Genomic DNA, 72,089 nt, shown 5'->3' with positions numbered 1-72,089 from the left:
TCCTTTTCTACCATTGACCATAAATCGCTTGAAATCTCCACTTGCAAATTCCACAAAAAGAGGGTTTCAATTCTGCTCTCTCTAAAGGAAGGCTCAACTCTGTCAGTTGAATACACACAGCACAAGGAAGTTACTGAGAATTTTTCTATCTTGCACTATATCAAGAAATCCCGTTTCCAACGAAGGCCTCAGAGAGTTCCAAATATCTACTTGCAGACGTTACAAACAGAGTGCTTCCAAACTGCTGTGTGCGAAGAAAGGTTAAACTCTGTGAGTTAAACGGACACATCACAAAGCAGTCTCTGAAACAGATTCTGTCTAGTTTTTATACGAAGATATTTCCTTTTATACCATTGGTCTCAAAGCACTTGAAATCTCCACTTGCAAATTCCACAATAAGAGTGTTTCAAATCTGCTCTGTCTAAATGAAGGTTCTACTCTGTGAGTTGAGTACACACAACACAAGAAACTTACTGAGAATTCTTCTGTCAAGCATTATATGAAGAATTCCCGTTTCCAAACAAGTCCTCAAGGAGGTACAAATATCCACTTGCAGACTATACAAACAGAGTGTTTCCCAACTGCTCTATGGAAAGAAAGGTTAAACTTTGTGAGTTGGCCGCACACATCACAAAGCAGTTTCTGAGAATGATTCTGTCTAATTTTTATACGAAGGTATTTCCTTTTCTACCATGGGCCTCAAAGCGCTTGAAATCTCCACTTGCAAATTCCACAAAAAGAGTGTTTCAAACCTGCTCTGTCTAAACGAAGTTTCAACTCTGTGAGTTGAATACACACAACACAGGAAACTTACTGAGAATGCTTCTGTCTAGCATTTTATGAAGAAATCCCGATTCCAACGAAGGCCCCAAGGAGGTCCAAATATCCACTTGCAGACTATACAAACAGAGTGTTTACCAACTGCTCTATGAAAAGAAAGTTTGAACTCCGTGAGTTGCACGCACACATCACAAAGCAGTTTCTGAGAATGATGCTGTCTAGTTTTTATAAGAAGATATTTCCCTTTCTACCGTTGACCTTAAATCGCTTGAAATCTCCACTTGCAAATCCCACAAAATGAGGTATTCAAATCTGCTCTCTGTAAAGGAAGGTTCAACTTTGTGAGTAGAATACACACAACACAAAGAAGTTACTGAGAATTCTTCTGTCTAGCACTATATCAAGAAATCCCGTTTCCAACGAAGGCCTCAGAGAGTTCCAAATATCCAGTTGAAGACATTACAATCAGAGTGTTTGCAAACTGTTGCATGCAAAGAATGTTTAAGATCTGTGAGTTGAACGCACACATCACAAAGCAGTTTCTGAAACTGATTCTGTCTAGTTTTCATACGAAGATATTTTCTTTTCTACCGTTGGTCTCAAAGCGCTTGAAATCTCCACTTCCAAATTCCACAAATGAGTGTTTCAAATCTGCTCTGTCTAAATGAAGGTTCTACTCTGTGAGTTGAATACACACAACACAGTAAACTTACTGAGAATTCTTCTGTCTAGCATTATATGAAGAATTCCCGTTTCCAACGAAGGCCTCAAGGAGCTCCAAATATCCACCTGCAGATTATACAAACAGCATGTTTCCCAACTGCTCTATGAAAAGAAAGGTTAAACTCTGTGAGTTGAACGCACACATCACAAAGCAGTTTCTGAGAATGATTCTGTCTAGTTTTTATAAGAAGATATTTCCTTTTCTACCGTTGACCTTAAAGCACTTGAAATCTCCACTTGCAAATTCCACAAAAAGAGGGTTTCAAATGTGCTCTCTCTAAAGGAAGGTTCAACTCTGTGAGTTGAATACACACAGCACAAAGAAGTTACTGAGAATTTTTCTGTCTAGCACTATATCAAGAAATCCCGTTTCCAACGAAGGCCTCAGAGAGGTCCAAATATCCAGTTGCAGACGTTACAAACTGAGTGCTTCCAAACTACTGTATGAAAAGAAAGGGTAAATTCTGTGAGTTAAACACACACATCACAAAGCAGTCTCTGAAACTGATTCTGTCTAGTTTTTATGCGAAGATATTTCCTTTTCCACAATTGACCTCAAAGCGCTTGAAATCTCCACTTTCAAATTCCACAAAAAGAGTGTTTCAAATCTGCTCTGTCGAAATGAAGGTTCAACTCTGTGAATTGAATACACACAACACAAGGAACTTACTGAGAATTCTTCTGTCTAGCATAATATGAAGAAATCCCCTTTCCAACGAAGGCCTCAAGGAGGTCCAAATATCCACTTGCAGACAATACAAACAGAGTGTTTCCCAACTGCTCTATGAAAAGAAAAGTTAAACTCTGTGAGTTGAATGCACACATCACAAAGCAGTTTCTGAGAATGATTCTGTCTAGTTTTTATACGAAGATATTTCCTTTTCTTCCATTGTCCTTAAATCGCTTGAAATCTCCACTTGCAAATTACACAAAAAGAGGGTTTCAAATCTGCTCTCTCTAAAGGAAGGTTCAACTCTGTGAGTATAATACACACACAACAAAGAAGTTACAGAGAATTCTTCTGTCTAGCACTATATCAAGAAATCCCGTTTCCAACGAAGGCCTCAGAGAGGTCCAAATATCCAGTTGCAGACTTTACAATCAGAGTGTTTCCAAACAGCTGTATGCAAAGAAAGATTAAGATCTGTGAGTTGAACTCACACATCACAAAGCAGTTTCTGAAACAGATTCTGTCTAGTTTTTATACGAAGATATTTCCTTTTCTACCGTTGGCCTCAATTCGCTTGAAATCTCCACTTGCAAATTCCACAAAAAGAGTGTTACAAATCTGCTCTGCCTAAATGAAGGTTCTACTCTGTGAGTTGAATACACACAACACAATAAACTTGCTGAGAATTCTTCTGTCTACCATTATATGAAGAATTCCCGTTTCCAACGAAGGCCTCAGAGAGTTCCAAATATCCAGTTGCAGACTTTACAATCAGAGTGTTTCCAAACTGCTGTATTCAAAGAAAGGTTAAGATCTGCGAGTTCAACGCACACATCACAAAGCAGTTTCTGAAACGGATTCTGTCTAGTTTTTATACGAAGATATTTCATTTTCTACCATTGGTCTCAAAGCGCTTGAAACCTCCACATGCAAATTTCACAAAATGAGTGTTTCAAATCTGCTCTGTCTAAATGAAGGTTGAACTCTGTGAGTTGAATACACACAACACAAGGGAGTTTCTGAGATTTCTTCTGTCTTGCATTACATGAAGAAATCCCCTTTCCAACGAAGGCCTCAAGGAGGTCCAAATATCCACTTGCAGACTATACAAACAGAGGGTTTACCAACTGCTCTATGAAAAGAAAGGTTAAACTCTGTGAGTTGAACGCACACATCACAAAGCAGTTTCTGAGAATTATTCTGTCTAGTTTTTATAAGAAGATATTTCCTTTTCTACCATTGACCATAAATCGCTTGAAATCTCCACTTGCAAATTCCACAAAATGAGGGTTTCAAATCTGCTCTCTCTAAAGGAAGGCTCAACTCTGTCAGTTGAATACACACAGCACAAGGAAGTTACTGAGAATTTTTCCATCTTGCACTATATCAAGAAATCCCGTTTCCAACGAAGGCCTCAGAGAGTTCCAAATATCTACTTGCAGACGTTACAAACAGAGTGCTTCCAAACTGCTGTGTGCGAAGAAAGGTTAAACTCTGTGAGTTAAACGGACACATCACAAAGCAGTCTCTGAAACAGATTCTGTCTAGTTTTTATACGAAGATATTTCCTTTTATACCATTGGTCTCAAAGCACTTGAAATCTCCACTTGCAAATTCCACAATAAGAGTGTTTCAAATCTGCTCTGTCTAAATGAAGGTTCTACTCTGTGAGTTGAGTACACACAACACAAGAAACTTACTGAGAATTCTTCTGTCAAGCATTATATGAAGAATTCCCGTTTCCAAACAAGTCCTCAAGGAGGTACAAATATCCACTTGCAGACTATACAAACAGAGTGTTTCCCAACTGCTCTATGGAAAGAAAGGTTAAACTTTGTGAGTTGGCCGCACACATCACAAAGCAGTTTCTGAGAATGATTCTGTCTAATTTTTATACGAAGGTATTTCCTTTTCTACCATGGGCCTCAAAGCGCTTGAAATCTCCACTTGCAAATTCCACAAAAAGAGTGTTTCAAACCTGCTCTGTCTAAACGAAGTTTCAACTCTGTGAGTTGAATACACACAACACAGGAAACTTACTGAGAATGCTTCTGTCTAGCATTTTATGAAGAAATCCCGATTCCAACGAAGGCCCCAAGGAGGTCCAAATATCCACTTGCAGACTATACAAACAGAGTGTTTACCAACTGCTCTATGAAAAGAAAGTTTGAACTCCGTGAGTTGCACGCACACATCACAAAGCAGTTTCTGAGAATGATTCTGTCTAGTTTTTATAAGAAGATATTTCCCTTTCTACCGTTGACCTTAAATCGCTTGAAATCTCCACTTGCAAATCCCACAAAATGAGGTATTCAAATCTGCTCTCTGTAAAGGAAGGTTCAACTTTGTGAGTAGAATACACACAGCACAAAGAAGTTACTGAGAATTCTTCTGTCTAGCACTATATCAAGAAATCCCGTTTCCAACGAAGGCCTCAGAGAGTTCCAAATATCCAGTTGAAAACATTACTATCAGAGTGTTTGCAAACTGTTGCATGCAAAGAATGTTTAAGATCTGTGAGTTGAACGCACACATCACAAAGCAGTTTCTGAAACTGATTCTGTCTAGTTTTCATACGAAGATATTTTCTTTTCTACCGTTGGTCTCAAAGCGCTTGAAATCTCCACTTCCAAATTCCACAAATGAGTGTTTCAAATCTGCTCTGTCTAAATGAAGGTTCTACTCTGTGAGTTGAATACACACAACACAATAAACTTACTGAGAATTCTTCTGTCTAGCATTATATGAAGAATTCCCGTTTCCAACGAAGGCCTCAAGGAGCTCCAAATATCCACCTGCAGATTATACAAACAGCATGTTTCCCAACTGCTCTATGAAAAGAAAGGTTAAACTCTGTGAGTTGAACGCACACATCACAAAGCAGTTTCTGAGAATGATTCTGTCTAGTTTTTATAAGAAGATATTTCCTTTTCTACCGTTGACCTTAAAGCACTTCAAATCTCCACTTGCAAATTCCACAAAAAGAGGGTTTCAAATGTGCTCTCTCTAAAGGAAGGTTCAACTCTGTGAGTTGAATACACACAGCACAAAGAAGTTACTGAGAATTTTTCTGTCTAGCACTATATCAAGAAATCCCGTTTCCAACGAAGGCCTCGGAGAGGTCCAAATATCCAGTTGCAGACGTTACAAACTGAGTGCTTCCAAACTACTGTATGAAAAGAAAGGGTAAACTCTGTGAGTTAAACACACACATCACAAAGCAGTCTCTGAAACTGATTCTGTCTAGTTTTTATGCGAAGATATTTCCTTTTCCACAATTGACCTCAAAGCGCTTGAAATCTCCACTTTCAAATTCCACAAAAAGAGTGTTTCAAATCTGCTCTGTCGAAATGAAGGTTCAACTCTGTGAATTGAATACACACAACACAAGGAACTTACTGAGAATTCTTCTGTCTAGCATTATATGAAGAAATCCCCTTTCCAACGAAGGCCTCAAGGAGGTCCAAATATCCACTTGCAGACAATACAAACAGAGTGTTTCCCAACTGCTCTATGAAAAGAAAAGTTAAACTCTGTGAGTTGAATGCACACATCACAAAGCAGTTTCTGAGAATGATTCTGTCTAGTTTTTATACGAAGATATTTCCTTTTCTTCCATTGTCCTTAAATCGCTTGAAATCTCCACTTGCAAATTGCACAAAAAGAGGGTTTCAAATCTGCTCTCTCTAAAGGAAGGTTCAACTCTGTGAGTATAATACACACACAACAAAGAAGTTACAGAGAATTCTTCTGTCTAGCACTATATCAAGAAATCCCGTTTCCAACGAAGGCCTCAGAGAGGTCCAAATATCCAGTTGCAGACTTTACAATCAGAGTGTTTCCAAACAGCTGTATGCAAAGAAAGATTAAGATCTGTGAGTTGAACTCACACATCACAAAGCAGTTTCTGAAACTGATTCTGTCTAGTTTTTATACGAAGATATTTCCTTTTCTACCGTTGGCCTCAATTCGCTTGAAATCTCCACTTGCAAATTCCACAAAAAGAGTGTTTCAAATCTGCTCTGTCTAAATGAAGGTTCTACTCTGTGAGTTGAATACACACAACACAATAAACTTGCTGAGAATTCTTCTGTCTACCATTATATGAAGAATTCCCGTTTCCAACGAAGGCCTCAGAGAGTTCCAAATATCCAGTTGCAGACTTTACAATCAGAGTGTTTCCAAACTGCTGTATTCAAAGAAAGGTTAAGATCTGCGAGTTCAACGCACACATCACAAAGCAGTTTCTGAAACGGATTCTGTCTAGTTTTTATACGAAGATATTTCATTTTCTACCATTGGTCTCAAAGCGCTTGAAACCTCCACATGCAAATTTCACAAAATGAGTGTTTCAAATCTGCTCTGTCTAAATGAAGGTTCAACTCTGTGAGTTGAATACACACAACACAAGGGAGTTTCTGAGATTTCTTCTGTCTTGCATTACATGAAGAAATCCCGTTTCCAACGAAGGCCTCAAGGAGGACCAAATATCCACTTGCAGACTATACAAACAGAGGGTTTACCAACTGCTCTATGAAAAGAAAGGTTAAACTCTGTGAGTTGAACGCACACATCACAAAGCAGTTTCTGAGAATTATTCTGTCTAGTTTTTATAAGAAGATATTTCCTTTTCTACCATTGACCATAAATCGCTTGAAATCTCCACTTGCAAATTCCACAAAATGAGGGTTTCAAATCTGCTCTCTCTAAAGGAAGGCTCAACTCTGTCAGTTGAATACACACAGCACAAGGAAGTTACTGAGAATTTTTCTATCTTGCACTATATCAAGAAATCCCGTTTCCAACGAAGGCCTCAGAGAGTTCCAAATATCTACTTGCAGACGTTACAAACAGAGTGCTTCCAAACTGCTGTGTGCGAAGAAAGGTTAAACTCTGTGAGTTAAACGGACACATCACAAAGCAGTCTCTGAAACAGATTCTGTCTAGTTTTTATACGAAGATATGTCCTTTTCTACCATTGGTCTCAAAGCACTTGAAATCTCCACTTGCAAATTCCACAATAAGAGTGTTTCAAATCTGCTCTGTCTAAATGAAGGTTCTACTCTGTGAGTTGAGTACACACAACACAAGAAACTTACTGAGAATTCTTCTGTCAAGCATTATATGAAGAATTCCCGTTTCCAAACAAGTCCTCAAGGAGGTACAAATATCCACTTGCAGACTATACAAACAGAGTGTTTACCAACTGCTCTATGAAAAGAAAGTTTGAACTCCGTGAGTTGCACGCACACATCACAAAGCAGTTTCTGAGAATGATGCTGTCTAGTTTTTATAAGAAGATATTTCCCTTTCTACCGTTGACCTTAAATCGCTTGAAATCTCCACTTGCAAATCCCACAAAATGAGGGATTCAAATCTGCTCTCTGTAAAGGAAGGTTCAACTCTGTGAGTAGAATACACACAGCACAAAGAAGTTACTGAGAATTCTTCTGTCTAGCACTATATCAAGAAATCCCGTTTCCAACGAAGGCCTCAGAGAGTTCCAAATATCCAGTTGAAGACATTACAATCAGAGTGTTTGCAAACTGTTGCATGCAAAGAATGTTTAAGATCTGTGAGTTGAACGCACACATCACAAAGCAGTTTCTGAAACTGATTCTGTCTAGTTTTCATACGAAGATATTTCCTTTTCTACCGTTGGTCTCAAAGCGCTTGAAATCTCCACTTCCAAATTCCACAAATGAGTGTTTCAAATCTGCTCTGTCTAAATGAAGGTTCTACTCTGCGAGTTGAATACACACAACACAATAAACTTACTGAGAATTCTTCTGTCTAGCATCATATGAAGAATTCCCGTTTCCAACGAAGGCCTCAAGGAGCTCCAAATATCCACTTGCAGATTATACAAACAGCGTGTTTCCCAACTGCTCTATGAAAAGAAAGGTTAAACTCTGTGAGTTGAACGCACACATCACAAAGCAGCTTCTGAGAATGATTCTGTCTAGTTTTTATAAGAAGATATTTCCTTTTCTACCGTTGACCATAAAGCATTTGAAATCTCCACTTGCAAATTCCACAGAAAGAGGGTTTCAAATGTGCTCTCTCTAAAGGAAGGTTCAACTCTGTGAGTTGAATACACACAGCACAAAGAAGTTACTGAGAATTTTTCTGTCTAGCACTATATCAAGAAATCCCGTTTCCAACGAAGGCCTCGGAGAGGTCCAAATATCCAGTTGCAGACGTTACAAACTGAGTGCTTCCAAACTACTGTATGAAAAGAAAGGGTAAACTCTGTGAGTTAAACACACACATCACAAAGCAGTCTCTGAAACTGATTCTGTCTAGTTTTTATGCGAAGATATTTCCTTTTCCACAATTGACCTCAAAGCGCTTGAAATCTCCACTTTCAAATTCCACAAAAAGAGTGTTTCAAATCTGCTCTGTCGAAATGAAGGTTCAACTCTGTGAATTGAATACACACAACACAAGGAACTTACTGAGAATTCTTCTGTCTAGCATAATATGAAGAAATCCCCTTTCCAACGAAGGCCTCAAGGAGGTCCAAATATCCACTTGCAGACAATACAAACAGAGTGTTTCCCAACTGCTCTATGAAAAGAAAAGTTAAACTCTGTGAGTTGAATGCACACATCACAAAGCAGTTTCTGAGAATGATTCTGTCTAGTTTTTATACGAAGATATTTCCTTTTCTTCCATTGTCCTTAAATCGCTTGAAATCTCCACTTGCAAATTGCACAAAAAGAGGGTTTCAAATCTGCTCTCTCTAAAGGAAGGTTCAACTCTGTGAGTATAATACACACACAACAAAGAAGTTACAGAGAATTCTTCTGTCTAGCACTATATCAAGAAATCCCGTTTCCAACGAAGGCCTCAGAGAGGTCCAAATATCCAGTTGCAGACTTTACAATCAGAGTGTTTCCAAACAGCTGTATGCAAAGAAAGATTAAGATCTGTGAGTTGAACTCACACATCACAAAGCAGTTTCTGAAACAGATTCTGTCTAGTTTTTATACGAAGATATTTCCTTTTCTACCGTTGGCCTCAATTCGCTTGAAATCTCCACTTGCAAATTCCACAAAAAGAGTGTTACAAATCTGCTCTGCCTAAATGAAGGTTCTACTCTGTGAGTTGAATACACACAACACAATAAACTTGCTGAGAATTCTTCTGTCTACCATTATATGAAGAATTCCCGTTTCCAACGAAGGCCTCAGAGAGTTCCAAATATCCAGTTGCAGACTTTACAATCAGAGTGTTTCCAAACTGCTGTATTCAAAGAAAGGTTAAGATCTGCGAGTTCAACGCACACATCACAAAGCAGTTTCTGAAACGGATTCTGTCTAGTTTTTATACGAAGATATTTCATTTTCTACCATTGGTCTCAAAGCGCTTGAAACCTCCACATGCAAATTTCACAAAATGAGTGTTTCAAATCTGCTCTGTCTAAATGAAGGTTGAACTCTGTGAGTTGAATACACACAACACAAGGGAGTTTCTGAGATTTCTTCTGTCTTGCATTACATGAAGAAATCCCCTTTCCAACGAAGGCCTCAAGGAGGTCCAAATATCCACTTGCAGACTATACAAACAGAGGGTTTACCAACTGCTCTATGAAAAGAAAGGTTAAACTCTGTGAGTTGAACGCACACATCACAAAGCAGTTTCTGAGAATTATTCTGTCTAGTTTTTATAAGAAGATATTTCCTTTTCTACCATTGACCATAAATCGCTTGAAATCTCCACTTGCAAATTCCACAAAATGAGGGTTTCAAATCTGCTCTCTCTAAAGGAAGGCTCAACTCTGTCAGTTGAATACACACAGCACAAGGAAGTTACTGAGAATTTTTCCATCTTGCACTATATCAAGAAATCCCGTTTCCAACGAAGGCCTCAGAGAGTTCCAAATATCTACTTGCAGACGTTACAAACAGAGTGCTTCCAAACTGCTGTGTGCGAAGAAAGGTTAAACTCTGTGAGTTAAACGGACACATCACAAAGCAGTCTCTGAAACAGATTCTGTCTAGTTTTTATACGAAGATATTTCCTTTTATACCATTGGTCTCAAAGCACTTGAAATCTCCACTTGCAAATTCCACAATAAGAGTGTTTCAAATCTGCTCTGTCTAAATGAAGGTTCTACTCTGTGAGTTGAGTACACACAACACAAGAAACTTACTGAGAATTCTTCTGTCAAGCATTATATGAAGAATTCCCGTTTCCAAACAAGTCCTCAAGGAGGTACAAATATCCACTTGCAGACTATACAAACAGAGTGTTTCCCAACTGCTCTATGGAAAGAAAGGTTAAACTCTGTGAGTTGACCGCACACATCACAAAGCAGTTTCTGAGAATGATTCTGTCTAATTTTTATACGAAGGTATTTCCTTTTCTACCATGGGCCTCAAAGCGCTTGAAATCTCCACTTGCAAATTCCACAAAAAGAGTGTTTCAAACCTGCTCTGTCTAAACGAAGTTTCAACTCTGTGAGTTGAATACACACAACACAGGAAACTTACTGAGAATGCTTCTGTCTAGCATTTTATGAAGAAATCCCGATTCCAACGAAGGCCCCAAGGAGGTCCAAATATCCACTTGCAGACTATACAAACAGAGTGTTTACCAACTGCTCTATGAAAAGAAAGTTTGAACTCCGTGAGTTGCACGCACACATCACAAAGCAGTTTCTGAGAATGATTCTGTCTAGTTTTTATAAGAAGATATTTCCCTTTCTACCGTTGACCTTAAATCGCTTGAAATCTCCACTTGCAAATCCCACAAAATGAGGTATTCAAATCTGCTCTCTGTAAAGGAAGGTTCAACTTTGTGAGTAGAATACACACAGCACAAAGAAGTTACTGAGAATTCTTCTGTCTAGCACTATATCAAGAAATCCCGTTTCCAACGAAGGCCTCAGAGAGTTCCAAATATCCAGTTGAAAACATTACTATCAGAGTGTTTGCAAACTGTTGCATGCAAAGAATGTTTAAGATCTGTGAGTTGAACGCACACATCACAAAGCAGTTTCTGAAACTGATTCTGTCTAGTTTTCATACGAAGATATTTTCTTTTCTACCGTTGGTCTCAAAGCGCTTGAAATCTCCACTTCCAAATTCCACAAATGAGTGTTTCAAATCTGCTCTGTCTAAATGAAGGTTCTACTCTGTGAGTTGAATACACACAACACAATAAACTTACTGAGAATTCTTCTGTCTAGCATTATATGAAGAATTCCCGTTTCCAACGAAGGCCTCAAGGAGCTCCAAATATCCACCTGCAGATTATACAAACAGCATGTTTCCCAACTGCTCTATGAAAAGAAAGGTTAAACTCTGTGAGTTGAACGCACACATCACAAAGCAGTTTCTGAGAATGATTCTGTCTAGTTTTTATAAGAAGATATTTCCTTTTCTACCGTTGACCTTAAAGCACTTCAAATCTCCACTTGCAAATTCCACAAAAAGAGGGTTTCAAATGTGCTCTCTCTAAAGGAAGGTTCAACTCTGTGAGTTGAATACACACAGCACAAAGAAGTTACTGAGAATTTTTCTGTCTAGCACTATATCAAGAAATCCCGTTTCCAACGAAGGCCTCGGAGAGGTCCAAATATCCAGTTGCAGACGTTACAAACTGAGTGCTTCCAAACTACTGTATGAAAAGAAAGGGTAAACTCTGTGAGTTAAACACACACATCACAAAGCAGTCTCTGAAACTGATTCTGTCTAGTTTTTATGCGAAGATATTTCCTTTTCCACAATTGACCTCAAAGCGCTTGAAATCTCCACTTTCAAATTCCACAAAAAGAGTGTTTCAAATCTGCTCTGTCGAAATGAAGGTTCAACTCTGTGAATTGAATACACACAACACAAGGAACTTACTGAGAATTCTTCTGTCTAGCATTATATGAAGAAATCCCCTTTCCAACGAAGGCCTCAAGGAGGTCCAAATATCCACTTGCAGACAATACAAACAGAGTGTTTCCCAACTGCTCTATGAAAAGAAAAGTTAAACTCTGTGAGTTGAATGCACACATCACAAAGCAGTTTCTGAGAATGATTCTGTCTAGTTTTTATACGAAGATATTTCCTTTTCTTCCATTGTCCTTAAATCGCTTGAAATCTCCACTTGCAAATTGCACAAAAAGAGGGTTTCAAATCTGCTCTCTCTAAAGGAAGGTTCAACTCTGTGAGTATAATACACACACAACAAAGAAGTTACAGAGAATTCTTCTGTCTAGCACTATATCAAGAAATCCCGTTTCCAACGAAGGCCTCAGAGAGGTCCAAATATCCAGTTGCAGACTTTACAATCAGAGTGTTTCCAAACAGCTGTATGCAAAGAAAGATTAAGATCTGTGAGTTGAACTCACACATCACAAAGCAGTTTCTGAAACTGATTCTGTCTAGTTTTTATACGAAGATATTTCCTTTTCTACCGTTGGCCTCAATTCGCTTGAAATCTCCACTTGCAAATTCCACAAAAAGAGTGTTACAAATCTGCTCTGTCTAAATGAAGGTTCTACTCTGTGAGTTGAATACACACAACACAATAAACTTGCTGAGAATTCTTCTGTCTACCATTATATGAAGAATTCCCGTTTCCAACGAAGGCCTCAGAGAGTTCCAAATATCCAGTTGCAGACTTTACAATCAGAGTGTTTCCAAACTGCTGTATTCAAAGAAAGGTTAAGATCTGCGAGTTCAACGCACACATCACAAAGCAGTTTCTGAAACGGATTCTGTCTAGTTTTTATACGAAGATATTTCATTTTCTACCATTGGTCTCAAAGCGCTTGAAACCTCCACATGCAAATTTCACAAAATGAGTGTTTCAAATCTGCTCTGTCTAAATGAAGGTTGAACTCTGTGAGTTGAATACACACAATACAAGGGAGTTTCTGAGATTTCTTCTGTCTTGCATTACATGAAGAAATCCCGTTTCCAACGAAGGCCTCAAGGAGGACCAAATATCCACTTGCAGACTATACAAACAGAGGGTTTACCAACTGCTCTATGAAAAGAAAGGTTAAACTCTGTGAGTTGAACGCACACATCACAAAGCAGTTTCTGAGAATTATTCTGTCTAGTTTTTATAAGAAGATATTTCCTTTTCTACCATTGACCATAAATCGCTTGAAATCTCCACTTGCAAATTCCACAAAATGAGGGTTTCAAATCTGCTCTCTCTAAAGGAAGGCTCAACTCTGTCAGTTGAATACACACAGCACAAGGAAGTTACTGAGAATTTTTCTATCTTGCACTATATCAAGAAATCCCGTTTCCAACGAAGGCCTCAGAGAGTTCCAAATATCTACTTGCAGACGTTACAAACAGAGTGCTTCCAAACTGCTGTGTGCGAAGAAAGGTTAAACTCTGTGAGTTAAACGGACACATCACAAAGCAGTCTCTGAAACAGATTCTGTCTAGTTTTTATACGAAGATATGTCCTTTTCTACCATTGGTCTCAAAGCACTTGAAATCTCCACTTGCAAATTCCACAATAAGAGTGTTTCAAATCTGCTCTGTCTAAATGAAGGTTCTACTCTGTGAGTTGAGTACACACAACACAAGAAACTTACTGAGAATTCTTCTGTCAAGCATTATATGAAGAATTCCCGTTTCCAAACAAGTCCTCAAGGAGGTACAAATATCCACTTGCAGACTATACAAACAGAGTGTTTACCAACTGCTCTATGAAAAGAAAGTTTGAACTCCGTGAGTTGCACGCACACATCACAAAGCAGTTTCTGAGAATGATGCTGTCTAGTTTTTATAAGAAGATATTTCCCTTTCTACCGTTGACCTTAAATCGCTTGAAATCTCCACTTGCAAATCCCACAAAATGAGGGATTCAAATCTGCTCTCTGTAAAGGAAGGTTCAACTCTGTGAGTAGAATACACACAGCACAAAGAAGTTACTGAGAATTCTTCTGTCTAGCACTATATCAAGAAATCCCGTTTCCAACGAAGGCCTCAGAGAGTTCCAAATATCCAGTTGAAGACATTACAATCAGAGTGTTTGCAAACTGTTGCATGCAAAGAATGTTTAAGATCTGTGAGTTGAACGCACACATCACAAAGCAGTTTCTGAAACTGATTCTGTCTAGTTTTCATACGAAGATATTTCCTTTTCTACCGTTGGTCTCAAAGCGCTTGAAATCTCCACTTCCAAATTCCACAAATGAGTGTTTCAAATCTGCTCTGTCTAAATGAAGGTTCTACTCTGCGAGTTGAATACACACAACACAATAAACTTACTGAGAATTCTTCTGTCTAGCATCATATGAAGAATTCCCGTTTCCAACGAAGGCCTCAAGGAGCTCCAAATATCCACTTGCAGATTATACAAACAGCGTGTTTCCCAACTGCTCTATGAAAAGAAAGGTTAAACTCTGTGAGTTGAACGCACACATCACAAAGCAGCTTCTGAGAATGATTCTGTCTAGTTTTTATAAGAAGATATTTCCTTTTCTACCGTTGACCATAAAGCATTTGAAATCTCCACTTGCAAATTCCACAGAAAGAGGGTTTCAAATGTGCTCTCTCTAAAGGAAGGTTCAACTCTGTGAGTTGAATACACACAGCACAAAGAAGTTACTGAGAATTTTTCTGTCTAGCACTATATCAAGAAATCCCGTTTCCAACGAAGGCCTCGGAGAGGTCCAAATATCCAGTTGCAGACGTTACAAACTGAGTGCTTCCAAACTACTGTATGAAAAGAAAGGGTAAACTCTGTGAGTTAAACACACACATCACAAAGCAGTCTCTGAAACTGATTCTGTCTAGTTTTTATGCGAAGATATTTCCTTTTCCACAATTGACCTCAAAGCGCTTGAAATCTCCACTTTCAAATTCCACAAAAAGAGTGTTTCAAATCTGCTCTGTCGAAATGAAGGTTCAACTCTGTGAATTGAATACACACAACACAAGGAACTTACTGAGAATTCTTCTGTCTAGCATAATATGAAGAAATCCCCTTTCCAACGAAGGCCTCAAGGAGGTCCAAATATCCACTTGCAGACAATACAAACAGAGTGTTTCCCAACTGCTCTATGAAAAGAAAAGTTAAACTCTGTGAGTTGAATGCACACATCACAAAGCAGTTTCTGAGAATGATTCTGTCTAGTTTTTATACGAAGATATTTCCTTTTCTTCCATTGTCCTTAAATCGCTTGAAATCTCCACTTGCAAATTGCACAAAAAGAGGGTTTCAAATCTGCTCTCTCTAAAGGAAGGTTCAACTCTGTGAGTATAATACACACACAACAAAGAAGTTACAGAGAATTCTTCTGTCTAGCACTATATCAAGAAATCCCGTTTCCAACGAAGGCCTCAGAGAGGTCCAAATATCCAGTTGCAGACTTTACAATCAGAGTGTTTCCAAACAGCTGTATGCAAAGAAAGATTAAGATCTGTGAGTTGAACTCACACATCACAAAGCAGTTTCTGAAACTGATTCTGTCTAGTTTTTATACGAAGATATTTCCTTTTCTACCGTTGGCCTCAAAGCGCTTGAAACCTCCACATGCAAATTTCACAAAATGAGTGTTTCAAATCTGCTCTGTCTAAATGAAGGTTCAACTCTGTGAGTTGAATACACACAACACAAGGGAGTTTCTCAGATTTCTTCTGTCTTGCATTACATGAAGAAATCCCGTTTCCAACGAAGGCCGCAAGGAGGTCCAGATATCCACTTGCAGACTATACAAACAGAGGGTTTACCAACTGCTCTATGAAAAGAAAGGTTAAACTCTGTGAGTTGAACGCACACACCACAAGGCAGTTTCTGAGAATTATTCTGTCTAGTTTTTATAAGAAGATATTTCCTTTTCTACCATTGACCATAAATCGCTTGAAATCTCCACTTGCAAATTCCACAAAAAGAGGGTTTCAATTCTGCTCTCTCTAAAGGAAGGCTCAACTCTGTCAGTTGAATACACACAGCACAAGGAAGTTACTGAGAATTTTTCTATCTTGCACTATATCAAGAAATCCCGTTTCCAACGAAGGCCTCAGAGAGTTCCAAATATCTACTTGCAGACGTTACAAACAGAGTGCTTCCAAACTGCTGTGTGCGAAGAAAGGTTAAACTCTGTGAGTTAAACGGACACATCACAAAGCAGTCTCTGAAACAGATTCTGTCTAGTTTTTATACGAAGATATTTCCTTTTATACCATTGGTCTCAAAGCACTTGAAATCTCCACTTGCAAATTCCACAATAAGAGTGTTTCAAATCTGCTCTGTCTAAATGAAGGTTCTACTCTGTGAGTTGAGTACACACAACACAAGAAACTTACTGAGAATTCTTCTGTCAAGCATTATATGAAGAATTCCCGTTTCCAAACAAGTCCTCAAGGAGGTACAAATATCCACTTGCAGACTATACAAACAGAGTGTTTCCCAACTGCTCTATGGAAAGAAAGGTTAAACTTTGTGAGTTGGCCGCACACATCACAAAGCAGTTTCTGAGAATGATTCTGTCTAATTTTTATACGAAGGTATTTCCTTTTCTACCATGGGCCTCAAAGCGCTTGAAATCTCCACTTGCAAATTCCACAAAAAGAGTGTTTCAAACCTGCTCTGTCTAAACGAAGTTTCAACTCTGTGAGTTGAATACACACAACACAGGAAACTTACTGAGAATGCTTCTGTCTAGCATTTTATGAAGAAATCCCGTTTCCAACGAAGGCCTCAGAGAGTTCCAAATATTCAGTTGAAAACATTACTATCAGAGTGTTTGCAAACTGTTGCATGCAAAGAATGTTTAAGATCTGTGAGTTGAACGCACACATCACAAAGCAGTTTCTGAAACTTATTCTGTCTAGTTTTCATACGAAGATATTTTCTTTTCTACCGTTGGTCTCAAAGCGCTTGAAATCTCCACTTCCAAATTCCACAAATGAGTGTTTCAAATCTGCTCTGTCTAAATGAAGGTTCTACTCTGTGAGTTGAATACACACAACACAATAAACTTACTGAGAATTCTTCTGTCTAGCATTATATGAAGAATTCCCGTTTCCAACGAAGGCCTCAAGGAGCTCCAAATATCCACCTGCAGATTATACAAACAGCATGTTTCCCAACTGCTCTATGAAAAGAAAGGTTAAACTCTGTGAGTTGAACGCACACATCACAAAGCAGTTTCTGAGAATGATTCTGTCTAGTTTTTATAAGAAGATATTTCCTTTTCTACCGTTGACCTTAAAGCACTTGAAATCTCCACTTGCAAATTCCACAAAAAGAGGGTTTCAAATGTGCTCTCTCTAAAGGAAGGTTCAACTCTGTGAGTTGAATACACACAGCACAAAGAAGTTACTGAGAATTTTTCTGTCTAGCACTATATCAAGAAATCCCGTTTCCAACGAAGGCCTCGGAGAGGTCCAAATATCCAGTTGCAGACGTTACAAACTGAGTGCTTCCAAACTACTGTATGAAAAGAAAGGGTAAACTCTGTGAGTTAAACACACACATCACAAAGCAGTCTCTGAAACTGATTCTGTCTAGTTTTTATGCGAAGATATTTCCTTTTCCACAATTGACCTCAAAGCGCTTGAAATCTCCACTTTCAAATTCCACAAAAAGAGTGTTTCAAATCTGCTCTGTCGAAATGAAGGTTCAACTCTGTGAATTGAATACACACAACACAAGGAACTTACTGAGAATTCTTCTGTCTAGCATTATATGAAGAAATCCCCCTTCCAACGAAGGCCTCAAGGAGGTCCAAATATCCACTTGCAGACAATACAAACAGAGTGTTTCCCAACTGCTCTATGAAAAGAAAAGTTAAACTCTGTGAGTTGAATGCACACATCACAAAGCAGTTTCTGAGAATGATTCTGTCTAGTTTTTATACGAAGATATTTCCTTTTCTTCCATTGTCCTTAAATCGCTTGAAATCTCCACTTGCAAATTGCACAAAAAGAGGGTTTCAAATCTGCTCTCTCTAAAGGAAGGTTCAACTCTGTGAGTATAATACACACACAACAAAGAAGTTACAGAGAATTCTTCTGTCTAGCACTATATCAAGAAATCCCGTTTCCAACGAAGGCCTCAGAGAGGTCCAAATATCCAGTTGCAGACTTTACAATCAGAGTGTTTCCAAACAGCTGTATGCAAAGAAAGATTAAGATCTGTGAGTTGAACTCACACATCACAAAGCAGTTTCTGAAACTGATTCTGTCTAGTTTTTATACGAAGATATTTCCTTTTCTACCGTTGGCCTCAATTCGCTTGAAATCTCCACTTGCAAATTCCACAAAAAGAGTGTTACAAATCTGCTCTGTCTAAATGAAGGTTCTACTCTGTGAGTTGAATACACACAACACAATAAACTTGCTGAGAATTCTTCTGTCTACCATTATATGAAGAATTCCCGTTTCCAACGAAGGCCTCAGAGAGTTCCAAATATCCAGTTGCAGACTTTACAATCAGAGTGTTTCCAAACTGCTGTATTCAAAGAAAGGTTAAGATCTGCGAGTTCAACGCACACATCACAAAGCAGTTTCTGAAACGGATTCTGTCTAGTTTTTATACGAAGATATTTCATTTTCTACCATTGGTCTCAAAGCGCTTGAAACCTCCACATGCAAATTTCACAAAATGAGTGTTTCAAATCTGCTCTGTCTAAATGAAGGTTCAACTCTGTGAGTTGAATACACACAACACAAGGGAGTTTCTGAGATTTCTTCTGTCTTGCATTACATGAAGAAATCCCGTTTCCAACGAAGGCCTCAAGGAGGACCAAATATCCACTTGCAGACTATACAAACAGAGGGTTTACCAACTGCTCTATGAAAAGAAAGGTTAAACTCTGTGAGTTGAACGCACACATCACAAAGCAGTTTCTGAGAATTATTCTGTCTAGTTTTTATAAGAAGATATTTCCTTTTCTACCATTGACCATAAATCGCTTGAAATCTCCACTTGCAAATTCCACAAAATGAGGGTTTCAAATCTGCTCTCTCTAAAGGAAGGCTCAACTCTGTCAGTTGAATACACACAGCACAAGGAAGTTACTGAGAATTTTTCTATCTTGCACTATATCAAGAAATCCCGTTTCCAACGAAGGCCTCAGAGAGTTCCAAATATCTACTTGCAGACGTTACAAACAGAGTGCTTCCAAACTGCTGTGTGCGAAGAAAGGTTAAACTCTGTGAGTTAAACGGACACATCACAAAGCAGTCTCTGAAACAGATTCTGTCTAGTTTTTATACGAAGATATGTCCTTTTCTACCATTGGTCTCAAAGCACTTGAAATCTCCACTTGCAAATTCCACAATAAGAGTGTTTCAAATCTGCTCTGTCTAAATGAAGGTTCTACTCTGTGAGTTGAGTACACACAACACAAGAAACTTACTGAGAATTCTTCTGTCAAGCATTATATGAAGAATTCCCGTTTCCAAACAAGTCCTCAAGGAGGTACAAATATCCACTTGCAGACTATACAAACAGAGTGTTTACCAACTGCTCTATGAAAAGAAAGTTTGAACTCCGTGAGTTGCACGCACACATCACAAAGCAGTTTCTGAGAATGATGCTGTCTAGTTTTTATAAGAAGATATTTCCCTTTCTACCGTTGACCTTAAATCGCTTGAAATCTCCACTTGCAAATCCCACAAAATGAGGGATTCAAATCTGCTCTCTGTAAAGGAAGGTTCAACTCTGTGAGTAGAATACACACAGCACAAAGAAGTTACTGAGAATTCTTCTGTCTAGCACTATATCAAGAAATCCCGTTTCCAACGAAGGCCTCAGAGAGTTCCAAATATCCAGTTGAAGACATTACAATCAGAGTGTTTGCAAACTGTTGCATGCAAAGAATGTTTAAGATCTGTGAGTTGAACGCACACATCACAAAGCAGTTTCTGAAACTGATTCTGTCTAGTTTTCATACGAAGATATTTCCTTTTCTACCGTTGGTCTCAAAGCGCTTGAAATCTCCACTTCCAAATTCCACAAATGAGTGTTTCAAATCTGCTCTGTCTAAATGAAGGTTCTACTCTGCGAGTTGAATACACACAACACAATAAACTTACTGAGAATTCTTCTGTCTAGCATCATATGAAGAATTCCCGTTTCCAACGAAGGCCTCAAGGAGCTCCAAATATCCACTTGCAGATTATACAAACAGCGTGTTTCCCAACTGCTCTATGAAAAGAAAGGTTAAACTCTGTGAGTTGAACGCACACATCACAAAGCAGCTTCTGAGAATGATTCTGTCTAGTTTTTATAAGAAGATATTTCCTTTTCTACCGTTGACCATAAAGCATTTGAAATCTCCACTTGCAAATTCCACAGAAAGAGGGTTTCAAATGTGCTCTCTCTAAAGGAAGGTTCAACTCTGTGAGTTGAATACACACAGCACAAAGAAGTTACTGAGAATTTTTCTGTCTAGCACTATATCAAGAAATCCCGTTTCCAACGAAGGCCTCGGAGAGGTCCAAATATCCAGTTGCAGACGTTACAAACTGAGTGCTTCCAAACTACTGTATGAAAAGAAAGGGTAAACTCTGTGAGTTAAACACACACATCACAAAGCAGTCTCTGAAACTGATTCTGTCTAGTTTTTATGCGAAGATATTTCCTTTTCCACAATTGACCTCAAAGCGCTTGAAATCTCCACTTTCAAATTCCACAAAAAGAGTGTTTCAAATCTGCTCTGTCGAAATGAAGGTTCAACTCTGTGAATTGAATACACACAACACAAGGAACTTACTGAGAATTCTTCTGTCTAGCATAATATGAAGAAATCCCCTTTCCAACGAAGGCCTCAAGGAGGTCCAAATATCCACTTGCAGACAATACAAACAGAGTGTTTCCCAACTGCTCTATGAAAAGAAAAGTTAAACTCTGTGAGTTGAATGCACACATCACAAAGCAGTTTCTGAGAATGATTCTGTCTAGTTTTTATACGAAGATATTTCCTTTTCTTCCATTGTCCTTAAATCGCTTGAAATCTCCACTTGCAAATTGCACAAAAAGAGGGTTTCAAATCTGCTCTCTCTAAAGGAAGGTTCAACTCTGTGAGTATAATACACACACAACAAAGAAGTTACAGAGAATTCTTCTGTCTAGCACTATATCAAGAAATCCCGTTTCCAACGAAGGCCTCAGAGAGGTCCAAATATCCAGTTGCAGACTTTACAATCAGAGTGTTTCCAAACAGCTGTATGCAAAGAAAGATTAAGATCTGTGAGTTGAACTCACACATCACAAAGCAGTTTCTGAAACTGATTCTGTCTAGTTTTTATACGAAGATATTTCCTTTTCTACCGTTGGCCTCAAAGCGCTTGAAACCTCCACATGCAAATTTCACAAAATGAGTGTTTCAAATCTGCTCTGTCTAAATGAAGGTTCAACTCTGTGAGTTGAATACACACAACACAAGGGAGTTTCTCAGATTTCTTCTGTCTTGCATTACATGAAGAAATCCCGTTTCCAACGAAGGCCGCAAGGAGGTCCAGATATCCACTTGCAGACTATACAAACAGAGGGTTTACCAACTGCTCTATGAAAAGAAAGGTTAAACTCTGTGAGTTGAACGCACACACCACAAGGCAGTTTCTGAGAATTATTCTGTCTAGTTTTTATAAGAAGATATTTCCTTTTCTACCATTGACCATAAATCGCTTGAAATCTCCACTTGCAAATTCCACAAAAAGAGGGTTTCAATTCTGCTCTCTCTAAAGGAAGGCTCAACTCTGTCAGTTGAATACACACAGCACAAGGAAGTTACTGAGAATTTTTCTATCTTGCACTATATCAAGAAATCCCGTTTCCAACGAAGGCCTCAGAGAGTTCCAAATATCTACTTGCAGACGTTACAAACAGAGTGCTTCCAAACTGCTGTGTGCGAAGAAAGGTTAAACTCTGTGAGTTAAACGGACACATCACAAAGCAGTCTCTGAAACAGATTCTGTCTAGTTTTTATACGAAGATATTTCCTTTTATACCATTGGTCTCAAAGCACTTGAAATCTCCACTTGCAAATTCCACAATAAGAGTGTTTCAAATCTGCTCTGTCTAAATGAAAGTTCTACTCTGTGAGTTGAGTACACACAACACAAGAAACTTACTGAGAATTCTTCTGTCAAGCATTATATGAAGAATTCCCGTTTCCAAACAAGTCCTCAAGGAGGTACAAATATCCACTTGCAGACTATACAAACAGAGTGTTTCCCAACTGCTCTATGGAAAGAAAGGTTAAACTTTGTGAGTTGGCCGCACACATCACAAAGCAGTTTCTGAGAATGATTCTGTCTAATTTTTATACGAAGGTATTTCCTTTTCTACCATGGGCCTCAAAGCGCTTGAAATCTCCACTTGCAAATTCCACAAAAAGAGTGTTTCAAACCTGCTCTGTCTAAACGAAGTTTCAACTCTGTGAGTTGAATACACACAACACAGGAAACTTACTGAGAATGCTTCTGTCTAGCATTTTATGAAGAAATCCCGATTCCAACGAAGGCCCCAAGGAGGTCCAAATATCCACTTGCAGACTATACAAACAGAGTGTTTACCAACTGCTCTATGAAAAGAAAGTTTGAACTCCGTGAGTTGCACGCACACATCACAAAGCAGTTTCTGAGAATGATTCTGTCTAGTTTTTATAAGAAGATATTTCCCTTTCTACCGTTGACCTTAAATCGCTTGAAATCTCCACTTGCAAATCCCACAAAATGAGGTATTCAAATCTGCTCTCTGTAAAGGAAGGTTCAACTTTGTGAGTAGAATACACACAGCACAAAGAAGTTACTGAGAATTCTTCTGTCTAGCACTATATCAAGAAATCCCGTTTCCAACGAAGGCCTCAGAGAGTTCCAAATATTCAGTTGAAAACATTACTATCAGAGTGTTTGCAAACTGTTGCATGCAAAGAATGTTTAAGATCTGTGAGTTGAACGCACACATCACAAAGCAGTTTCTGAAACTTATTCTGTCTAGTTTTCATACGAAGATATTTTCTTTTCTACCGTTGGTCTCAAAGCGCTTGAAATCTCCACTTCCAAATTCCACAAATGAGTGTTTCAAATCTGCTCTGTCTAAATGAAGGTTCTACTCTGTGAGTTGAATACACACAACACAATAAACTTACTGAGAATTCTTCTGTCTAGCATTATATGAAGAATTCCCGTTTCCAACGAAGGCCTCAAGGAGCTCCAAATATCCACCTGCAGATTATACAAACAGCATGTTTCCCAACTGCTCTATGAAAAGAAAGGTTAAACTCTGTGAGTTGAACGCACACATCACAAAGCAGTTTCTGAGAATGATTCTGTCTAGTTTTTATAAGAAGATATTTCCTTTTCTACCGTTGACCTTAAAGCACTTGAAATCTCCACTTGCAAATTCCACAAAAAGAGGGTTTCAAATGTGCTCTCTCTAAAGGAAGGTTCAACTCTGTGAGTTGAATACACACAGCACAAAGAAGTTACTGAGAATTTTTCTGTCTAGCACTATATCAAGAAATCCCGTTTCCAACGAAGGCCTCGGAGAGGTCCAAATATCCAGTTGCAGACGTTACAAACTGAGTGCTTCCAAACTACTGTATGAAAAGAAAGGGTAAACTCTGTGAGTTAAACACACACATCACAAAGCAGTCTCTGAAACTGATTCTGTCTAGTTTTTATGCGAAGATATTTCCTTTTCCACAATTGACCTCAAAGCGCTTGAAATCTCCACTTTCAAATTCCACAAAAAGAGTGTTTCAAATCTGCTCTGTCGAAATGAAGGTTCAACTCTGTGAATTGAATACACACAACACAAGGAACTTACTGAGAATTCTTCTGTCTAGCATTATATGAAGAAATCCCCCTTCCAACGAAGGCCTCAAGGAGGTCCAAATATCCACTTGCAGACAATACAAACAGAGTGTTTCCCAACTGCTCTATGAAAAGAAAAGTTAAACTCTGTGAGTTGAATGCACACATCACAAAGCAGTTTCTGAGAATGATTCTGTCTAGTTTTTATACGAAGATATTTCCTTTTCTTCCATTGTCCTTAAATCGCTTGAAATCTCCACTTGCAAATTGCACAAAAAGAGGGTTTCAAATCTGCTCTCTCTAAAGGAAGGTTCAACTCTGTGAGTATAATACACACACAACAAAGAAGTTACAGAGAATTCTTCTGTCTAGCACTATATCAAGAAATCCCGTTTCCAACGAAGGCCTCAGAGAGGTCCAAATATCCAGTTGCAGACTTTACAATCAGAGTGTTTCCAAACAGCTGTATGCAAAGAAAGATTAAGATCTGTGAGTTGAACTCACACATCACAAAGCAGTTTCTGAAACTGATTCTGTCTAGTTTTTATACGAAGATATTTCCTTTTCTACCGTTGGCCTCAATTCGCTTGAAATCTCCACTTGCAAATTCCACAAAAAGAGTGTTACAAATCTGCTCTGTCTAAATGAAGGTTCTACTCTGTGAGTTGAATACACACAACACAATAAACTTGCTGAGAATTCTTCTGTCTACCATTATATGAAGAATTCCCGTTTCCAACGAAGGCCTCAGAGAGTTCCAAATATCCAGTTGCAGACTTTACAATCAGAGTGTTTCCAAACTGCTGTATTCAAAGAAAGGTTAAGATCTGCGAGTTCAACGCACACATCACAAAGCAGTTTCTGAAACGGATTCTGTCTAGTTTTTATACGAAGATATTTCATTTTCTACCATTGGTCTCAAAGCGCTTGAAACCTCCACATGCAAATTTCACAAAATGAGTGTTTCAAATCTGCTCTGTCTAAATGAAGGTTCAACTCTGTGAGTTGAATACACACAACACAAGGGAGTTTCTGAGATTTCTTCTGTCTTGCATTACATGAAGAAATCCCGTTTCCAACGAAGGCCTCAAGGAGGACCAAATATCCACTTGCAGACTATACAAACAGAGGGTTTACCAACTGCTCTATGAAAAGAAAGGTTAAACTCTGTGAGTTGAACGCACACATCACAAAGCAGTTTCTGAGAATTATTCTGTCTAGTTTTTATAAGAAGATATTTCCTTTTCTACCATTGACCATAAATCGCTTGAAATCTCCACTTGCAAATTCCACAAAATGAGGGTTTCAAATCTGCTCTCTCTAAAGGAAGGCTCAACTCTGTCAGTTGAATACACACAGCACAAGGAAGTTACTGAGAATTTTTCTATCTTGCACTATATCAAGAAATCCCGTTTCCAACGAAGGCCTCAGAGAGTTCCAAATATCTACTTGCAGACGTTACAAACAGAGTGCTTCCAAACTGCTGTGTGCGAAGAAAGGTTAAACTCTGTGAGTTAAACGGACACATCACAAAGCAGTCTCTGAAACAGATTCTGTCTAGTTTTTATACGAAGATATGTCCTTTTCTACCATTGGTCTCAAAGCACTTGAAATCTCCACTTGCAAATTCCACAATAAGAGTGTTTCAAATCTGCTCTGTCTAAATGAAGGTTCTACTCTGTGAGTTGAGTACACACAACACAAGAAACTTACTGAGAATTCTTCTGTCAAGCATTATATGAAGAATTCCCGTTTCCAAACAAGTCCTCAAGGAGGTCCAAATATCCACTTGCAGACTATACAAACAGAGTGTTTACCAACTGCTCTATGAAAAGAAAGTTTGAACTCCGTGAGTTGCACGCACACATCACAAAGCAGTTTCTGAGAATGATGCTGTCTAGTTTTTATAAGGAGATATTTCCCTTTCTACCGTTGACCTTAAATCGCTTGAAATCTCCACTTGCAAATCCCACAAAATGAGGGATTCAAATCTGCTCTCTGTAAAGGAAGGTTCAACTCTGTGAGTAGAATACACACAGCACAAAGAAGTTACTGAGAATTCTTCTGTCTAGCACTATATCAAGAAATCCCGTTTCCAACGAAGGCCTCAGAGAGTTCCAAATATCCAGTTGAAGACATTACAATCAGAGTGTTTGCAAACTGTTGCATGCAAAGAATGTTTAAGATCTGTGAGTTGAACGCACACATCACAAAGCAGTTTCTGAAACTGATTCTGTCTAGTTTTCATACGAAGATATTTCCTTTTCTACCGTTGGTCTCAAAGCGCTTGAAATCTCCACTTCCAAATTCCACAAATGAGTGTTTCAAATCTGCTCTGTCTAAATGAAGGTTCTACTCTGCGAGTTGAATACACACAACACAATAAACTTACTGAGAATTCTTCTGTCTAGCATCATATGAAGAATTCCCGTTTCCAACGAAGGCCTCAAGGAGCTCCAAATATCCACTTGCAGATTATACAAACAGCGTGTTTCCCAACTGCTCTATGAAAAGAAAGGTTAAACTCTGTGAGTTGAACGCACACATCACAAAGCAGCTTCTGAGAATGATTCTGTCTAGTTTTTATAAGAAGATATTTCCTTTTCTACCGTTGACCATAAAGCATTTGAAATCTCCACTTGCAAATTCCACAGAAAGAGGGTTTCAAATGTGCTCTCTCTAAAGGAAGGTTCAACTCTGTGAGTTGAATACACACAGCACAAAGAAGTTACTGAGAATTTTTCTGTCTAGCACTATATCAAGAAATCCCGTTTCCAACGAAGGCCTCGGAGAGGTCCAAATATCCAGTTGCAGACGTTACAAACTGAGTGCTTCCAAACTACTGTATGAAAAGAAAGGGTAAACTCTGTGAGTTAAACACACACATCACAAAGCAGTCTCTGAAACTGATTCTGTCTAGTTTTTATGCGAAGATATTTCCTTTTCCACAATTGACCTCAAAGCGCTTGAAATCTCCACTTTCAAATTCCACAAAAAGAGTGTTTCAAATCTGCTCTGTCGAAATGAAGGTTCAACTCTGTGAATTGAATACACACAACACAAGGAACTTACTGAGAATTCTTCTGTCTAGCATAATATGAAGAAATCCCCTTTCCAACGAAGGCCTCAAGGAGGTCCAAATATCCACTTGCAGACAATACAAACAGAGTGTTTCCCAACTGCTCTATGAAAAGAAAAGTTAAACTCTGTGAGTTGAATGCACACATCACAAAGCAGTTTCTGAGAATGATTCTGTCTAGTTTTTATACGAAGATATTTCCTTTTCTTCCATTGTCCTTAAATCGCTTGAAATCTCCACTTGCAAATTGCACAAAAAGAGGGTTTCAAATCTGCTCTCTCTAAAGGAAGGTTCAACTCTGTGAGTATAATACACACACAACAAAGAAGTTACAGAGAATTCTTCTGTCTAGCACTATATCAAGAAATCCCGTTTCCAACGAAGGCCTCAGAGAGGTCCAAATATCCAGTTGCAGACTTTACAATCAGAGTGTTTCCAAACAGCTGTATGCAAAGAAAGATTAAGATCTGTGAGTTGAACTCACACATCACAAAGCAGTTTCTGAAACTGATTCTGTCTAGTTTTTATACGAAGATATTTCCTTTTCTACCGTTGGCCTCAAAGCGCTTGAAACCTCCACATGCAAATTTCACAAAATGAGTGTTTCAAATCTGCTCTGTCTAAATGAAGGTTCAACTCTGTGAGTTGAATACACACAACACAAGGGAGTTTCTCAGATTTCTTCTGTCTTGCATTACATGAAGAAATCCCGTTTCCAACGAAGGCCGCAAGGAGGTCCAGATATCCACTTGCAGACTATACAAACAGAGGGTTTACCAACTGCTCTATGAAAAGAAAGGTTAAACTCTGTGAGTTGAACGCACACACCACAAGGCAGTTTCTGAGAATTATTCTGTCTAGTTTTTATAAGAAGATATTTCCTTTTCTACCATTGACCATAAATCGCTTGAAATCTCCACTTGCAAATTCCACAAAAAGAGGGTTTCAATTCTGCTCTCTCTAAAGGAAGGCTCAACTCTGTCAGTTGAATACACACAGCACAAGGAAGTTACTGAGAATTTTTCTATCTTGCACTATATCAAGAAATCCCGTTTCCAACGAAGGCCTCAGAGAGTTCCAAATATCTACTTGCAGACGTTACAAACAGAGTGCTTCCAAACTGCTGTGTGCGAAGAAAGGTTAAACTCTGTGAGTTAAACGGACACATCACAAAGCAGTCTCTGAAACAGATTCTGTCTAGTTTTTATACGAAGATATTTCCTTTTATACCATTGGTCTCAAAGCACTTGAAATCTCCACTTGCAAATTCCACAATAAGAGTGTTTCAAATCTGCTCTGTCTAAATGAAGGTTCTACTCTGTGAGTTGAGTACACACAACACAAGAAACTTACTGAGAATTCTTCTGTCAAGCATTATATGAAGAATTCCCGTTTCCAAACAAGTCCTCAAGGAGGTACAAATATCCACTTGCAGACTATACAAACAGAGTGTTTCCCAACTGCTCTATGGAAAGAAAGGTTAAACTTTGTGAGTTGGCCGCACACATCACAAAGCAGTTTCTGAGAATGATTCTGTCTAATTTTTATACGAAGGTATTTCCTTTTCTACCATGGGCCTCAAAGCGCTTGAAATCTCCACTTGCAAATTCCACAAAAAGAGTGTTTCAAACCTGCTCTGTCTAAACGAAGTTTCAACTCTGTGAGTTGAATACACACAACACAGGAAACTTACTGAGAATGCTTCTGTCTAGCATTTTATGAAGAAATCCCGTTTCCAACGAAGGCCTCAGAGAGTTCCAAATATTCAGTTGAAAACATTACTATCAGAGTGTTTGCAAACTGTTGCATGCAAAGAATGTTTAAGATCTGTGAGTTGAACGCACACATCACAAAGCAGTTTCTGAAACTTATTCTGTCTAGTTTTCATACGAAGATATTTTCTTTTCTACCGTTGGTCTCAAAGCGCTTGAAATCTCCACTTCCAAATTCCACAAATGAGTGTTTCAAATCTGCTCTGTCTAAATGAAGGTTCTACTCTGTGAGTTGAATACACACAACACAATAAACTTACTGAGAATTCTTCTGTCTAGCATTATATGAAGAATTCCCGTTTCCAACGAAGGCCTCAAGGAGCTCCAAATATCCACCTGCAGATTATACAAACAGCATGTTTCCCAACTGCTCTATGAAAAGAAAGGTTAAACTCTGTGAGTTGAACGCACACATCACAAAGCAGTTTCTGAGAATGATTCTGTCTAGTTTTTATAAGAAGATATTTCCTTTTCTACCGTTGACCTTAAAGCACTTGAAATCTCCACTTGCAAATTCCACAAAAAGAGGGTTTCAAATGTGCTCTCTCTAAAGGAAGGTTCAACTCTGTGAGTTGAATACACACAGCACAAAGAAGTTACTGAGAATTTTTCTGTCTAGCACTATATCAAGAAATCCCGTTTCCAACGAAGGCCTCGGAGAGGTCCAAATATCCAGTTGCAGACGTTACAAACTGAGTGCTTCCAAACTACTGTATGAAAAGAAAGGGTAAACTCTGTGAGTTAAACACACACATCACAAAGCAGTCTCTGAAACTGATTCTGTCTAGTTTTTATGCGAAGATATTTCCTTTTCCACAATTGACCTCAAAGCGCTTGAAATCTCCACTTTCAAATTCCACAAAAAGAGTGTTTCAAATCTGCTCTGTCGAAATGAAGGTTCAACTCTGTGAATTGAATACACACAACACAAGGAACTTACTGAGAATTCTTCTGTCTAGCATTATATGAAGAAATCCCCCTTCCAACGAAGGCCTCAAGGAGGTCCAAATATCCACTTGCAGACAATACAAACAGAGTGTTTCCCAACTGCTCTATGAAAAGAAAAGTTAAACTCTGTGAGTTGAATGCACACATCACAAAGCAGTTTCTGAGAATGATTCTGTCTAGTTTTTATACGAAGATATTTCCTTTTCTTCCATTGTCCTTAAATCGCTTGAAATCTCCACTTGCAAATTGCACAAAAAGAGGGTTTCAAATCTGCTCTCTCTAAAGGAAGGTTCAACTCTGTGAGTATAATACACACACAACAAAGAAGTTACAGAGAATTCTTCTGTCTAGCACTATATCAAGAAATCCCGTTTCCAACGAAGGCCTCAGAGAGGTCCAAATATCCAGTTGCAGACTTTACAATCAGAGTGTTTCCAAACAGCTGTATGCAAAGAAAGATTAAGATCTGTGAGTTGAACTCACACATCACAAAGCAGTTTCTGAAACTGATTCTGTCTAGTTTTTATACGAAGATATTTCCTTTTCTACCGTTGGCCTCAATTCGCTTGAAATCTCCACTTGCAAATTCCACAAAAAGAGTGTTACAAATCTGCTCTGTCTAAATGAAGGTTCTACTCTGTGAGTTGAATACACACAACACAATAAACTTGCTGAGAATTCTTCTGTCTACCATTATATGAAGAATTCCCGTTTCCAACGAAGGCCTCAGAGAGTTCCAAATATCCAGTTGCAGACTTTACAATCAGAGTGTTTCCAAACTGCTGTATTCAAAGAAAGGTTAAGATCTGCGAGTTCAACGCACACATCACAAAGCAGTTTCTGAAACGGATTCTGTCTAGTTTTTATACGAAGATATTTCATTTTCTACCATTGGTCTCAAAGCGCTTGAAACCTCCACATGCAAATTTCACAAAATGAGTGTTTCAAATCTGCTCTGTCTAAATGAAGGTTCAACTCTGTGAGTTGAATACACACAACACAAGGGAGTTTCTGAGATTTCTTCTGTCTTGCATTACATGAAGAAATCCCGTTTCCAACGAAGGCCTCAAGGAGGACCAAATATCCACTTGCAGACTATACAAACAGAGGGTTTACCAACTGCTCTATGAAAAGAAAGGTTAAACTCTGTGAGTTGAACGCACACATCACAAAGCAGTTTCTGAGAATTATTCTGTCTAGTTTTTATAAGAAGATATTTCCTTTTCTACCATTGACCATAAATCGCTTGAAATCTCCACTTGCAAATTCCACAAAATGAGGGTTTCAAATCTGCTCTCTCTAAAGGAAGGCTCAACTCTGTCAGTTGAATACACACAGCACAAGGAAGTTACTGAGAATTTTTCTATCTTGCACTATATCAAGAAATCCCGTTTCCAACGAAGGCCTCAGAGAGTTCCAAATATCTACTTGCAGACGTTACAAACAGAGTGCTTCCAAACTGCTGTGTGCGAAGAAAGGTTAAACTCTGTGAGTTAAACGGACACATCACAAAGCAGTCTCTGAAACAGATTCTGTCTAGTTTTTATACGAAGATATGTCCTTTTCTACCATTGGTCTCAAAGCACTTGAAATCTCCACTTGCAAATTCCACAATAAGAGTGTTTCAAATCTGCTCTGTCTAAATGAAGGTTCTACTCTGTGAGTTGAGTACACACAACACAAGAAACTTACTGAGAATTCTTCTGTCAAGCATTATATGAAGAATTCCCGTTTCCAAACAAGTCCTCAAGGAGGTACAAATATCCACTTGCAGACTATACAAACAGAGTGTTTACCAACTGCTCTATGAAAAGAAAGTTTGAACTCCGTGAGTTGCACGCACACATCACAAAGCAGTTTCTGAGAATGATGCTGTCTAGTTTTTATAAGAAGATATTTCCCTTTCTACCGTTGACCTTAAATCGCTTGAAATCTCCACTTGCAAATCCCACAAAATGAGGGATTCAAATCTGCTCTCTGTAAAGGAAGGTTCAACTCTGTGAGTAGAATACACACAGCACAAAGAAGTTACTGAGAATTCTTCTGTCTAGCACTATATCAAGAAATCCCGTTTCCAACGAAGGCCTCAGAGAGTTCCAAATATCCAGTTGAAGACATTACAATCAGAGTGTTTGCAAACTGTTGCATGCAAAGAATGTTTAAGATCTGTGAGTTGAACGCACACATCACAAAGCAGTTTCTGAAACTGATTCTGTCTAGTTTTCATACGAAGATATTTCCTTTTCTACCGTTGGTCTCAAAGCGCTTGAAATCTCCACTTCCAAATTCCACAAATGAGTGTTTCAAATCTGCTCTGTCTAAATGAAGGTTCTACTCTGCGAGTTGAATACACACAACACAATAAACTTACTGAGAATTCTTCTGTCTAGCATCATATGAAGAATTCCCGTTTCCAACGAAGGCCTCAAGGAGCTCCAAATATCCACTTGCAGATTATACAAACAGCGTGTTTCCCAACTGCTCTATGAAAAGAAAGGTTAAACTCTGTGAGTTGAACGCACACATCACAAAGCAGCTTCTGAGAATGATTCTGTCTAGTTTTTATAAGAAGATATTTCCTTTTCTACCGTTGACCATAAAGCATTTGAAATCTCCACTTGCAAATTCCACAGAAAGAGGGTTTCAAATGTGCTCTCTCTAAAGGAAGGTTCAACTCTGTGAGTTGAATACACACAGCACAAAGAAGTTACTGAGAATTTTTCTGTCTAGCACTATATCAAGAAATCCCGTTTCCAACGAAGGCCTCGGAGAGGTCCAAATATCCAGTTGCAGACGTTACAAACTGAGTGCTTCCAAACTACTGTATGAAAAGAAAGGGTAAACTCTGTGAGTTAAACACACACATCACAAAGCAGTCTCTGAAACTGATTCTGTCTAGTTTTTATGCGAAGATATTTCCTTTTCCACAATTGACCTCAAAGCGCTTGAAATCTCCACTTTCAAATTCCACAAAAAGAGTGTTTCAAATCTGCTCTGTCGAAATGAAGGTTCAACTCTGTGAATTGAATACACACAACACAAGGAACTTACTGAGAATTCTTCTGTCTAGCATAATATGAAGAAATCCCCTTTCCAACGAAGGCCTCAAGGAGGTCCAAATATCCACTTGCAGACAATACAAACAGAGTGTTTCCCAACTGCTCTATGAAAAGAAAAGTTAAACTCTGTGAGTTGAATGCACACATCACAAAGCAGTTTCTGAGAATGATTCTGTCTAGTTTTTATACGAAGATATTTCCTTTTCTTCCATTGTCCTTAAATCGCTTGAAATCTCCACTTGCAAATTGCACAAAAAGAGGGTTTCAAATCTGCTCTCTCTAAAGGAAGGTTCAACTCTGTGAGTATAATACACACACAACAAAGAAGTTACAGAGAATTCTTCTGTCTAGCACTATATCAAGAAATCCCGTTTCCAACGAAGGCCTCAGAGAGGTCCAAATATCCAGTTGCAGACTTTACAATCAGAGTGTTTCCAAACAGCTGTATGCAAAGAAAGATTAAGATCTGTGAGTTGAACTCACACATCACAAAGCAGTTTCTGAAACTGATTCTGTCTAGTTTTTATACGAAGATATTTCCTTTTCTACCGTTGGCCTCAAAGCGCTTGAAACCTCCACATGCAAATTTCACAAAATGAGTGTTTCAAATCTGCTCTGTCTAAATGAAGGTTCAACTCTGTGAGTTGAATACACACAACACAAGGGAGTTTCTCAGATTTCTTCTGTCTTGCATTACATGAAGAAATCCCGTTTCCAACGAAGGCCGCAAGGAGGTCCAGATATCCACTTGCAGACTATACAAACAGAGGGTTTACCAACTGCTCTATGAAAAGAAAGGTTAAACTCTGTGAGTTGAACGCACACACCACAAGGCAGTTTCTGAGAATTATTCTGTCTAGTTTTTATAAGAAGATATTTCCTTTTCTACCATTGACCATAAATCGCTTGAAATCTCCACTTGCAAATTCCACAAAAAGAGGGTTTCAATTCTGCTCTCTCTAAAGGAAGGCTCAACTCTGTCAGTTGAATACACACAGCACAAGGAAGTTACTGAGAATTTTTCTATCTTGCACTATATCAAGAAATCCCGTTTCCAACGAAGGCCTCAGAGAGTTCCAAATATCTACTTGCAGACGTTACAAACAGAGTGCTTCCAAACTGCTGTGTGCGAAGAAAGGTTAAACTCTGTGAGTTAAACGGACACATCACAAAGCAGTCTCTGAAACAGATTCTGTCTAGTTTTTATACGAAGATATTTCCTTTTATACCATTGGTCTCAAAGCACTTGAAATCTCCACTTGCAAATTCCACAATAAGAGTGTTTCAAATCTGCTCTGTCTAAATGAAGGTTCTACTCTGTGAGTTGAGTACACACAACACAAGAAACTTACTGAGAATTCTTCTGTCAAGCATTATATGAAGAATTCCCGTTTCCAAACAAGTCCTCAAGGAGGTACAAATATCCACTTGCAGACTATACAAACAGAGTGTTTCCCAACTGCTCTATGGAAAGAAAGGTTAAACTTTGTGAGTTGGCCGCACACATCACAAAGCAGTTTCTGAGAATGATTCTGTCTAATTTTTATACGAAGGTATTTCCTTTTCTACCATGGGCCTCAAAGCGCTTGAAATCTCCACTTGCAAATTCCACAAAAAGAGTGTTTCAAACCTGCTCTGTCTAAACGAAGTTTCAACTCTGTGAGTTGAATACACACAACACAGGAAACTTACTGAGAATGCTTCTGTCTAGCATTTTATGAAGAAATCCCGATTCCAACGAAGGCCCCAAGGAGGTCCAAATATCCACTTGCAGACTATACAAACAGAGTGTTTACCAACTGCTCTATGAAAAGAAAGTTTGAACTCCGTGAGTTGCACGCACACATCACAAAGCAGTTTCTGAGAATGATTCTGTCTAGTTTTTATAAGAAGATATTTCCCTTTCTACCGTTGACCTTAAATCGCTTGAAATCTCCACTTGCAAATCCCACAAAATGAGGTATTCAAATCTGCTCTCTGTAAAGGAAGGTTCAACTTTGTGAGTAGAATACACACAGCACAAAGAAGTTACTGAGAATTCTTCTGTCTAGCACTATATCAAGAAATCCCGTTTCCAACGAAGGCCTCAGAGAGTTCCAAATATTCAGTTGAAAACATTACTATCAGAGTGTTTGCAAACTGTTGCATGCAAAGAATGTTTAAGATCTGTGAGTTGAACGCACACATCACAAAGCAGTTTCTGAAACTTATTCTGTCTAGTTTTCATACGAAGATATTTTCTTTTCTACCGTTGGTCTCAAAGCGCTTGAAATCTCCACTTCCAAATTCCACAAATGAGTGTTTCAAATCTGCTCTGTCTAAATGAAGGTTCTACTCTGTGAGTTGAATACACACAACACAATAAACTTACTGAGAATTCTTCTGTCTAGCATTATATGAAGAATTCCCGTTTCCAACGAAGGCCTCAAGGAGCTCCAAATATCCACCTGCAGATTATACAAACAGCATGTTTCCCAACTGCTCTATGAAAAGAAAGGTTAAACTCTGTGAGTTGAACGCACACATCACAAAGCAGTTTCTGAGAATGATTCTGTCTAGTTTTTATAAGAAGATATTTCCTTTTCTACCGTTGACCTTAAAGCACTTGAAATCTCCACTTGCAAATTCCACAAAAAGAGGGTTTCAAATGTGCTCTCTCTAAAGGAAGGTTCAACTCTGTGAGTTGAATACACACAGCACAAAGAAGTTACTGAGAATTTTTCTGTCTAGCACTATATCAAGAAATCCCGTTTCCAACGAAGGCCTCGGAGAGGTCCAAATATCCAGTTGCAGACGTTACAAACTGAGTGCTTCCAAACTACTGTATGAAAAGAAAGGGTAAACTCTGTGAGTTAAACACACACATCACAAAGCAGTCTCTGAAACTGATTCTGTCTAGTTTTTATGCGAAGATATTTCCTTTTCCACAATTGACCTCAAAGCGCTTGAAATCTCCACTTTCAAATTCCACAAAAAGAGTGTTTCAAATCTGCTCTGTCGAAATGAAGGTTCAACTCTGTGAATTGAATACACACAACACAAGGAACTTACTGAGAATTCTTCTGTCTAGCATTATATGAAGAAATCCCCCTTCCAACGAAGGCCTCAAGGAGGTCCAAATATCCACTTGCAGACAATACAAACAGAGTGTTTCCCAACTGCTCTATGAAAAGAAAAGTTAAACTCTGTGAGTTGAATGCACACATCACAAAGCAGTTTCTGAGAATGATTCTGTCTAGTTTTTATACGAAGATATTTCCTTTTCTTCCATTGTCCTTAAATCGCTTGAAATCTCCACTTGCAAATTGCACAAAAAGAGGGTTTCAAATCTGCTCTCTCTAAAGGAAGGTTCAACTCTGTGAGTATAATACACACACAACAAAGAAGTTACAGAGAATTCTTCTGTCTAGCACTATATCAAGAAATCCCGTTTCCAACGAAGGCCTCAGAGAGGTCCAAATATCCAGTTGCAGACTTTACAATCAGAGTGTTTCCAAACAGCTGTATGCAAAGAAAGATTAAGATCTGTGAGTTGAACTCACACATCACAAAGCAGTTTCTGAAACTGATTCTGTCTAGTTTTTATACGAAGATATTTCCTTTTCTACCGTTGGCCTCAATTCGCTTGAAATCTCCACTTGCAAATTCCACAAAAAGAGTGTTACAAATCTGCTCTGTCTAAATGAAGGTTCTACTCTGTGAGTTGAATACACACAACACAATAAACTTGCTGAGAATTCTTCTGTCTACCATTATATGAAGAATTCCCGTTTCCAACGAAGGCCTCAGAGAGTTCCAAATATCCAGTTGCAGACTTTACAATCAGAGTGTTTCCAAACTGCTGTATTCAAAGAAAGGTTAAGATCTGCGAGTTCAACGCACACATCACAAAGCAGTTTCTGAAACGGATTCTGTCTAGTTTTTATACGAAGATATTTCATTTTCTACCATTGGTCTCAAAGCGCTTGAAACCTCCACATGCAAATTTCACAAAATGAGTGTTTCAAATCTGCTCTGTCTAAATGAAGGTTCAACTCTGTGAGTTGAATACACACAACACAAGGGAGTTTCTGAGATTTCTTCTGTCTTGCATTACATGAAGAAATCCCGTTTCCAACGAAGGCCTCAAGGAGGACCAAATATCCACTTGCAGACTATACAAACAGAGGGTTTACCAACTGCTCTATGAAAAGAAAGGTTAAACTCTGTGAGTTGAACGCACACATCACAAAGCAGTTTCTGAGAATTATTCTGTCTAGTTTTTATAAGAAGATATTTCCTTTTCTACCATTGACCATAAATCGCTTGAAATCTCCACTTGCAAATTCCACAAAATGAGGGTTTCAAATCTGCTCTCTCTAAAGGAAGGCTCAACTCTGTCAGTTGAATACACACAGCACAAGGAAGTTACTGAGAATTTTTCTATCTTGCACTATATCAAGAAATCCCGTTTCCAACGAAGGCCTCAGAGAGTTCCAAATATCTACTTGCAGACGTTACAAACAGAGTGCTTCCAAACTGCTGTGTGCGAAGAAAGGTTAAACTCTGTGAGTTAAACGGACACATCACAAAGCAGTCTCTGAAACAGATTCTGTCTAGTTTTTATACGAAGATATGTCCTTTTCTACCATTGGTCTCAAAGCACTTGAAATCTCCACTTGCAAATTCCACAATAAGAGTGTTTCAAATCTGCTCTGTCTAAATGAAGGTTCTACTCTGTGAGTTGAGTACACACAACACAAGAAACTTACTGAGAATTCTTCTGTCAAGCATTATATGAAGAATTCCCGTTTCCAAACAAGTCCTCAAGGAGGTCCAAATATCCACTTGCAGACTATACAAACAGAGTGTTTACCAACTGATCTATGAAAAGAAAGTTTGAACTCCGTGAGTTGCACGCACACATCACAAAGCAGTTTCTGAGAATGATGCTGTCTAGTTTTTATAAGGAGATATTTCCCTTTCTACCGTTGACCTTAAATCGCTTGAAATCTCCACTTGCAAATCCCACAAAATGAGGGATTCAAATCTGCTCTCTGTAAAGGAAGGTTCAACTCTGTGAGTAGAATACACACAGCACAAAGAAGTTACTGAGAATTCTTCTGTCTAGCACTATATCAAGAAATCCCGTTTCCAACGAAGGCCTCAGAGAGTTCCAAATATCCAGTTGAAGACATTACAATCAGAGTGTTTGCAAACTGTTGCATGCAAAGAATGTTTAAGATCTGTGAGTTGAACGCACACATCACAAAGCAGTTTCTGAAACTGATTCTGTCTAGTTTTCATACGAAGATATTTCCTTTTCTACCGTTGGTCTCAAAGCGCTTGAAATCTCCACTTCCAAATTCCACAAATGAGTGTTTCAAATCTGCTCTGTCTAAATGAAGGTTCTACTCTGCGAGTTGAATACACACAACACAATAAACTTACTGAGAATTCTTCTGTCTAGCATCATATGAAGAATTCCCGTTTCCAACGAAGGCCTCAAGGAGCTCCAAATATCCACTTGCAGATTATACAAACAGCGTGTTTCCCAACTGCTCTATGAAAAGAAAGGTTAAACTCTGTGAGTTGAACGCACACATCACAAAGCAGCTTCTGAGAATGATTCTGTCTAGTTTTTATAAGAAGATATTTCCTTTTCTACCGTTGACCATAAAGCATTTGAAATCTCCACTTGCAAATTCCACAGAAAGAGGGTTTCAAATGTGCTCTCTCTAAAGGAAGGTTCAACTCTGTGAGTTGAATACACACAGCACAAAGAAGTTACTGAGAATTTTTCTGTCTAGCACTATATCAAGAAATCCCGTTTCCAACGAAGGCCTCGGAGAGGTCCAAATATCCAGTTGCAGACGTTACAAACTGAGTGCTTCCAAACTACTGTATGAAAAGAAAGGGTAAACTCTGTGAGTTAAACACACACATCACAAAGCAGTCTCTGAAACTGATTCTGTCTAGTTTTTATGCGAAGATATTTCCTTTTCCACAATTGACCTCAAAGCGCTTGAAATCTCCACTTTCAAATTCCACAAAAAGAGTGTTTCAAATCTGCTCTGTCGAAATGAAGGTTCAACTCTGTGAATTGAATACACACAACACAAGGAACTTACTGAGAATTCTTCTGTCTAGCATAATATGAAGAAATCCCCTTTCCAACGAAGGCCTCAAGGAGGTCCAAATATCCACTTGCAGACAATACAAACAGAGTGTTTCCCAACTGCTCTATGAAAAGAAAAGTTAAACTCTGTGAGTTGAATGCACACATCACAAAGCAGTTTCTGAGAATGATTCTGTCTAGTTTTTATACGAAGATATTTCCTTTTCTTCCATTGTCCTTAAATCGCTTGAAATCTCCACTTGCAAATTGCACAAAAAGAGGGTTTCAAATCTGCTCTCTCTAAAGGAAGGTTCAACTCTGTGAGTATAATACACACACAACAAAGAAGTTACAGAGAATTCTTCTGTCTAGCACTATATCAAGAAATCCCGTTTCCAACGAAGGCCTCAGAGAGGTCCAAATATCCAGTTGCAGACTTTACAATCAGAGTGTTTCCAAACAGCTGTATGCAAAGAAAGATTAAGATCTGTGAGTTGAACTCACACATCACAAAGCAGTTTCTGAAACTGATTCTGTCTAGTTTTTATACGAAGATATTTCCTTTTCTACCGTTGGCCTCAAAGCGCTTGAAACCTCCACATGCAAATTTCACAAAATGAGTGTTTCAAATCTGCTCTGTCTAAATGAAGGTTCAACTCTGTGAGTTGAATACACACAACACAAGGGAGTTTCTCAGATTTCTTCTGTCTTGCATTACATGAAGAAATCCCGTTTCCAACGAAGGCCGCAAGGAGGTCCAGATATCCACTTGCAGACTATACAAACAGAGGGTTTACCAACTGCTCTATGAAAAGAAAGGTTAAACTCTGTGAGTTGAACGCACACACCACAAGGCAGTTTCTGAGAATTATTCTGTCTAGTTTTTATAAGAAGATATTTCCTTTTCTACCATTGACCATAAATCGCTTGAAATCTCCACTTGCAAATTCCACAAAAAGAGGGTTTCAATTCTGCTCTCTCTAAAGGAAGGCTCAACTCTGTCAGTTGAATACACACAGCACAAGGAAGTTACTGAGAATTTTTCTATCTTGCACTATATCAAGAAATCCCGTTTCCAACGAAGGCCTCAGAGAGTTCCAAATATCTACTTGCAGACGTTACAAACAGAGTGCTTCCAAACTGCTGTGTGCGAAGAAAGGTTAAACTCTGTGAGTTAAACGGACACATCACAAAGCAGTCTCTGAAACAGATTCTGTCTAGTTTTTATACGAAGATATTTCCTTTTATACCATTGGTCTCAAAGCACTTGAAATCTCCACTTGCAAATTCCACAATAAGAGTGTTTCAAATCTGCTCTGTCTAAATGAAGGTTCTACTCTGTGAGTTGAGTACACACAACACAAGAAACTTACTGAGAATTCTTCTGTCAAGCATTATATGAAGAATTCCCGTTTCCAAACAAGTCCTCAAGGAGGTACAAATATCCACTTGCAGACTATACAAACAGAGTGTTTCCCAACTGCTCTATGGAAAGAAAGGTTAAACTTTGTGAGTTGGCCGCACACATCACAAAGCAGTTTCTGAGAATGATTCTGTCTAATTTTTATACGAAGGTATTTCCTTTTCTACCATGGGCCTCAAAGCGCTTGAAATCTCCACTTGCAAATTCCACAAAAAGAGTGTTTCAAACCTGCTCTGTCTAAACGAAGTTTCAACTCTGTGAGTTGAATACACACAACACAGGAAACTTACTGAGAATGCTTCTGTCTAGCATTTTATGAAGAAATCCCGATTCCAACGAAGGCCCCAAGGAGGTCCAAATATCCACTTGCAGACTATACAAACAGAGTGTTTACCAACTGCTCTATGAAAAGAAAGTTTGAACTCCGTGAGTTGCACGCACACATCACAAAGCAGTTTCTGAGAATGATTCTGTCTAGTTTTTATAAGAAGATATTTCCCTTTCTACCGTTGACCTTAAATCGCTTGAAATCTCCACTTGCAAATCCCACAAAATGAGGTATTCAAATCTGCTCTCTGTAAAGGAAGGTTCAACTTTGTGAGTAGAATACACACAGCACAAAGAAGTTACTGAGAATTCTTCTGTCTAGCACTATATCAAGAAATCCCGTTTCCAACGAAGGCCTCAGAGAGTTCCAAATATCCAGTTGAAAACATTACTATCAGAGTGTTTGCAAACTGTTGCATGCAAAGAATGTTTAAGATCTGTGAGTTGAACGCACACATCACAAAGCAGTTTCTGAAACTTATTCTGTCCAGTTTTCATACGAAGATATTTTCTTTTCTACCGTTGGTCTCAAAGCGCTTGAAATCTCCACTTCCAAATTCCACAAATGAGTGATTCAAATCTGCTCTGTCTAAATGAAGGTTCTACTCTGTGAGTTGAATACACACAACACAATAAACTTACTGAGAATTCTTCTGTCTAGCATTATATGAAGAATTCCCGTTTCCAACGAAGGCCTCAAGGAGCTCCAAATATCCACCTGCAGATTATACAAACAGCATGTTTCCCAACTGCTCTATGAAAAGAAAGGTTAAACTCTGTGAGTTGAACGCACACATCACAAAGCAGTTTCTGAGAATGATTCTGTCTAGTTTTTATAAGAAGATATTTCCTTTTCTACCGTTGACCTTAAAGCACTTGAAATCTCCACTTGCAAATTCCACAAAAAGAGGGTTTCAAATGTGCTCTCTCTAAAGGAAGGTTCAACTCTGTGAGTTGAATACACACAGCACAAAGAAGTTACTGAGAATTTTTCTGTCTAGCACTATATCAAGAAATCCCGTTTCCAACGAAGGCCTCGGAGAGGTCCAAATATCCAGTTGCAGACGTTACAAACTGAGTGCTTCCAAACTACTGTATGAAAAGAAAGGGTAAACTCTGTGAGTTAAACACACACATCACAAAGCAGTCTCTGAAACTGATTCTGTCTAGTTTTTATGCGAAGATATTTCCTTTTCCACAATTGACCTCAAAGCGCTTGAAATCTCCACTTTCAAATTCCACAAAAAGAGTGTTTCAAATCTGCTCTGTCGAAATGAAGGTTCAACTCTGTGAATTGAATACACACAACACAAGGAACTTACTGAGAATTCTTCTGTCTAGCATTATATGAAGAAATCCCCTTTCCAACGAAGGCCTCAAGGAGGTCCAAATATCCACTTGCAGACAATACAAACAGAGTGTTTCCCAACTGCTCTATGAAAAGAAAAGTTAAACTCTGTGAGTTGAATGCACACATCACAAAGCAGTTTCTGAGAATGATTCTGTCTAGTTTTTATACGAAGATATTTCCTTTTCTTCCATTGTCCTTAAATCGCTTGAAATCTCCACTTGCAAATTGCACAAAAAGAGGGTTTCAAATCTGCTCTCTCTAAAGGAAGGTTCAACTCTGTGAGTATAATACACACACAACAAAGAAGTTACAGAGAATTCTTCTGTCTAGCACTATATCAAGAAATCCCGTTTCCAACGAAGGCCTCAGAGAGGTCCAAATATCCAGTTGCAGACTTTACAATCAGAGTGTTTCCAAACAGCTGTATGCAAAGAAAGATTAAGATCTGTGAGTTGAACTCACACATCACAAAGCAGTTTCTGAAACTGATTCTGTCTAGTTTTTATACGAAGATATTTCCTTTTCTACCGTTGGCCTCAATTCGCTTGAAATCTCCACTTGCAAATTCCACAAAAAGAGTGTTACAAATCTGCTCTGTCTAAATGAAGGTTCTACTCTGTGAGTTGAATACACACAACACAATAAACTTGCTGAGAATTCTTCTGTCTACCATTATATGAAGAATTCCCGTTTCCAACGAAGGCCTCAGAGAGTTCCAAATATCCAGTTGCAGACTTTACAATCAGAGTGTTTCCAAACTGCTGTATTCAAAGAAAGGTTAAGATCTGCGAGTTCAACGCACACATCACAAAGCAGTTTCTGAAACGGATTCTGTCTAGTTTTTATACGAAGATATTTCATTTTCTACCATTGGTCTCAAAGCGCTTGAAACCTCCACATGCAAATTTCACAAAATGAGTGTTTCAAATCTGCTCTGTCTAAATGAAGGTTCAACTCTGTGAGTTGAATACACACAACACAAGGGAGTTTCTGAGATTTCTTCTGTCTTGCATTACATGAAGAAATCCCGTTTCCAACGAAGGCCTCAAGGAGGTCCAAATATCCACTTGCAGACTATACAAACAGAGGGTTTACCAACTGCTCTATGAAAAGAAAGGTTAAACTCTGTGAGTTGAACGCACACATCACAAAGCAGTTTCTGAGAATTATTCTGTCTAGTTTTTATAAGAAGATATTTCCTTTTCTACCATTGACCATAAATCGCTTGAAATCTCCACTTGCAAATTCCACAAAATGAGGGTTTCAAATCTGCTCTCTCTAAAGGAAGGCTCAACTCTGTCAGTTGAATACACACAGCACAAGGAAGTTACTGAGAATTTTTCTATCTTGCACTATATCAAGAAATCCCGTTTCCAACGAAGGCCTCAGAGAGTTCCAAATATCTACTTGCAGACGTTACAAACAGAGTGCTTCCAAACTGCTGTGTGCGAAGAAAGGTTAAACTCTGTGAGTTAAACGGACACATCACAAAGCAGTCTCTGAAACAGATTCTGTCTAGTTTTTATACGAAGATATGTCCTTTTCTACCATTGGTCTCAAAGCACTTGAAATCTCCACTTGCAAATTCCACAATAAGAGTGTTTCAAATCTGCTCTGTCTAAATGAAGGTTCTACTCTGTGAGTTGAGTACACACAACACAAGAAACTTACTGAGAATTCTTCTGTCAAGCATTATATGAAGAATTCCCGTTTCCAACAAGTCCTCAAGGAGGTACAAATATCCACTTGCAGACTATACAAACAGAGTGTTTACCAACTGCTCTATGAAAAGAAAGTTTGAACTCCGTGAGTTGCACGCACACATCACAAAGCAGTTTCTGAGAATGATGCTGTCTAGTTTTTATAAGAAGATATTTCCCTTTCTACCGTTGACCTTAAATCGCTTGAAATCTCCACTTGCAAATCCCACAAAATGAGGGATTCAAATCTGCTCTCTGTAAAGGAAGGTTCAACTCTGTGAGTAGAATACACACAGCACAAAGAAGTTACTGAGAATTCTTCTGTCTAGCACTATATCAAGAAATCCCGTTTCCAACGAAGGCCTCAGAGAGTTCCAAATATCCAGTTGAAGACATTACAATCAGAGTGTTTGCAAACTGTTGCATGCAAAGAATGTTTAAGATCTGTGAGTTGAACGCACACATCACAAAGCAGTTTCTGAAACTGATTCTGTCTAGTTTTCATACGAAGATATTTCCTTTTCTACCGTTGGTCTCAAAGCGCTTGAAATCTCCACTTCCAAATTCCACAAATGAGTGTTTCAAATCTGCTCTGTCTAAATGAAGGTTCTACTCTGCGAGTTGAATACACACAACACAATAAACTTACTGAGAATTCTTCTGTCTAGCATCATATGAAGAATTCCCGTTTCCAACGAAGGCCTCAAGGAGCTCCAAATATCCACTTGCAGATTATACAAACAGCGTGTTTCCCAACTGCTCTATGAAAAGAAAGGTTAAACTCTGTGAGTTGAACGCACACATCACAAAGCAGCTTCTGAGAATGATTCTGTCTAGTTTTTATAAGAAGATATTTCCTTTTCTACCGTTGACCATAAAGCATTTGAAATCTCCACTTGCAAATTCCACAGAAAGAGGGTTTCAAATGTGCTCTCTCTAAAGGAAGGTTCAACTCTGTGAGTTGAATACACACAGCACAAAGAAGTTACTGAGAATTTTTCTGTCTAGCACTATATCAAGAAATCCCGTTTCCAACGAAGGCCTCGGAGAGGTCCAAATATCCAGTTGCAGACGTTACAAACTGAGTGCTTCCAAACTACTGTATGAAAAGAAAGGGTAAACTCTGTGAGTTAAACACACACATCACAAAGCAGTCTCTGAAACTGATTCTGTCTAGTTTTTATGCGAAGATATTTCCTTTTCCACAATTGACCTCAAAGCGCTTGAAATCTCCACTTTCAAATTCCACAAAAAGAGTGTTTCAAATCTGCTCTGTCGAAATGAAGGTTCAACTCTGTGAATTGAATACACACAACACAAGGAACTTACTGAGAATTCTTCTGTCTAGCATAATATGAAGAAATCCCCTTTCCAACGAAGGCCTCAAGGAGGTCCAAATATCCACTTGCAGACAATACAAACAGAGTGTTTCCCAACTGCTCTATGAAAAGAAAAGTTAAACTCTGTGAGTTGAATGCACACATCACAAAGCAGTTTCTGAGAATGATTCTGTCTAGTTTTTATACGAAGATATTTCCTTTTCTTCCATTGTCCTTAAATCGCTTGAAATCTCCACTTGCAAATTGCACAAAAAGAGGGTTTCAAATCTGCTCTCTCTAAAGGAAGGTTCAACTCTGTGAGTATAATACACACACAACAAAGAAGTTACAGAGAATTCTTCTGTCTAGCACTATATCAAGAAATCCCGTTTCCAACGAAGGCCTCAGAGAGGTCCAAATATCCAGTTGCAGACTTTACAATCAGAGTGTTTCCAAACAGCTGTATGCAAAGAAAGATTAAGATCTGTGAGTTGAACTCACACATCACAAAGCAGTTTCTGAAACTGATTCTGTCTAGTTTTTATACGAAGATATTTCCTTTTCTACCGTTGGCCTCAAAGCGCTTGAAACCTCCACATGCAAATTTCACAAAATGAGTGTTTCAAATCTGCTCTGTCTAAATGAAGGTTCAACTCTGTGAGTTGAATACACACAACACAAGGGAGTTTCTCAGATTTCTTCTGTCTTGCATTACATGAAGAAATCCCGTTTCCAACGAAGGCCGCAAGGAGGTCCAGATATCCACTTGCAGACTATACAAACAGAGGGTTTACCAACTGCTCTATGAAAAGAAAGGTTAAACTCTGTGAGTTGAACGCACACACCACAAGGCAGTTTCTGAGAATTATTCTGTCTAGTTTTTATAAGAAGATATTTCCTTTTCTACCATTGACCATAAATCGCTTGAAATCTCCACTTGCAAATTCCACAAAAAGAGGGTTTCAATTCTGCTCTCTCTAAAGGAAGGCTCAACTCTGTCAGTTGAATACACACAGCACAAGGAAGTTACTGAGAATTTTTCTATCTTGCACTATATCAAGAAATCCCGTTTCCAACGAAGGCCTCAGAGAGTTCCAAATATCTACTTGCAGACGTTACAAACAGAGTGCTTCCAAACTGCTGTGTGCGAAGAAAGGTTAAACTCTGTGAGTTAAACGGACACATCACAAAGCAGTCTCTGAAACAGATTCTGTCTAGTTTTTATACGAAGATATTTCCTTTTATACCATTGGTCTCAAAGCACTTGAAATCTCCACTTGCAAATTCCACAATAAGAGTGTTTCAAATCTGCTCTGTCTAAATGAAGGTTCTACTCTGTGAGTTGAGTACACACAACACAAGAAACTTACTGAGAATTCTTCTGTCAAGCATTATATGAAGAATTCCCGTTTCCAAACAAGTCCTCAAGGAGGTACAAATATCCACTTGCAGACTATACAAACAGAGTGTTTCCCAACTGCTCTATGGAAAGAAAGGTTAAACTTTGTGAGTTGGCCGCACACATCACAAAGCAGTTTCTGAGAATGATTCTGTCTAATTTTTATACGAAGGTATTTCCTTTTCTACCATGGGCCTCAAAGCGCTTGAAATCTCCACTTGCAAATTCCACAAAAAGAGTGTTTCAAACCTGCTCTGTCTAAACGAAGTTTCAACTCTGTGAGTTGAATACACACAACACAGGAAACTTACTGAGAATGCTTCTGTCTAGCATTTTATGAAGAAATCCCGATTCCAACGAAGGCCCCAAGGAGGTCCAAATATCCACTTGCAGACTATACAAACAGAGTGTTTACCAACTGCTCTATGAAAAGAAAGTTTGAACTCCGTGAGTTGCACGCACACATCACAAAGCAGTTTCTGAGAATGATTCTGTCTAGTTTTTATAAGAAGATATTTCCCTTTCTACCGTTGACCTTAAATCGCTTGAAATCTCCACTTGCAAATCCCACAAAATGAGGTATTCAAATCTGCTCTCTGTAAAGGAAGGTTCAACTTTGTGAGTAGAATACACACAGCACAAAGAAGTTACTGAGAATTCTTCTGTCTAGCACTATATCAAGAAATCCCGTTTCCAACGAAGGCCTCAGAGAGTTCCAAATATCCAGTTGAAAACATTACTATCAGAGTGTTTGCAAACTGTTGCATGCAAAGAATGTTTAAGATCTGTGAGTTGAACGCACACATCACAAAGCAGTTTCTGAAACTTATTCTGTCCAGTTTTCATACGAAGATATTTTCTTTTCTACCGTTGGTCTCAAAGCGCTTGAAATCTCCACTTCCAAATTCCACAAATGAGTGATTCAAATCTGCTCTGTCTAAATGAAGGTTCTACTCTGTGAGTTGAATACACACAACACAATAAACTTACTGAGAATTCTTCTGTCTAGCATTATATGAAGAATTCCCGTTTCCAACGAAGGCCTCAAGGAGCTCCAAATATCCACCTGCAGATTATACAAACAGCATGTTTCCCAACTGCTCTATGAAAAGAAAGGTTAAACTCTGTGAGTTGAACGCACACATCACAAAGCAGTTTCTGAGAATGATTCTGTCTAGTTTTTATAAGAAGATATTTCCTTTTCTACCGTTGACCTTAAAGCACTTGAAATCTCCACTTGCAAATTCCACAAAAAGAGGGTTTCAAATGTGCTCTCTCTAAAGGAAGGTTCAACTCTGTGAGTTGAATACACACAGCACAAAGAAGTTACTGAGAATTTTTCTGTCTAGCACTATATCAAGAAATCCCGTTTCCAACGAAGGCCTCGGAGAGGTCCAAATATCCAGTTGCAGACGTTACAAACTGAGTGCTTCCAAACTACTGTATGAAAAGAAAGGGTAAACTCTGTGAGTTAAACACACACATCACAAAGCAGTCTCTGAAACTGATTCTGTCTAGTTTTTATGCGAAGATATTTCCTTTTCCACAATTGACCTCAAAGCGCTTGAAATCTCCACTTTCAAATTCCACAAAAAGAGTGTTTCAAATCTGCTCTGTCGAAATGAAGGTTCAACTCTGTGAATTGAATACACACAACACAAGGAACTTACTGAGAATTCTTCTGTCTAGCATTATATGAAGAAATCCCCTTTCCAACGAAGGCCTCAAGGAGGTCCAAATATCCACTTGCAGACAATACAAACAGAGTGTTTCCCAACTGCTCTATGAAAAGAAAAGTTAAACTCTGTGAGTTGAATGCACACATCACAAAGCAGTTTCTGAGAATGATTCTGTCTAGTTTTTATACGAAGATATTTCCTTTTCTTCCATTGTCCTTAAATCGCTTGAAATCTCCACTTGCAAATTGCACAAAAAGAGGGTTTCAAATCTGCTCTCTCTAAAGGAAGGTTCAACTCTGTGAGTATAATACACACACAACAAAGAAGTTACAGAGAATTCTTCTGTCTAGCACTATATCAAGAAATCCCGTTTCCAACGAAGGCCTCAGAGAGGTCCAAATATCCAGTTGCAGACTTTACAATCAGAGTGTTTCCAAACAGCTGTATGCAAAGAAAGATTAAGATCTGTGAGTTGAACTCACACATCACAAAGCAGTTTCTGAAACTGATTCTGTCTAGTTTTTATACGAAGATATTTCCTTTTCTACCGTTGGCCTCAATTCGCTTGAAATCTCCACTTGCAAATTCCACAAAAAGAGTGTTACAAATCTGCTCTGTCTAAATGAAGGTTCTACTCTGTGAGTTGAATACACACAACACAATAAACTTGCTGAGAATTCTTCTGTCTACCATTATATGAAGAATTCCCGTTTCCAACGAAGGCCTCAGAGAGTTCCAAATATCCAGTTGCAGACTTTACAATCAGAGTGTTTCCAAACTGCTGTATTCAAAGAAAGGTTAAGATCTGCGAGTTCAACGCACACATCACAAAGCAGTTTCTGAAACGGATTCTGTCTAGTTTTTATACGAAGATATTTCATTTTCTACCATTGGTCTCAAAGCGCTTGAAACCTCCACATGCAAATTTCACAAAATGAGTGTTTCAAATCTGCTCTGTCTAAATGAAGGTTCAACTCTGTGAGTTGAATACACACAACACAAGGGAGTTTCTGAGATTTCTTCTGTCTTGCATTACATGAAGAAATCCCGTTTCCAACGAAGGCCTCAAGGAGGTCCAAATATCCACTTGCAGACTATACAAACAGAGGGTTTACCAACTGCTCTATGAAAAGAAAGGTTAAACTCTGTGAGTTGAACGCACACATCACAAAGCAGTTTCTGAGAATTATTCTGTCTAGTTTTTATAAGAAGATATTTCCTTTTCTACCATTGACCATAAATCGCTTGAAATCTCCACTTGCAAATTCCACAAAATGAGGGTTTCAAATCTGCTCTCTCTAAAGGAAGGCTCAACTCTGTCAGTTGAATACACACAGCACAAGGAAGTTACTGAGAATTTTTCTATCTTGCACTATATCAAGAAATCCCGTTTCCAACGAAGGCCTCAGAGAGTTCCAAATATCTACTTGCAGACGTTACAAACAGAGTGCTTCCAAACTGCTGTGTGCGAAGAAAGGTTAAACTCTGTGAGTTAAACGGACACATCACAAAGCAGTCTCTGAAACAGATTCTGTCTAGTTTTTATACGAAGATATGTCCTTTTCTACCATTGGTCTCAAAGCACTTGAAATCTCCACTTGCAAATTCCACAATAAGAGTGTTTCAAATCTGCTCTGTCTAAATGAAGGTTCTACTCTGTGAGTTGAGTACACACAACACAAGAAACTTACTGAGAATTCTTCTGTCAAGCATTATATGAAGAATTCCCGTTTCCAACAAGTCCTCAAGGAGGTACAAATATCCACTTGCAGACTATACAAACAGAGTGTTTACCAACTGCTCTATGAAAAGAAAGTTTGAACTCCGTGAGTTGCACGCACACATCACAAAGCAGTTTCTGAGAATGATGCTGTCTAGTTTTTATAAGAAGATATTTCCCTTTCTACCGTTGACCTTAAATCGCTTGAAATCTCCACTTGCAAATCCCACAAAATGAGGGATTCAAATCTGCTCTCTGTAAAGGAAGGTTCAACTCTGTGAGTAGAATACACACAGCACAAAGAAGTTACTGAGAATTCTTCTGTCTAGCACTATATCAAGAAATCCCGTTTCCAACGAAGGCCTCAGAGAGTTCCAAATATCCAGTTGAAGACATTACAATCAGAGTGTTTGCAAACTGTTGCATGCAAAGAATGTTTAAGATCTGTGAGTTGAACGCACACATCACAAAGCAGTTTCTGAAACTGATTCTGTCTAGTTTTCATACGAAGATATTTCCTTTTCTACCGTTGGTCTCAAAGCGCTTGAAATCTCCACTTCCAAATTCCACAAATGAGTGTTTCAAATCTGCTCTGTCTAAATGAAGGTTCTACTCTGCGAGTTGAATACACACAACACAATAAACTTACTGAGAATTCTTCTGTCTAGCATCATATGAAGAATTCCCGTTTCCAACGAAGGCCTCAAGGAGCTCCAAATATCCACTTGCAGATTATACAAACAGCGTGTTTCCCAACTGCTCTATGAAAAGAAAGGTTAAACTCTGTGAGTTGAACGCACACATCACAAAGCAGCTTCTGAGAATGATTCTGTCTAGTTTTTATAAGAAGATATTTCCTTTTCTACCGTTGACCATAAAGCATTTGAAATCTCCACTTGCAAATTCCACAGAAAGAGGGTTTCAAATGTGCTCTCTCTAAAGGAAGGTTCAACTCTGTGAGTTGAATACACACAGCACAAAGAAGTTACTGAGAATTTTTCTGTCTAGCACTATATCAAGAAATCCCGTTTCCAACGAAGGCCTCGGAGAGGTCCAAATATCCAGTTGCAGACGTTACAAACTGAGTGCTTCCAAACTACTGTATGAAAAGAAAGGGTAAACTCTGTGAGTTAAACACACACATCACAAAGCAGTCTCTGAAACTGATTCTGTCTAGTTTTTATGCGAAGATATTTCCTTTTCCACAATTGACCTCAAAGCGCTTGAAATCTCCACTTTCAAATTCCACAAAAAGAGTGTTTCAAATCTGCTCTGTCGAAATGAAGGTTCAACTCTGTGAATTGAATACACACAACACAAGGAACTTACTGAGAATTCTTCTGTCTAGCATAATATGAAGAAATCCCCTTTCCAACGAAGGCCTCAAGGAGGTCCAAATATCCACTTGCAGACAATACAAACAGAGTGTTTCCCAACTGCTCTATGAAAAGAAAAGTTAAACTCTGTGAGTTGAATGCACACATCACAAAGCAGTTTCTGAGAATGATTCTGTCTAGTTTTTATACGAAGATATTTCCTTTTCTTCCATTGTCCTTAAATCGCTTGAAATCTCCACTTGCAAATTGCACAAAAAGAGGGTTTCAAATCTGCTCTCTCTAAAGGAAGGTTCAACTCTGTGAGTATAATACACACACAACAAAGAAGTTACAGAGAATTCTTCTGTCTAGCACTATATCAAGAAATCCCGTTTCCAACGAAGGCCTCAGAGAGGTCCAAATATCCAGTTGCAGACTTTACAATCAGAGTGTTTCCAAACAGCTGTATGCAAAGAAAGATTAAGATCTGTGAGTTGAACTCACACATCACAAAGCAGTTTCTGAAACTGATTCTGTCTAGTTTTTATACGAAGATATTTCCTTTTCTACCGTTGGCCTCAAAGCGCTTGAAACCTCCACATGCAAATTTCACAAAATGAGTGTTTCAAATCTGCTCTGTCTAAATGAAGGTTCAACTCTGTGAGTTGAATACACACAACACAAGGGAGTTTCTCAGATTTCTTCTGTCTTGCATTACATGAAGAAATCCCGTTTCCAACGAAGGCCGCAAGGAGGTCCAGATATCCACTTGCAGACTATACAAACAGAGGGTTTACCAACTGCTCTATGAAAAGAAAGGTTAAACTCTGTGAGTTGAACGCACACACCACAAGGCAGTTTCTGAGAATTATTCTGTCTAGTTTTTATAAGAAGATATTTCCTTTTCTACCATTGACCATAAATCGCTTGAAATCTCCACTTGCAAATTCCACAAAAAGAGGGTTTCAATTCTGCTCTCTCTAAAGGAAGGCTCAACTCTGTCAGTTGAATACACACAGCACAAGGAAGTTACTGAGAATTTTTCTATCTTGCACTATATCAAGAAATCCCGTTTCCAACGAAGGCCTCAGAGAGTTCCAAATATCTACTTGCAGACGTTACAAACAGAGTGCTTCCAAACTGCTGTGTGCGAAGAAAGGTTAAACTCTGTGAGTTAAACGGACACATCACAAAGCAGTCTCTGAAACAGATTCTGTCTAGTTTTTATACGAAGATATTTCCTTTTATACCATTGGTCTCAAAGCACTTGAAATCTCCACTTGCAAATTCCACAATAAGAGTGTTTCAAATCTGCTCTGTCTAAATGAAGGTTCTACTCTGTGAGTTGAGTACACACAACACAAGAAACTTACTGAGAATTCTTCTGTCAAGCATTATATGAAGAATTCCCGTTTCCAAACAAGTCCTCAAGGAGGTACAAATATCCACTTGCAGACTATACAAACAGAGTGTTTCCCAACTGCTCTATGGAAAGAAAGGTTAAACTTTGTGAGTTGGCCGCACACATCACAAAGCAGTTTCTGAGAATGATTCTGTCTAATTTTTATACGAAGGTATTTCCTTTTCTACCATGGGCCTCAAAGCGCTTGAAATCTCCACTTGCAAATTCCACAAAAAGAGTGTTTCAAACCTGCTCTGTCTAAACGAAGTTTCAACTCTGTGAGTTGAATACACACAACACAGGAAACTTACTGAGAATGCTTCTGTCTAGCATTTTATGAAGAAATCCCGTTTCCAACGAAGGCCTCAGAGAGTTCCAAATATTCAGTTGAAAACATTACTATCAGAGTGTTTGCAAACTGTTGCATGCAAAGAATGTTTAAGATCTGTGAGTTGAACGCACACATCACAAAGCAGTTTCTGAAACTTATTCTGTCTAGTTTTCATACGAAGATATTTTCTTTTCTACCGTTGGTCTCAAAGCGCTTGAAATCTCCACTTCCAAATTCCACAAATGAGTGTTTCAAATCTGCTCTGTCTAAATGAAGGTTCTACTCTGTGAGTTGAATACACACAACACAATAAACTTACTGAGAATTCTTCTGTCTAGCATTATATGAAGAATTCCCGTTTCCAACGAAGGCCTCAAGGAGCTCCAAATATCCACCTGCAGATTATACAAACAGCATGTTTCCCAACTGCTCTATGAAAAGAAAGGTTAAACTCTGTGAGTTGAACGCACACATCACAAAGCAGTTTCTGAGAATGATTCTGTCTAGTTTTTATAAGAAGATATTTCCTTTTCTACCGTTGACCTTAAAGCACTTGAAATCTCCACTTGCAAATTCCACAAAAAGAGGGTTTCAAATGTGCTCTCTCTAAAGGAAGGTTCAACTCTGTGAGTTGAATACACACAGCACAAAGAAGTTACTGAGAATTTTTCTGTCTAGCACTATATCAAGAAATCCCGTTTCCAACGAAGGCCTCGGAGAGGTCCAAATATCCAGTTGCAGACGTTACAAACTGAGTGCTTCCAAACTACTGTATGAAAAGAAAGGGTAAACTCTGTGAGTTAAACACACACATCACAAAGCAGTCTCTGAAACTGATTCTGTCTAGTTTTTATGCGAAGATATTTCCTTTTCCACAATTGACCTCAAAGCGCTTGAAATCTCCACTTTCAAATTCCACAAAAAGAGTGTTTCAAATCTGCTCTGTCGAAATGAAGGTTCAACTCTGTGAATTGAATACACACAACACAAGGAACTTACTGAGAATTCTTCTGTCTAGCATTATATGAAGAAATCCCCCTTCCAACGAAGGCCTCAAGGAGGTCCAAATATCCACTTGCAGACAATACAAACAGAGTGTTTCCCAACTGCTCTATGAAAAGAAAAGTTAAACTCTGTGAGTTGAATGCACACATCACAAAGCAGTTTCTGAGAATGATTCTGTCTAGTTTTTATACGAAGATATTTCCTTTTCTTCCATTGTCCTTAAATCGCTTGAAATCTCCACTTGCAAATTGCACAAAAAGAGGGTTTCAAATCTGCTCTCTCTAAAGGAAGGTTCAACTCTGTGAGTATAATACACACACAACAAAGAAGTTACAGAGAATTCTTCTGTCTAGCACTATATCAAGAAATCCCGTTTCCAACGAAGGCCTCAGAGAGGTCCAAATATCCAGTTGCAGACTTTACAATCAGAGTGTTTCCAAACAGCTGTATGCAAAGAAAGATTAAGATCTGTGAGTTGAACTCACACATCACAAAGCAGTTTCTGAAACTGATTCTGTCTAGTTTTTATACGAAGATATTTCCTTTTCTACCGTTGGCCTCAATTCGCTTGAAATCTCCACTTGCAAATTCCACAAAAAGAGTGTTACAAATCTGCTCTGTCTAAATGAAGGTTCTACTCTGTGAGTTGAATACACACAACACAATAAACTTGCTGAGAATTCTTCTGTCTACCATTATATGAAGAATTCCCGTTTCCAACGAAGGCCTCAGAGAGTTCCAAATATCCAGTTGCAGACTTTACAATCAGAGTGTTTCCAAACTGCTGTATTCAAAGAAAGGTTAAGATCTGCGAGTTCAACGCACACATCACAAAGCAGTTTCTGAAACGGATTCTGTCTAGTTTTTATACGAAGATATTTCATTTTCTACCATTGGTCTCAAAGCGCTTGAAACCTCCACATGCAAATTTCACAAAATGAGTGTTTCAAATCTGCTCTGTCTAAATGAAGGTTCAACTCTGTGAGTTGAATACACACAACACAAGGGAGTTTCTGAGATTTCTTCTGTCTTGCATTACATGAAGAAATCCCGTTTCCAACGAAGGCCTCAAGGAGGACCAAATATCCACTTGCAGACTATACAAACAGAGGGTTTACCAACTGCTCTATGAAAAGAAAGGTTAAACTCTGTGAGTTGAACGCACACATCACAAAGCAGTTTCTGAGAATTATTCTGTCTAGTTTTTATAAGAAGATATTTCCTTTTCTACCATTGACCATAAATCGCTTGAAATCTCCACTTGCAAATTCCACAAAATGAGGGTTTCAAATCTGCTCTCTCTAAAGGAAGGCTCAACTCTGTCAGTTGAATACACACAGCACAAGGAAGTTACTGAGAATTTTTCTATCTTGCACTATATCAAGAAATCCCGTTTCCAACGAAGGCCTCAGAGAGTTCCAAATATCTACTTGCAGACGTTACAAACAGAGTGCTTCCAAACTGCTGTGTGCGAAGAAAGGTTAAACTCTGTGAGTTAAACGGACACATCACAAAGCAGTCTCTGAAACAGATTCTGTCTAGTTTTTATACGAAGATATGTCCTTTTCTACCATTGGTCTCAAAGCACTTGAAATCTCCACTTGCAAATTCCACAATAAGAGTGTTTCAAATCTGCTCTGTCTAAATGAAGGTTCTACTCTGTGAGTTGAGTACACACAACACAAGAAACTTACTGAGAATTCTTCTGTCAAGCATTATATGAAGAATTCCCGTTTCCAAACAAGTCCTCAAGGAGGTACAAATATCCACTTGCAGACTATACAAACAGAGTGTTTACCAACTGCTCTATGAAAAGAAAGTTTGAACTCCGTGAGTTGCACGCACACATCACAAAGCAGTTTCTGAGAATGATGCTGTCTAGTTTTTATAAGAAGATATTTCCCTTTCTACCGTTGACCTTAAATCGCTTGAAATCTCCACTTGCAAATCCCACAAAATGAGGGATTCAAATCTGCTCTCTGTAAAGGAAGGTTCAACTCTGTGAGTAGAATACACACAGCACAAAGAAGTTACTGAGAATTCTTCTGTCTAGCACTATATCAAGAAATCCCGTTTCCAACGAAGGCCTCAGAGAGTTCCAAATATCCAGTTGAAGACATTACAATCAGAGTGTTTGCAAACTGTTGCATGCAAAGAATGTTTAAGATCTGTGAGTTGAACGCACACATCACAAAGCAGTTTCTGAAACTGATTCTGTCTAGTTTTCATACGAAGATATTTCCTTTTCTACCGTTGGTCTCAAAGCGCTTGAAATCTCCACTTCCAAATTCCACAAATGAGTGTTTCAAATCTGCTCTGTCTAAATGAAGGTTCTACTCTGCGAGTTGAATACACACAACACAATAAACTTACTGAGAATTCTTCTGTCTAGCATCATATGAAGAATTCCCGTTTCCAACGAAGGCCTCAAGGAGCTCCAAATATCCACTTGCAGATTATACAAACAGCGTGTTTCCCAACTGCTCTATGAAAAGAAAGGTTAAACTCTGTGAGTTGAACGCACACATCACAAAGCAGCTTCTGAGAATGATTCTGTCTAGTTTTTATAAGAAGATATTTCCTTTTCTACCGTTGACCATAAAGCATTTGAAATCTCCACTTGCAAATTCCACAGAAAGAGGGTTTCAAATGTGCTCTCTCTAAAGGAAGGTTCAACTCTGTGAGTTGAATACACACAGCACAAAGAAGTTACTGAGAATTTTTCTGTCTAGCACTATATCAAGAAATCCCGTTTCCAACGAAGGCCTCGGAGAGGTCCAAATATCCAGTTGCAGACGTTACAAACTGAGTGCTTCCAAACTACTGTATGAAAAGAAAGGGTAAACTCTGTGAGTTAAACACACACATCACAAAGCAGTCTCTGAAACTGATTCTGTCTAGTTTTTATGCGAAGATATTTCCTTTTCCACAATTGACCTCAAAGCGCTTGAAATCTCCACTTTCAAATTCCACAAAAAGAGTGTTTCAAATCTGCTCTGTCGAAATGAAGGTTCAACTCTGTGAATTGAATACACACAACACAAGGAACTTACTGAGAATTCTTCTGTCTAGCATAATATGAAGAAATCCCCTTTCCAACGAAGGCCTCAAGGAGGTCCAAATATCCACTTGCAGACAATACAAACAGAGTGTTTCCCAACTGCTCTATGAAAAGAAAAGTTAAACTCTGTGAGTTGAATGCACACATCACAAAGCAGTTTCTGAGAATGATTCTGTCTAGTTTTTATACGAAGATATTTCCTTTTCTTCCATTGTCCTTAAATCGCTTGAAATCTCCACTTGCAAATTGCACAAAAAGAGGGTTTCAAATCTGCTCTCTCTAAAGGAAGGTTCAACTCTGTGAGTATAATACACACACAACAAAGAAGTTACAGAGAATTCTTCTGTCTAGCACTATATCAAGAAATCCCGTTTCCAACGAAGGCCTCAGAGAGGTCCAAATATCCAGTTGCAGACTTTACAATCAGAGTGTTTCCAAACAGCTGTATGCAAAGAAAGATTAAGATCTGTGAGTTGAACTCACACATCACAAAGCAGTTTCTGAAACTGATTCTGTCTAGTTTTTATACGAAGATATTTCCTTTTCTACCGTTGGCCTCAAAGCGCTTGAAACCTCCACATGCAAATTTCACAAAATGAGTGTTTCAAATCTGCTCTGTCTAAATGAAGGTTCAACTCTGTGAGTTGAATACACACAACACAAGGGAGTTTCTCAGATTTCTTCTGTCTTGCATTACATGAAGAAATCCCGTTTCCAACGAAGGCCGCAAGGAGGTCCAGATATCCACTTGCAGACTATACAAACAGAGGGTTTACCAACTGCTCTATGAAAAGAAAGGTTAAACTCTGTGAGTTGAACGCACACACCACAAGGCAGTTTCTGAGAATTATTCTGTCTAGTTTTTATAAGAAGATATTTCCTTTTCTACCATTGACCATAAATCGCTTGAAATCTCCACTTGCAAATTCCACAAAAAGAGGGTTTCAATTCTGCTCTCTCTAAAGGAAGGCTCAACTCTGTCAGTTGAATACACACAGCACAAGGAAGTTACTGAGAATTTTTCTATCTTGCACTATATCAAGAAATCCCGTTTCCAACGAAGGCCTCAGAGAGTTCCAAATATCTACTTGCAGACGTTACAAACAGAGTGCTTCCAAACTGCTGTGTGCGAAGAAAGGTTAAACTCTGTGAGTTAAACGGACACATCACAAAGCAGTCTCTGAAACAGATTCTGTCTAGTTTTTATACGAAGATATTTCCTTTTATACCATTGGTCTCAAAGCACTTGAAATCTCCACTTGCAAATTCCACAATAAGAGTGTTTCAAATCTGCTCTGTCTAAATGAAGGTTCTACTCTGTGAGTTGAGTACACACAACACAAGAAACTTACTGAGAATTCTTCTGTCAAGCATTATATGAAGAATTCCCGTTTCCAAACAAGTCCTCAAGGAGGTACAAATATCCACTTGCAGACTATACAAACAGAGTGTTTCCCAACTGCTCTATGGAAAGAAAGGTTAAACTTTGTGAGTTGGCCGCACACATCACAAAGCAGTTTCTGAGAATGATTCTGTCTAATTTTTATACGAAGGTATTTCCTTTTCTACCATGGGCCTCAAAGCGCTTGAAATCTCCACTTGCAAATTCCACAAAAAGAGTGTTTCAAACCTGCTCTGTCTAAACGAAGTTTCAACTCTGTGAGTTGAATACACACAACACAGGAAACTTACTGAGAATGCTTCTGTCTAGCATTTTATGAAGAAATCCCGTTTCCAACGAAGGCCTCAGAGAGTTCCAAATATTCAGTTGAAAACATTACTATCAGAGTGTTTGCAAACTGTTGCATGCAAAGAATGTTTAAGATCTGTGAGTTGAACGCACACATCACAAAGCAGTTTCTGAAACTTATTCTGTCTAGTTTTCATACGAAGATATTTTCTTTTCTACCGTTGGTCTCAAAGCGCTTGAAATCTCCACTTCCAAATTCCACAAATGAGTGTTTCAAATCTGCTCTGTCTAAATGAAGGTTCTACTCTGTGAGTTGAATACACACAACACAATAAACTTACTGAGAATTCTTCTGTCTAGCATTATATGAAGAATTCCCGTTTCCAACGAAGGCCTCAAGGAGCTCCAAATATCCACCTGCAGATTATACAAACAGCATGTTTCCCAACTGCTCTATGAAAAGAAAGGTTAAACTCTGTGAGTTGAACGCACACATCACAAAGCAGTTTCTGAGAATGATTCTGTCTAGTTTTTATAAGAAGATATTTCCTTTTCTACCGTTGACCTTAAAGCACTTGAAATCTCCACTTGCAAATTCCACAAAAAGAGGGTTTCAAATGTGCTCTCTCTAAAGGAAGGTTCAACTCTGTGAGTTGAATACACACAGCACAAAGAAGTTACTGAGAATTTTTCTGTCTAGCACTATATCAAGAAATCCCGTTTCCAACGAAGGCCTCGGAGAGGTCCAAATATCCAGTTGCAGACGTTACAAACTGAGTGCTTCCAAACTACTGTATGAAAAGAAAGGGTAAACTCTGTGAGTTAAACACACACATCACAAAGCAGTCTCTGAAACTGATTCTGTCTAGTTTTTATGCGAAGATATTTCCTTTTCCACAATTGACCTCAAAGCGCTTGAAATCTCCACTTTCAAATTCCACAAAAAGAGTGTTTCAAATCTGCTCTGTCGAAATGAAGGTTCAACTCTGTGAATTGAATACACACAACACAAGGAACTTACTGAGAATTCTTCTGTCTAGCATTATATGAAGAAATCCCCCTTCCAACGAAGGCCTCAAGGAGGTCCAAATATCCACTTGCAGACAATACAAACAGAGTGTTTCCCAACTGCTCTATGAAAAGAAAAGTTAAACTCTGTGAGTTGAATGCACACATCACAAAGCAGTTTCTGAGAATGATTCTGTCTAGTTTTTATACGAAGATATTTCCTTTTCTTCCATTGTCCTTAAATCGCTTGAAATCTCCACTTGCAAATTGCACAAAAAGAGGGTTTCAAATCTGCTCTCTCTAAAGGAAGGTTCAACTCTGTGAGTATAATACACACACAACAAAGAAGTTACAGAGAATTCTTCTGTCTAGCACTATATCAAGAAATCCCGTTTCCAACGAAGGCCTCAGAGAGGTCCAAATATCCAGTTGCAGACTTTACAATCAGAGTGTTTCCAAACAGCTGTATGCAAAGAAAGATTAAGATCTGTGAGTTGAACTCACACATCACAAAGCAGTTTCTGAAACTGATTCTGTCTAGTTTTTATACGAAGATATTTCCTTTTCTACCGTTGGCCTCAATTCGCTTGAAATCTCCACTTGCAAATTCCACAAAAAGAGTGTTACAAATCTGCTCTGTCTAAATGAAGGTTCTACTCTGTGAGTTGAATACACACAACACAATAAACTTGCTGAGAATTCTTCTGTCTACCATTATATGAAGAATTCCCGTTTCCAACGAAGGCCTCAGAGAGTTCCAAATATCCAGTTGCAGACTTTACAATCAGAGTGTTTCCAAACTGCTGTATTCAAAGAAAGGTTAAGATCTGCGAGTTCAACGCACACATCACAAAGCAGTTTCTGAAACGGATTCTGTCTAGTTTTTATACGAAGATATTTCATTTTCTACCATTGGTCTCAAAGCGCTTGAAACCTCCACATGCAAATTTCACAAAATGAGTGTTTCAAATCTGCTCTGTCTAAATGAAGGTTCAACTCTGTGAGTTGAATACACACAACACAAGGGAGTTTCTGAGATTTCTTCTGTCTTGCATTACATGAAGAAATCCCGTTTCCAACGAAGGCCTCAAGGAGGACCAAATATCCACTTGCAGACTATACAAACAGAGGGTTTACCAACTGCTCTATGAAAAGAAAGGTTAAACTCTGTGAGTTGAACGCACACATCACAAAGCAGTTTCTGAGAATTATTCTGTCTAGTTTTTATAAGAAGATATTTCCTTTTCTACCATTGACCATAAATCGCTTGAAATCTCCACTTGCAAATTCCACAAAATGAGGGTTTCAAATCTGCTCTCTCTAAAGGAAGGCTCAACTCTGTCAGTTGAATACACACAGCACAAGGAAGTTACTGAGAATTTTTCTATCTTGCACTATATCAAGAAATCCCGTTTCCAACGAAGGCCTCAGAGAGTTCCAAATATCTACTTGCAGACGTTACAAACAGAGTGCTTCCAAACTGCTGTGTGCGAAGAAAGGTTAAACTCTGTGAGTTAAACGGACACATCACAAAGCAGTCTCTGAAACAGATTCTGTCTAGTTTTTATACGAAGATATGTCCTTTTCTACCATTGGTCTCAAAGCACTTGAAATCTCCACTTGCAAATTCCACAATAAGAGTGTTTCAAATCTGCTCTGTCTAAATGAAGGTTCTACTCTGTGAGTTGAGTACACACAACACAAGAAACTTACTGAGAATTCTTCTGTCAAGCATTATATGAAGAATTCCCGTTTCCAAACAAGTCCTCAAGGAGGTACAAATATCCACTTGCAGACTATACAAACAGAGTGTTTACCAACTGCTCTATGAAAAGAAAGTTTGAACTCCGTGAGTTGCACGCACACATCACAAAGCAGTTTCTGAGAATGATGCTGTCTAGTTTTTATAAGAAGATATTTCCCTTTCTACCGTTGACCTTAAATCGCTTGAAATCTCCACTTGCAAATCCCACAAAATGAGGGATTCAAATCTGCTCTCTGTAAAGGAAGGTTCAACTCTGTGAGTAGAATACACACAGCACAAAGAAGTTACTGAGAATTCTTCTGTCTAGCACTATATCAAGAAATCCCGTTTCCAACGAAGGCCTCAGAGAGTTCCAAATATCCAGTTGAAGACATTACAATCAGAGTGTTTGCAAACTGTTGCATGCAAAGAATGTTTAAGATCTGTGAGTTGAACGCACACATCACAAAGCAGTTTCTGAAACTGATTCTGTCTAGTTTTCATACGAAGATATTTCCTTTTCTACCGTTGGTCTCAAAGCGCTTGAAATCTCCACTTCCAAATTCCACAAATGAGTGTTTCAAATCTGCTCTGTCTAAATGAAGGTTCTACTCTGCGAGTTGAATACACACAACACAATAAACTTACTGAGAATTCTTCTGTCTAGCATCATATGAAGAATTCCCGTTTCCAACGAAGGCCTCAAGGAGCTCCAAATATCCACTTGCAGATTATACAAACAGCGTGTTTCCCAACTGCTCTATGAAAAGAAAGGTTAAACTCTGTGAGTTGAACGCACACATCACAAAGCAGCTTCTGAGAATGATTCTGTCTAGTTTTTATAAGAAGATATTTCCTTTTCTACCGTTGACCATAAAGCATTTGAAATCTCCACTTGCAAATTCCACAGAAAGAGGGTTTCAAATGTGCTCTCTCTAAAGGAAGGTTCAACTCTGTGAGTTGAATACACACAGCACAAAGAAGTTACTGAGAATTTTTCTGTCTAGCACTATATCAAGAAATCCCGTTTCCAACGAAGGCCTCGGAGAGGTCCAAATATCCAGTTGCAGACGTTACAAACTGAGTGCTTCCAAACTACTGTATGAAAAGAAAGGGTAAACTCTGTGAGTTAAACACACACATCACAAAGCAGTCTCTGAAACTGATTCTGTCTAGTTTTTATGCGAAGATATTTCCTTTTCCACAATTGACCTCAAAGCGCTTGAAATCTCCACTTTCAAATTCCACAAAAAGAGTGTTTCAAATCTGCTCTGTCGAAATGAAGGTTCAACTCTGTGAATTGAATACACACAACACAAGGAACTTACTGAGAATTCTTCTGTCTAGCATAATATGAAGAAATCCCCTTTCCAACGAAGGCCTCAAGGAGGTCCAAATATCCACTTGCAGACAATACAAACAGAGTGTTTCCCAACTGCTCTATGAAAAGAAAAGTTAAACTCTGTGAGTTGAATGCACACATCACAAAGCAGTTTCTGAGAATGATTCTGTCTAGTTTTTATACGAAGATATTTCCTTTTCTTCCATTGCCCTTAAATCGCTTGAAATCTCCACTTGCAAATTGCACAAAAAGAGGGTTTCAAATCTGCTCTCTCTAAAGGAAGGTTCAACTCTGTGAGTATAATACACACACAACAAAGAAGTTACAGAGAATTCTTCTGTCTAGCACTATATCAAGAAATCCCGTTTCCAACGAAGGCCTCAGAGAGGTCCAAATATCCAGTTGCAGACTTTACAATCAGAGTGTTTCCAAACAGCTGTATGCAAAGAAAGATTAAGATCTGTGAGTTGAACTCACACATCACAAAGCAGTTTCTGAAACTGATTCTGTCTAGTTTTTATACGAAGATATTTCCTTTTCTACCGTTGGCCTCAAAGCGCTTGAAACCTCCACATGCAAATTTCACAAAATGAGTGTTTCAAATCTGCTCTGTCTAAATGAAGGTTCAACTCTGTGAGTTGAATACACACAACACAAGGGAGTTTCTCAGATTTCTTCTGTCTTGCATTACATGAAGAAATCCCGTTTCCAACGAAGGCCGCAAGGAGGTCCAGATATCCACTTGCAGACTATACAAACAGAGGGTTTACCAACTGCTCTATGAAAAGAAAGGTTAAACTCTGTGAGTTGAACGCACACACCACAAGGCAGTTTCTGAGAATTATTCTGTCTAGTTTTTATAAGAAGATATTTCCTTTTCTACCATTGACCATAAATCGCTTGAAATCTCCACTTGCAAATTCCACAAAAAGAGGGTTTCAATTCTGCTCTCTCTAAAGGAAGGCTCAACTCTGTCAGTTGAATACACACAGCACAAGGAAGTTACTGAGAATTTTTCTATCTTGCACTATATCAAGAAATCCCGTTTCCAACGAAGGCCTCAGAGAGTTCCAAATATCTACTTGCAGACGTTACAAACAGAGTGCTTCCAAACTGCTGTGTGCGAAGAAAGGTTAAACTCTGTGAGTTAAACGGACACATCACAAAGCAGTCTCTGAAACAGATTCTGTCTAGTTTTTATACGAAGATATTTCCTTTTATACCATTGGTCTCAAAGCACTTGAAATCTCCACTTGCAAATTCCACAATAAGAGTGTTTCAAATCTGCTCTGTCTAAATGAAGGTTCTACTCTGTGAGTTGAGTACACACAACACAAGAAACTTACTGAGAATTCTTCTGTCAAGCATTATATGAAGAATTCCCGTTTCCAAACAAGTCCTCAAGGAGGTACAAATATCCACTTGCAGACTATACAAACAGAGTGTTTCCCAACTGCTCTATGGAAAGAAAGGTTAAACTTTGTGAGTTGGCCGCACACATCACAAAGCAGTTTCTGAGAATGATTCTGTCTAATTTTTATACGAAGGTATTTCCTTTTCTACCATGGGCCTCAAAGCGCTTGAAATCTCCACTTGCAAATTCCACAAAAAGAGTGTTTCAAACCTGCTCTGTCTAAACGAAGTTTCAACTCTGTGAGTTGAATACACACAACACAGGAAACTTACTGAGAATGCTTCTGTCTAGCATTTTATGAAGAAATCCCGATTCCAACGAAGGCCCCAAGGAGGTCCAAATATCCACTTGCAGACTATACAAACAGAGTGTTTACCAACTGCTCTATGAAAAGAAAGTTTGAACTCCGTGAGTTGCACGCACACATCACAAAGCAGTTTCTGAGAATGATTCTGTCTAGTTTTTATAAGAAGATATTTCCCTTTCTACCGTTGACCTTAAATCGCTTGAAATCTCCACTTGCAAATCCCACAAAATGAGGTATTCAAATCTGCTCTCTGTAAAGGAAGGTTCAACTTTGTGAGTAGAATACACACAGCACAAAGAAGTTACTGAGAATTCTTCTGTCTAGCACTATATCAAGAAATCCCGTTTCCAACGAAGGCCTCAGAGAGTTCCAAATATTCAGTTGAAAACATTACTATCAGAGTGTTTGCAAACTGTTGCATGCAAAGAATGTTTAAGATCTGTGAGTTGAACGCACACATCACAAAGCAGTTTCTGAAACTTATTCTGTCTAGTTTTCATACGAAGATATTTTCTTTTCTACCGTTGGTCTCAAAGCGCTTGAAATCTCCACTTCCAAATTCCACAAATGAGTGTTTCAAATCTGCTCTGTCTAAATGAAGGTTCTACTCTGTGAGTTGAATACACACAACACAATAAACTTACTGAGAATTCTTCTGTCTAGCATTATATGAAGAATTCCCGTTTCCAACGAAGGCCTCAAGGAGCTCCAAATATCCACCTGCAGATTATACAAACAGCATGTTTCCCAACTGCTCTATGAAAAGAAAGGTTAAACTCTGTGAGTTGAACGCACACATCACAAAGCAGTTTCTGAGAATGATTCTGTCTAGTTTTTATAAGAAGATATTTCCTTTTCTACCGTTGACCTTAAAGCACTTGAAATCTCCACTTGCAAATTCCACAAAAAGAGGGTTTCAAATGTGCTCTCTCTAAAGGAAGGTTCAACTCTGTGAGTTGAATACACACAGCACAAAGAAGTTACTGAGAATTTTTCTGTCTAGCACTATATCAAGAAATCCCGTTTCCAACGAAGGCCTCGGAGAGGTCCAAATATCCAGTTGCAGACGTTACAAACTGAGTGCTTCCAAACTACTGTATGAAAAGAAAGGGTAAACTCTGTGAGTTAAACACACACATCACAAAGCAGTCTCTGAAACTGATTCTGTCTAGTTTTTATGCGAAGATATTTCCTTTTCCACAATTGACCTCAAAGCGCTTGAAATCTCCACTTTCAAATTCCACAAAAAGAGTGTTTCAAATCTGCTCTGTCGAAATGAAGGTTCAACTCTGTGAATTGAATACACACAACACAAGGAACTTACTGAGAATTCTTCTGTCTAGCATTATATGAAGAAATCCCCCTTCCAACGAAGGCCTCAAGGAGGTCCAAATATCCACTTGCAGACAATACAAACAGAGTGTTTCCCAACTGCTCTATGAAAAGAAAAGTTAAACTCTGTGAGTTGAATGCACACATCACAAAGCAGTTTCTGAGAATGATTCTGTCTAGTTTTTATACGAAGATATTTCCTTTTCTTCCATTGTCCTTAAATCGCTTGAAATCTCCACTTGCAAATTGCACAAAAAGAGGGTTTCAAATCTGCTCTCTCTAAAGGAAGGTTCAACTCTGTGAGTATAATACACACACAACAAAGAAGTTACAGAGAATTCTTCTGTCTAGCACTATATCAAGAAATCCCGTTTCCAACGAAGGCCTCAGAGAGGTCCAAATATCCAGTTGCAGACTTTACAATCAGAGTGTTTCCAAACAGCTGTATGCAAAGAAAGATTAAGATCTGTGAGTTGAACTCACACATCACAAAGCAGTTTCTGAAACTGATTCTGTCTAGTTTTTATACGAAGATATTTCCTTTTCTACCGTTGGCCTCAATTCGCTTGAAATCTCCACTTGCAAATTCCACAAAAAGAGTGTTACAAATCTGCTCTGTCTAAATGAAGGTTCTACTCTGTGAGTTGAATACACACAACACAATAAACTTGCTGAGAATTCTTCTGTCTACCATTATATGAAGAATTCCCGTTTCCAACGAAGGCCTCAGAGAGTTCCAAATATCCAGTTGCAGACTTTACAATCAGAGTGTTTCCAAACTGCTGTATTCAAAGAAAGGTTAAGATCTGCGAGTTCAACGCACACATCACAAAGCAGTTTCTGAAACGGATTCTGTCTAGTTTTTATACGAAGATATTTCATTTTCTACCATTGGTCTCAAAGCGCTTGAAACCTCCACATGCAAATTTCACAAAATGAGTGTTTCAAATCTGCTCTGTCTAAATGAAGGTTCAACTCTGTGAGTTGAATACACACAACACAAGGGAGTTTCTGAGATTTCTTCTGTCTTGCATTACATGAAGAAATCCCGTTTCCAACGAAGGCCTCAAGGAGGACCAAATATCCACTTGCAGACTATACAAACAGAGGGTTTACCAACTGCTCTATGAAAAGAAAGGTTAAACTCTGTGAGTTGAACGCACACATCACAAAGCAGTTTCTGAGAATTATTCTGTCTAGTTTTTATAAGAAGATATTTCCTTTTCTACCATTGACCATAAATCGCTTGAAATCTCCACTTGCAAATTCCACAAAATGAGGGTTTCAAATCTGCTCTCTCTAAAGGAAGGCTCAACTCTGTCAGTTGAATACACACAGCACAAGGAAGTTACTGAGAATTTTTCTATCTTGCACTATATCAAGAAATCCCGTTTCCAACGAAGGCCTCAGAGAGTTCCAAATATCTACTTGCAGACGTTACAAACAGAGTGCTTCCAAACTGCTGTGTGCGAAGAAAGGTTAAACTCTGTGAGTTAAACGGACACATCACAAAGCAGTCTCTGAAACAGATTCTGTCTAGTTTTTATACGAAGATATGTCCTTTTCTACCATTGGTCTCAAAGCACTTGAAATCTCCACTTGCAAATTCCACAATAAGAGTGTTTCAAATCTGCTCTGTCTAAATGAAGGTTCTACTCTGTGAGTTGAGTACACACAACACAAGAAACTTACTGAGAATTCTTCTGTCAAGCATTATATGAAGAATTCCCGTTTCCAAACAAGTCCTCAAGGAGGTCCAAATATCCACTTGCAGACTATACAAACAGAGTGTTTACCAACTGCTCTATGAAAAGAAAGTTTGAACTCCGTGAGTTGCACGCACACATCACAAAGCAGTTTCTGAGAATGATGCTGTCTAGTTTTTATAAGAAGATATTTCCCTTTCTACCGTTGACCTTAAATCGCTTGAAATCTCCACTTGCAAATCCCACAAAATGAGGGATTCAAATCTGCTCTCTGTAAAGGAAGGTTCAACTCTGTGAGTAGAATACACACAGCACAAAGAAGTTACTGAGAATTCTTCTGTCTAGCACTATATCAAGAAATCCCGTTTCCAACGAAGGCCTCAGAGAGTTCCAAATATCCAGTTGAAGACATTACAATCAGAGTGTTTGCAAACTGTTGCATGCAAAGAATGTTTAAGATCTGTGAGTTGAACGCACACATCACAAAGCAGTTTCTGAAACTGATTCTGTCTAGTTTTCATACGAAGATATTTCCTTTTCTACCGTTGGTCTCAAAGCGCTTGAAATCTCCACTTCCAAATTCCACAAATGAGTGTTTCAAATCTGCTCTGTCTAAATGAAGGTTCTACTCTGCGAGTTGAATACACACAACACAATAAACTTACTGAGAATTCTTCTGTCTAGCATCATATGAAGAATTCCCGTTTCCAACGAAGGCCTCAAGGAGCTCCAAATATCCACTTGCAGATTATACAAACAGCGTGTTTCCCAACTGCTCTATGAAAAGAAAGGTTAAACTCTGTGAGTTGAACGCACACATCACAAAGCAGCTTCTGAGAATGATTCTGTCTAGTTTTTATAAGAAGATATTTCCTTTTCTACCGTTGACCATAAAGCATTTGAAATCTCCACTTGCAAATTCCACAGAAAGAGGGTTTCAAATGTGCTCTCTCTAAAGGAAGGTTCAACTCTGTGAGTTGAATACACACAGCACAAAGAAGTTACTGAGAATTTTTCTGTCTAGCACTATATCAAGAAATCCCGTTTCCAACGAAGGCCTCGGAGAGGTCCAAATATCCAGTTGCAGACGTTACAAACTGAGTGCTTCCAAACTACTGTATGAAAAGAAAGGGTAAACTCTGTGAGTTAAACACACACATCACAAAGCAGTCTCTGAAACTGATTCTGTCTAGTTTTTATGCGAAGATATTTCCTTTTCCACAATTGACCTCAAAGCGCTTGAAATCTCCACTTTCAAATTCCACAAAAAGAGTGTTTCAAATCTGCTCTGTCGAAATGAAGGTTCAACTCTGTGAATTGAATACACACAACACAAGGAACTTACTGAGAATTCTTCTGTCTAGCATAATATGAAGAAATCCCCTTTCCAACGAAGGCCTCAAGGAGGTCCAAATATCCACTTGCAGACAATACAAACAGAGTGTTTCCCAACTGCTCTATGAAAAGAAAAGTTAAACTCTGTGAGTTGAATGCACACATCACAAAGCAGTTTCTGAGAATGATTCTGTCTAGTTTTTATACGAAGATATTTCCTTTTCTTCCATTGTCCTTAAATCGCTTGAAATCTCCACTTGCAAATTGCACAAAAAGAGGGTTTCAAATCTGCTCTCTCTAAAGGAAGGTTCAACTCTGTGAGTATAATACACACACAACAAAGAAGTTACAGAGAATTCTTCTGTCTAGCACTATATCAAGAAATCCCGTTTCCAACGAAGGCCTCAGAGAGGTCCAAATATCCAGTTGCAGACTTTACAATCAGAGTGTTTCCAAACAGCTGTATGCAAAGAAAGATTAAGATCTGTGAGTTGAACTCACACATCACAAAGCAGTTTCTGAAACTGATTCTGTCTAGTTTTTATACGAAGATATTTCCTTTTCTACCGTTGGCCTCAAAGCGCTTGAAACCTCCACATGCAAATTTCACAAAATGAGTGTTTCAAATCTGCTCTGTCTAAATGAAGGTTCAACTCTGTGAGTTGAATACACACAACACAAGGGAGTTTCTCAGATTTCTTCTGTCTTGCATTACATGAAGAAATCCCGTTTCCAACGAAGGCCGCAAGGAGGTCCAGATATCCACTTGCAGACTATACAAACAGAGGGTTTACCAACTGCTCTATGAAAAGAAAGGTTAAACTCTGTGAGTTGAACGCACACACCACAAGGCAGTTTCTGAGAATTATTCTGTCTAGTTTTTATAAGAAGATATTTCCTTTTCTACCATTGACCATAAATCGCTTGAAATCTCCACTTGCAAATTCCACAAAAAGAGGGTTTCAATTCTGCTCTCTCTAAAGGAAGGCTCAACTCTGTCAGTTGAATACACACAGCACAAGGAAGTTACTGAGAATTTTTCTATCTTGCACTATATCAAGAAATCCCGTTTCCAACGAAGGCCTCAGAGAGTTCCAAATATCTACTTGCAGACGTTACAAACAGAGTGCTTCCAAACTGCTGTGTGCGAAGAAAGGTTAAACTCTGTGAGTTAAACGGACACATCACAAAGCAGTCTCTGAAACAGATTCTGTCTAGTTTTTATACGAAGATATTTCCTTTTATACCATTGGTCTCAAAGCACTTGAAATCTCCACTTGCAAATTCCACAATAAGAGTGTTTCAAATCTGCTCTGTCTAAATGAAGGTTCTACTCTGTGAGTTGAGTACACACAACACAAGAAACTTACTGAGAATTCTTCTGTCAAGCATTATATGAAGAATTCCCGTTTCCAAACAAGTCCTCAAGGAGGTACAAATATCCACTTGCAGACTATACAAACAGAGTGTTTCCCAACTGCTCTATGGAAAGAAAGGTTAAACTTTGTGAGTTGGCCGCACACATCACAAAGCAGTTTCTGAGAATGATTCTGTCTAATTTTTATACGAAGGTATTTCCTTTTCTACCATGGGCCTCAAAGCGCTTGAAATCTCCACTTGCAAATTCCACAAAAAGAGTGTTTCAAACCTGCTCTGTCTAAACGAAGTTTCAACTCTGTGAGTTGAATACACACAACACAGGAAACTTACTGAGAATGCTTCTGTCTAGCATTTTATGAAGAAATCCCGATTCCAACGAAGGCCCCAAGGAGGTCCAAATATCCACTTGCAGACTATACAAACAGAGTGTTTACCAACTGCTCTATGAAAAGAAAGTTTGAACTCCGTGAGTTGCACGCACACATCACAAAGCAGTTTCTGAGAATGATTCTGTCTAGTTTTTATAAGAAGATATTTCCCTTTCTACCGTTGACCTTAAATCGCTTGAAATCTCCACTTGCAAATCCCACAAAATGAGGTATTCAAATCTGCTCTCTGTAAAGGAAGGTTCAACTTTGTGAGTAGAATACACACAGCACAAAGAAGTTACTGAGAATTCTTCTGTCTAGCACTATATCAAGAAATCCCGTTTCCAACGAAGGCCTCAGAGAGTTCCAAATATCCAGTTGAAAACATTACTATCAGAGTGTTTGCAAACTGTTGCATGCAAAGAATGTTTAAGATCTGTGAGTTGAACGCACACATCACAAAGCAGTTTCTGAAACTTATTCTGTCCAGTTTTCATACGAAGATATTTTCTTTTCTACCGTTGGTCTCAAAGCGCTTGAAATCTCCACTTCCAAATTCCACAAATGAGTGATTCAAATCTGCTCTGTCTAAATGAAGGTTCTACTCTGTGAGTTGAATACACACAACACAATAAACTTACTGAGAATTCTTCTGTCTAGCATTATATGAAGAATTCCCGTTTCCAACGAAGGCCTCAAGGAGCTCCAAATATCCACCTGCAGATTATACAAACAGCATGTTTCCCAACTGCTCTATGAAAAGAAAGGTTAAACTCTGTGAGTTGAACGCACACATCACAAAGCAGTTTCTGAGAATGATTCTGTCTAGTTTTTATAAGAAGATATTTCCTTTTCTACCGTTGACCTTAAAGCACTTGAAATCTCCACTTGCAAATTCCACAAAAAGAGGGTTTCAAATGTGCTCTCTCTAAAGGAAGGTTCAACTCTGTGAGTTGAATACACACAGCACAAAGAAGTTACTGAGAATTTTTCTGTCTAGCACTATATCAAGAAATCCCGTTTCCAACGAAGGCCTCGGAGAGGTCCAAATATCCAGTTGCAGACGTTACAAACTGAGTGCTTCCAAACTACTGTATGAAAAGAAAGGGTAAACTCTGTGAGTTAAACACACACATCACAAAGCAGTCTCTGAAACTGATTCTGTCTAGTTTTTATGCGAAGATATTTCCTTTTCCACAATTGACCTCAAAGCGCTTGAAATCTCCACTTTCAAATTCCACAAAAAGAGTGTTTCAAATCTGCTCTGTCGAAATGAAGGTTCAACTCTGTGAATTGAATACACACAACACAAGGAACTTACTGAGAATTCTTCTGTCTAGCATTATATGAAGAAATCCCCTTTCCAACGAAGGCCTCAAGGAGGTCCAAATATCCACTTGCAGACAATACAAACAGAGTGTTTCCCAACTGCTCTATGAAAAGAAAAGTTAAACTCTGTGAGTTGAATGCACACATCACAAAGCAGTTTCTGAGAATGATTCTGTCTAGTTTTTATACGAAGATATTTCCTTTTCTTCCATTGTCCTTAAATCGCTTGAAAT

This window comes from Pan paniscus, chromosome 18 (assembly GCF_029289425.2).
Source record: "Pan paniscus chromosome 18, NHGRI_mPanPan1-v2.0_pri, whole genome shotgun sequence".
NCBI classification, from domain to species: Eukaryota; Metazoa; Chordata; class Mammalia; order Primates; family Hominidae; genus Pan; species Pan paniscus.
Note: the sequence above shows the minus strand (reverse complement) of the source record.